This window comes from Stigmatopora argus, unplaced genomic scaffold (genome assembly GCF_051989625.1).
Source record: "Stigmatopora argus isolate UIUO_Sarg unplaced genomic scaffold, RoL_Sarg_1.0 HiC_scaffold_27, whole genome shotgun sequence".
Taxonomy (NCBI): domain Eukaryota; kingdom Metazoa; phylum Chordata; class Actinopteri; order Syngnathiformes; family Syngnathidae; genus Stigmatopora; species Stigmatopora argus.
Genome location: NW_027520041.1, coordinates 1,116,452 through 1,180,000, shown reverse-complemented (window position 1 = coordinate 1,180,000; position 63,549 = coordinate 1,116,452). Strand labels below are relative to the sequence as shown.

The 63,549-nt window shown below is 42.5% G+C and overlaps 33 non-coding genes across 33 annotated transcripts; all 33 read right to left on the bottom strand.

Annotated features, from left to right (window-relative positions):
• Window positions 1-16,102: 16,102 nt before the first annotated feature.
• Window positions 16,103-16,175, bottom strand: trnaf-gaa (transfer RNA phenylalanine (anticodon GAA)). Its single transcript has one exon. It is a non-coding gene; the product is annotated as a tRNA-Phe (tRNA).
• Window positions 16,176-16,466: 291 nt separating this feature from the next.
• trnaf-gaa (transfer RNA phenylalanine (anticodon GAA)) lies at window positions 16,467-16,539 on the bottom strand. The gene has a single exon. It is a non-coding gene; the product is annotated as a tRNA-Phe (tRNA).
• Window positions 16,540-17,194: 655 nt separating this feature from the next.
• Window positions 17,195-17,267, bottom strand: trnaf-gaa (transfer RNA phenylalanine (anticodon GAA)). Its single transcript has one exon. It is a non-coding gene; the product is annotated as a tRNA-Phe (tRNA).
• A 655-nt stretch (window positions 17,268-17,922) lies between these two features.
• On the bottom strand, window positions 17,923-17,995 carry trnaf-gaa (transfer RNA phenylalanine (anticodon GAA)). Its single transcript has one exon. It is a non-coding gene; the product is annotated as a tRNA-Phe (tRNA).
• A 1,021-nt stretch (window positions 17,996-19,016) lies between these two features.
• Window positions 19,017-19,089, bottom strand: trnaf-gaa (transfer RNA phenylalanine (anticodon GAA)). The gene has a single exon. It is a non-coding gene; the product is annotated as a tRNA-Phe (tRNA).
• Window positions 19,090-19,380: 291 nt separating this feature from the next.
• On the bottom strand, window positions 19,381-19,453 carry trnaf-gaa (transfer RNA phenylalanine (anticodon GAA)). Its single transcript has one exon. It is a non-coding gene; the product is annotated as a tRNA-Phe (tRNA).
• Window positions 19,454-20,108: 655 nt separating this feature from the next.
• On the bottom strand, window positions 20,109-20,181 carry trnaf-gaa (transfer RNA phenylalanine (anticodon GAA)). Its single transcript has one exon. It is a non-coding gene; the product is annotated as a tRNA-Phe (tRNA).
• Window positions 20,182-20,472: 291 nt separating this feature from the next.
• Window positions 20,473-20,545, bottom strand: trnaf-gaa (transfer RNA phenylalanine (anticodon GAA)). The gene has a single exon. It is a non-coding gene; the product is annotated as a tRNA-Phe (tRNA).
• Window positions 20,546-20,837: 292 nt separating this feature from the next.
• Window positions 20,838-20,910, bottom strand: trnaf-gaa (transfer RNA phenylalanine (anticodon GAA)). Its single transcript has one exon. It is a non-coding gene; the product is annotated as a tRNA-Phe (tRNA).
• Window positions 20,911-21,201: 291 nt separating this feature from the next.
• Window positions 21,202-21,274, bottom strand: trnaf-gaa (transfer RNA phenylalanine (anticodon GAA)). Its single transcript has one exon. It is a non-coding gene; the product is annotated as a tRNA-Phe (tRNA).
• Window positions 21,275-21,565: 291 nt separating this feature from the next.
• Window positions 21,566-21,638, bottom strand: trnaf-gaa (transfer RNA phenylalanine (anticodon GAA)). Its single transcript has one exon. It is a non-coding gene; the product is annotated as a tRNA-Phe (tRNA).
• Window positions 21,639-21,929: 291 nt separating this feature from the next.
• On the bottom strand, window positions 21,930-22,002 carry trnaf-gaa (transfer RNA phenylalanine (anticodon GAA)). Its single transcript has one exon. It is a non-coding gene; the product is annotated as a tRNA-Phe (tRNA).
• Window positions 22,003-22,293: 291 nt separating this feature from the next.
• On the bottom strand, window positions 22,294-22,366 carry trnaf-gaa (transfer RNA phenylalanine (anticodon GAA)). The gene has a single exon. It is a non-coding gene; the product is annotated as a tRNA-Phe (tRNA).
• A 1,020-nt stretch (window positions 22,367-23,386) lies between these two features.
• On the bottom strand, window positions 23,387-23,459 carry trnaf-gaa (transfer RNA phenylalanine (anticodon GAA)). The gene has a single exon. It is a non-coding gene; the product is annotated as a tRNA-Phe (tRNA).
• A 291-nt stretch (window positions 23,460-23,750) lies between these two features.
• Window positions 23,751-23,823, bottom strand: trnaf-gaa (transfer RNA phenylalanine (anticodon GAA)). The gene has a single exon. It is a non-coding gene; the product is annotated as a tRNA-Phe (tRNA).
• Window positions 23,824-24,114: 291 nt separating this feature from the next.
• On the bottom strand, window positions 24,115-24,187 carry trnaf-gaa (transfer RNA phenylalanine (anticodon GAA)). The gene has a single exon. It is a non-coding gene; the product is annotated as a tRNA-Phe (tRNA).
• A 656-nt stretch (window positions 24,188-24,843) lies between these two features.
• trnaf-gaa (transfer RNA phenylalanine (anticodon GAA)) lies at window positions 24,844-24,916 on the bottom strand. The gene has a single exon. It is a non-coding gene; the product is annotated as a tRNA-Phe (tRNA).
• A 291-nt stretch (window positions 24,917-25,207) lies between these two features.
• Window positions 25,208-25,280, bottom strand: trnaf-gaa (transfer RNA phenylalanine (anticodon GAA)). The gene has a single exon. It is a non-coding gene; the product is annotated as a tRNA-Phe (tRNA).
• A 656-nt stretch (window positions 25,281-25,936) lies between these two features.
• Window positions 25,937-26,009, bottom strand: trnaf-gaa (transfer RNA phenylalanine (anticodon GAA)). Its single transcript has one exon. It is a non-coding gene; the product is annotated as a tRNA-Phe (tRNA).
• A 291-nt stretch (window positions 26,010-26,300) lies between these two features.
• Window positions 26,301-26,373, bottom strand: trnaf-gaa (transfer RNA phenylalanine (anticodon GAA)). Its single transcript has one exon. It is a non-coding gene; the product is annotated as a tRNA-Phe (tRNA).
• A 292-nt stretch (window positions 26,374-26,665) lies between these two features.
• trnaf-gaa (transfer RNA phenylalanine (anticodon GAA)) lies at window positions 26,666-26,738 on the bottom strand. Its single transcript has one exon. It is a non-coding gene; the product is annotated as a tRNA-Phe (tRNA).
• Window positions 26,739-27,029: 291 nt separating this feature from the next.
• trnaf-gaa (transfer RNA phenylalanine (anticodon GAA)) lies at window positions 27,030-27,102 on the bottom strand. Its single transcript has one exon. It is a non-coding gene; the product is annotated as a tRNA-Phe (tRNA).
• A 656-nt stretch (window positions 27,103-27,758) lies between these two features.
• trnaf-gaa (transfer RNA phenylalanine (anticodon GAA)) lies at window positions 27,759-27,831 on the bottom strand. The gene has a single exon. It is a non-coding gene; the product is annotated as a tRNA-Phe (tRNA).
• A 291-nt stretch (window positions 27,832-28,122) lies between these two features.
• trnaf-gaa (transfer RNA phenylalanine (anticodon GAA)) lies at window positions 28,123-28,195 on the bottom strand. Its single transcript has one exon. It is a non-coding gene; the product is annotated as a tRNA-Phe (tRNA).
• Window positions 28,196-28,486: 291 nt separating this feature from the next.
• Window positions 28,487-28,559, bottom strand: trnaf-gaa (transfer RNA phenylalanine (anticodon GAA)). Its single transcript has one exon. It is a non-coding gene; the product is annotated as a tRNA-Phe (tRNA).
• A 656-nt stretch (window positions 28,560-29,215) lies between these two features.
• trnaf-gaa (transfer RNA phenylalanine (anticodon GAA)) lies at window positions 29,216-29,288 on the bottom strand. The gene has a single exon. It is a non-coding gene; the product is annotated as a tRNA-Phe (tRNA).
• Window positions 29,289-29,579: 291 nt separating this feature from the next.
• On the bottom strand, window positions 29,580-29,652 carry trnaf-gaa (transfer RNA phenylalanine (anticodon GAA)). The gene has a single exon. It is a non-coding gene; the product is annotated as a tRNA-Phe (tRNA).
• A 655-nt stretch (window positions 29,653-30,307) lies between these two features.
• trnaf-gaa (transfer RNA phenylalanine (anticodon GAA)) lies at window positions 30,308-30,380 on the bottom strand. Its single transcript has one exon. It is a non-coding gene; the product is annotated as a tRNA-Phe (tRNA).
• A 1,385-nt stretch (window positions 30,381-31,765) lies between these two features.
• Window positions 31,766-31,838, bottom strand: trnaf-gaa (transfer RNA phenylalanine (anticodon GAA)). Its single transcript has one exon. It is a non-coding gene; the product is annotated as a tRNA-Phe (tRNA).
• Window positions 31,839-32,494: 656 nt separating this feature from the next.
• Window positions 32,495-32,567, bottom strand: trnaf-gaa (transfer RNA phenylalanine (anticodon GAA)). Its single transcript has one exon. It is a non-coding gene; the product is annotated as a tRNA-Phe (tRNA).
• A 291-nt stretch (window positions 32,568-32,858) lies between these two features.
• Window positions 32,859-32,931, bottom strand: trnaf-gaa (transfer RNA phenylalanine (anticodon GAA)). The gene has a single exon. It is a non-coding gene; the product is annotated as a tRNA-Phe (tRNA).
• Window positions 32,932-33,584: 653 nt separating this feature from the next.
• Window positions 33,585-33,657, bottom strand: trnaf-gaa (transfer RNA phenylalanine (anticodon GAA)). Its single transcript has one exon. It is a non-coding gene; the product is annotated as a tRNA-Phe (tRNA).
• Window positions 33,658-35,042: 1,385 nt separating this feature from the next.
• Window positions 35,043-35,115, bottom strand: trnaf-gaa (transfer RNA phenylalanine (anticodon GAA)). The gene has a single exon. It is a non-coding gene; the product is annotated as a tRNA-Phe (tRNA).
• Window positions 35,116-63,549: the final 28,434 nt, after the last annotated feature.

Here is a 63,549-nt window from a genome sequence, read left to right as displayed (position 1 = left end):
GTGTGTGGGGGTGTGTGGGGGTGTGTGGGGGTGTGTGGGGGTGTGTGGGGGGGTTGTGTGGGGGTGTGTGGGGGTGTGTGGGGGTGTGTGGGGGTGTGTGGGGGTGTGTGGGGGTGTGTGGGGGTGTGTGGGGGTGTGTGGGGGTGTGTGGGGGTGTGTGGGGGTGTGTGGGGGGGTGTGGGGGTGTGTGTGTGGGGGGGGTGTGGGGGTGTGTGTGTGGGGGGGGTGTGGGGGTGTGTGTGGGGGGGGTGTGGGGGTGTGTGTGTGGGGGGGGTGTGGGGGTGTGTGTGGGGGGGGGTGTGGGGGTGTGTGTGGGGGGGGGTGTGGGGGTGTGTGTGTGGGGGGGGTGTGGGGGTGTGTGTGTGGGGGGGGTGTGGGGGTGTGTGTGGGGGGGGGTGTGGGGGTGTGTGTGTGGGGGGGGTGTGGGGGTGTGTGTGTGGGGGGGGGTGTGGGGGTGTGTGTGTGGGGGGGGTGTGGGGGTGTGTGTGTGGGGGGGGTGTGGGGGTGTGTGTGTGGGGGGGGTGTGGGGGTGTGTGTGTGGGGGGGGTGTGGGGGTGTGTGTGTGGGGGGGTGTGGGGGTGTGTGTGTGGGGGGGGGGTGTGGGGGTGTGTGTGTGGGGGGGGTGTGGGGGTGTGTGTGTGGGGGGGGTGTGGGGGTGTGTGTGTGGGGGGGGTGGGGGTGTGTGTGTGGGGGGGGGGGGGTGGGGGTGTGTGTGTGGGGGGGGGGGGGGTGGGGGTGTGTGTGTGGGGGGGGGGTGTGGGGGTGTGTGTGTGGGGGGGGGGGTGGGGGTGTGTGTGTGGGGGGGGTGTGGGGGTGTGTGTGTGGGGGGGGTGTGGGGGGGGGGTGTGGGGGGGGGTGTGGGTGGGGGTGTGGGGGGGGTGTGTGTGTGGGGGTGTGGGGGGGGTGTGGTGTGGGGGTGTGGGGGGGTGTGTGTGTGTGTGTGGGGGTGTGGGGGTGTGGTGTGTGTGTGGGGGTGTGGGGGGTGTGTGTGTGTGTGGGGGGTGTGGGGGTGTGTGTGTGTGTGTGGGGGTGTGGGGGTGTGTGTGTGTGTGGGGGGGGGGTGGGGGGGGGGGGGGTGTGGGGGTGTGGGGGGGGTGTGTGTGTGGGGGGGGGGTGTGTGTGTGGGGGGGGTGTGTGTGGGGGGGGGGTGTGTGTGTGGGGGTGTGTGTGTGTGTGGGGGGTGTGTGTGTGGGGGGGGGGGTGTGTGTGTGGGGGGGGTGTGTGTGTGTGGGGGGGTGTGTGTGTGGGGGGGGGGTGTGGTGTGGGGGGGGTGTGTGTGTGTGGGGGGGTGTGTGTGTGTGGGGGTGTGTGTGTGTGGGGGGGGTGTGTGTGTGTGGGGGGGTGTGTGTGTGTGGGGGGGGTGTGTGTGTGGGGGGGTGTGGTGTGGGGGGGGGGGTGTGTGTGGGGGGGTGTGTGTGTGTGGGGGGGGTGTGTGTGTGTGGAGGGGTGTGTGTGTGTGGGGGTGTGTGTGTGTGTGGGGGTGTGTGTGTGTGGGGGGGGTGTGTGTGTGTGGGGGGGTGTGTGTGTGTGGGGGGGGGTGTGTGTGTGTGGGGGGGTGTGTGTGTGTGAGGGGGTGTGTGTGTGGGGGGGGGTGTGTGTGTGTGGGGGGTGTGTGTGTGTGTGGGGGGTGTGTGTGTGGGGGGGTGTGTGTGTGTGGGGGTGTGTGTGTGTGTGGGGGGGTGTGTGTGTGTGGGGGGGTGTGTGTGTGGGGGTGTGGGTTGGGTGGGTGTGTTTTATCAGTGGCGGGCCGTCAGGGCCTTCAAGGCCTTCTCTGCTGGCATAATAAATATCTGAATTATATTATATTTTGTCCATCAATACTTATTATTCCAAATGGTCTGTTGGCTTCCTTTCATTGCTTTTCCCCCTGGTTGCAGTTCTTCCAGATGTGTTTTCATATTGAAGCATTTAACCAATCACATTTCAGCCATTATTTGTTGCCAGATCAGATCTGCCTCAAAGCCTTCACAATCAGTTCTTGCGGGCTCTGGTGCATTAAACTAGACTGTTGCTTTTAACCAATCAGATTTCGAGTTGGCAACCCCACAATGATTTTTCGTAGGCGTTAGCATTTTGCTGGCTGAGACATGTCATTGCTTTCACAAACTATGATTGGCTAGTGGCGGGCCAAAGCAGTACCCGAGGCAGCCGAGATCGCAAACTCCACCCACAATGGCCGACAGAAGCAAAAACAAATGGATTCTGTTTGCTCACAAAGCTATTTTCCAGACGGACTTTTCCAGAAAAAAATGGACATCATTAAGTAAGGGCGGTCAACTCCGAAGCTAGCAAACCTGTTACAGCCGGGAAAATCGTGTGAGCGGCACTTTCAGCGCGCTAACTTAGCTGCCCCACCAAATAGAATATTGTTGTTTAGATTTAAACCCATTTTCAAAACGGACTATGCCGGAAATATGACAGGACAGGCTCAACTTTCATCATTAGCTTCGATGGCGATAGGAAAGAAGGAAGAAAGAAAGGAGGATGGATATTGTGGAAAAAGGATTTTTGGTGAGTAAAATATGGCTATATTCCTAAATAATATTTCAATTGTGGGCCAAGTTCTGATATCTGAAAAGCTCCAGTGTTTGTATTTAATCACAAAATGCTGCTAGGAAGTGGATTTTACCCCAGTTTAATTTTTGACGTTTCACCATTGACGTCCATCGCTGTCTTTTCCCGGGAAAAATCACCCCCCTGGCCTGGTTTTAATGTCTGAAAAGCTCCAGTATTTGTATAGAGAGAGAGAGAGAGAGAGATGCGCAACATATTGCACTTATTAAAAGCTTTACTGGGTATTTAGTAAGGCAATCTGCCGAACCACACGCGTAACACAAATGTATACCCTAGCCTGATATACTGTCTTCGTCGCTCGTATAGATATCAACAAATTTGTACACCCAATTGGCATGCAACTGATAGATTTTAACATTGTGGGGGTACACGGTCGATTGGTCTCCGATCTTTTTGTCGCCGGTCTTTTGGTTGCAGTATTTACTCGCGCGTGCGGCCGTTTCGATAGTCGTCGTCGCTCGTATGGATATGAACAAATATATGCCAATTGGCATGCAATTGATATATTTTAACATTGGGTGACAAAATGTCCAGGTCATTTTCATTAAAGAGTGCTACTTACGGTCAATTCGCGGTCATTTTCGTCCGTCTCTGATTGCTTGCACGCCAAATGGAGAAAGGTCGTGTCGCGTACCTGGCCATCTGGAGAAGAATGGAGATCCCTCGTGGTAACCCGGATGTAGATCTTGCGTGCCTCCCAGATGTCGGAACATTTAATCCAAATCCCCACTTTTATTTGGTTGATAAAATAATAATGTGTTAAATGGACGCCTATGACAGTCAATGGCAGCAGCTGATGTATTAAATGAGTGCTGTTATTTCTCCCAGAGAGAATGAAGGTTGCTAGAATTTTTAAGTTTTACTGCTTCAATAAAAACACCATCTGTGAATTTGCTTTGTCTTCTTTTTAATACATTAATTTTACATATTGCCTTTTATTTTAATGTCAAAGTTCCGGGCTAAAAGTATACTAAGACTTTTATTTGTTTGATAAAAATGACCATCTAAAGTATTTCAACATTGCAAGTTCTCCCAGAGAGAATGAAGGTTCATTGGACGCCTATGACAGTCAACGGCAGCAGCTGATGTGTTAAATGAGTGCTCTTATTGATATTTTGATATTAGATATTTAGATCATTTCAACAGTATTTAGAGTCTAAATATTGTTGACACGATCTAAATACTGTCTAAATTATACACAGTATTTAGATTGTTTCAACAGCTAAAACTATACTAATACTTTTATTTGTTTGATAAAAATGACCATTTAATCTAAAGTATTTCAACATTGCAAGTTCTCCCAGAGAGAATGAAGGTTCATTGGACTGCTTCGATAAAAACACCATCTGTGAATTAGCTTTTTAACAAATTGACAGTAGATGGCAGCAGCCGATCATTTGGGCGACCAAACCGCGACAAAAAAGACCAGCGACAAAAAAGACCGGCGACCAAACTTCCGGGCGACCTAAAGACTGCGACCAAAAGACCGGCGACCAATCGACCGCACACGGATAACTTTGGGGTGTACAATAAAATGTGCAATATCTTTAGATTGTGCAATATTTTAGAATTAACTTGCGTGAGAATTACTGGACGTGACTTTTTAAATTACTTCTGTATTTACTGGGAAAGACGCACTTGGTGGAGGAGCACCACCAATTTCGTTATATGCAGCTGCTTTATAATGACAATAAAGGCTTTTGATTTGATCATGTTTTTTTTTTTTTTGCACTGACTAACGGGGGAAAAAGCACTGAAAAACGCTGCGCCCAGTGCTCGTAGAGACATTACACGGAGTTGCGGGAGAAAGACAGTGCCCATAATGTTCTTATGAGCAGCCGCTCGCGTCCGCTGTATGCCCGTATATCATAATTTGTCTCGTATCTCAAGATAAATATTTGCTCAATTTTACTCCTTTCAAATTGCTTGTATGTCGGGGCACTCGTATGTCGAGGTATTGCTGTTTACAGTGATAAGGCGCACGTGTGAAAAGGGAATGCGCACATCATGCTTAACCTTCTACCAATTATCCATTTCAACATCAAAATGATAAAAACTATTACAGAAACAATTTACAGTTAACTGTTTTATGTTCACAAAAATTGATTGCTCTTAGGTGATTTATAAATTACATTTTTCTATAGCTCATCTCCATGGTATTTATAAAACGGGATAGATTACATCAGATCAACTTTTATTCATTCCGTATTGGAAAATTCAGCTTGTAGCAGTAGCAAGCAGACAGAGGAAAAGACAATGTAGACCTAGATAAAGCTGGAATCAGACACAGGAAGCCCACACAAGCTTAGGCTTCTGCACACAGAGGCTGAGGTTGAAAATATACAGAATCACTCTTCCAAGTTGGCCGCACAGTCCCTCAGTAGTCTGGAGCTGATCATCGGGACCGGTAGTCTTCCTGGCCTGAATGGTTCCAAAAATGTCCAGGACTACCATAAATAAACTAAGCTAATAGAACAATAAAGTACAAAATAAACTATAAAGGAAAGCATTAAGAAATATTAAAATGTAATTAAAAATAAAAGATAGAAAAGCTGTAAAAACAAAGAAACGAGTAAGAGCGGACGGAGCTACTGCCACCGGCTGCCACTTGAGCGGCGCCATCTTGGTTGCAATAGCAAGAACAGATACAGACAAAGGAAAAGACATTGTAGAGGTAGATAAAACTAATCCATATTTCCTTGGCACGACATCCGACAAGGACTTAACACACCTTAAGTTTCAAATTTGGGCCTTGCAGCTGCATTTCATTAAACTTTAATATGATCCAATGTTTCTGCCATATGTCGCTGGCATCTCTGGAAATGGCTTATTGACAATTTCAGAGATCGATTCCAAATTCACAAATCTTTTCCACCTTGATATATGATCGAATGATTATTTTGGTGGCCAGCCAATCAAAAACACAAGGCGGACAACCATTCACGCTCACACTCACAGCCAGGGGTAATTTAGTGTTTAACCAGCCAAGCATGCATATATTTAGTTTTTGGGAGGAAATGTACCCGGTAAAAACCCACAAATTATCAGGGACATCTTACATATTCCGCACACTGGAAGGTTGGAATCCACACAGCTTTCATTAGTTTATCTCAGAACCGTGTAGTTGATGAGCCAACCACAAGTCCATTGGGCCTGCCATCCCCATAAAGGGCTTCTTGGCAAGTAATTCAGTGGCGGGCCATGCATTTCACACCTAGGCCTTCATTAGTATGTGTGAATCAATCCAACCCTCAAGTATGTTATGGCTATAAAACCTTTACTGCAGCTACAGCTGCGACACATGTAAAAAAGAATAATAATCTCCAAAATTGAAATATTATTTAGGAAAATAGACAGTTTACTTCCCAAAAATTATTTTTATTTATACACAGAATCCATCCTCCTTTCTTTCCTCAAGAAGATTTCAATTACTCTGTCGTACAGATTACCCGTGCGTTTCAGGTCCATCAAGAAGTTCTTTTTTATCGTCATCAAAGCTAATGCTGAAAGTCAAGTCTGTCCTGTTGTATTTCTGGCATAAGTTTTGATTCTACTTAGGGCTGAAAATGTCCGTTCGACAGAAGCAGTGGACACGGGAATGGTCACTGCCAAACACACTGTGTACAGCTACCCCATGCTCTCACTCAGATTTTTCTGCTGAAGGAAGTTGAGGAGATCAGTGGGAGATTTTCCTGCAAAATCATCCATTGCATACATCACAATCAGTTCTGTTCTTAGCCGACTGAGGCAGATCAAAAAGTATTCCGTGGCTCTGCGTTAAGCTGGAGAAGGCTGCATGGGGGAAAGTTTTCTGGTATTCCCGAAACTTCTGCGGGTTGAGGAGGGAGAGAAACATCAGTCTTTCGTCGTTTTGAAATCTGGTCCGTGTCGGGCAAACAATATTGTCCAGAATCCTGTCATGGAGTTGGCAGTAGTGCGCACAAGAATCTTGCGCTTGACCTCTTCGTGCGCTTGGAGCACCCACACTGCATTCAGTGGCCTCGTAGATTTCCTCATATCGGCTCCTCGAGTTCAATTGTGTCACACAATTCCTCTACTCTCTCAAGACAAAACTGTACATCCAGTTTGTTGTTCTGAGTGATTGAGTGACTGAGTGAGTAGGTGAGTTACACAATCAGTGAGTAGGTGAGTTACACAGAGTAGGTGAGTTACACAATCAGTGAGTGAGTAGGTGAGTTACACAATCAGTGAGTGAGTAGGTGAGTTACACAATCAGTGAGTGAGTAGGTGAGTTACACAATCAGTGAGTGAGTAGGTGAGTTACACAATCAGTGAGTGAGTAGGTGAGTTACACAATCAGTGAGTGAGTAGGTGAGTTACACAATCAGTGAGTGAGTAGGTGAGTTACACAATCAGTGAGTGAGTGAGTGTGTGAAGGGGTGTGTGTGCTAGTGCGGGAGTGTGTGTGCGTGCATGTGTCTGTGAGTGTGTGTATGAGAGGGTGTGAGAGTGTGAGGGTGTGAGCGTGAGTGCGTGCGAGTGTGAGTATGTGTGTGAGTGTTTGTGTGTGTGTGGTGAGCAAGTGATAGCATGAGTGAGTGAATGAGTGACTGATTGACTAACTTATTAAGTGAGTAAGTGAATGACTGAGTGTGTGTAGGTGAGTGACAGTTAGTGAGTGACTGAGTGATTTAGTGAGTAAATGAGTGAGTGAATGTGAGTGAGTAGGTGAGTGATTGAGTGAGTGAGGTGAGTGAGTGACAGTGATTTAGTGAGTAAATAAGTGAGAGAGTGAGTGACTGAGGAAGTGAGTGAATGAGTGAGTAGGTGAGTGACAGTGAGTGATTGAGTGAGGTGAGTGTGTGAATGAGTGATTTAGTGAGTAGGTGAGTTACACAATCAGTGAGTGAGTAGGTGAGTTACACAATCAGTGAGTGAGTAGGTGAGTTACACAATCAGTGAGTGAGTAGGTGAGTTACACAATCAGTGAGTGAGTAGGTGAGTCACACAATCAGTGAGTGAGTAGGTGAGTCACACAATCAGTGAGTGAGTAGGTGAGTCACACAATCAGTGAGTGAGTAGGTGAGTCACACAATCAGTGAGTGAGTAGATGAGTTACACAATCAGTGAGTGAGTGTGTGAAGTTGCGTGAGTACGTGTGCGTGCATGAGTGTGTGTGAGAGTGTGAGAGGGTGTGAGGTGAGCGAGGTGAATGAGTGGGTGGTTGTTTTGATTGGAGAGTGAGTGTGAGTGAGCGAGGTAGGTGGGTGAGCGAGGTAGGTGGGTGAGCGAGGGGGTGAGCGAGGGGGTGAGCGAGGTAGGTGGATGACCGAGGGGGTGAGCGAGGGGATGAGCGAGGTAGGTGGGTGAGCGAGGGGGTGAGCGAGGGAGCGAGTGGATTAGTGAGTAAATGAGTGAGTGAGGGAGTGACTGATTGACTAACTTATTAAGTGAGTGACTGAGTGAGTGAGTAGGTGAGTGACAGTCAGTGAGTGACTGACTTCGTGATTTAGTGAGTAAATGTGTGATTGATTGAAAGAGTGAGTGACACTGTGAGTGACACTGAGTGAGTGAGTGACACTGAGTGAGTGAGTGACACTGAGTGAGTGAGTGACACTGAGTGAGTGAGTGACACTGAGTGAGTGAGTGACACTGTGAGTGAGTGACACTGTGAGTGAGTGACACTGTGAGTGAGTGACACTGTGAGTGAGTGACACTGTGAGTGAGTGAGTGACACTGTGAGTGAGTGACACTGTGAGTGAGTGACACTGTGAGTGAGTGACACTGTGTGAGTGAGTGACACTGTGTGAGTGAGTGACACTGAGTGAGTGAGTGACACTGTGTGAGTGAGTGACACTGTGAGTGAGTGAGTGATTTAGTGAGTAAATGAGTGAGAGAGTGAGTGACTGAGGAAGTGAGTGAGAGTGAGTGACACTGAGTGAGTGACACTGTGAGTGAGTGACACTGTGAGTGAGTGACACTGTGAGTGAGTGACACTGTGAGTGAGTGACACTGTGAGTGAGTGACACTGTGAGTGAGTGACACTGTGAGTGAGTGACACTGTGAGTGAGTGACAATGTGAGTGTGTGATTGAGTGAGTAGGTGAGTTACACAGTCAGTGAGTGACGGACGGACGGAAGGAGGGAGGGAGTGAGTGACTGAGGAAGTGAGTGAGAGAGTGAGTGAAGGACGGACGGAAGGAGGGAGGGAGTGAGTGACTGAGGAAGTGAGTGAGTGAGTGACACTGTGAGTGAGTGACACTGTGAGTGAGTGAGTGTGTGATTGAGTGATTAGGTGAGTTACACAGTCAGTGAGTGACGGACGGACGGAAGGAGGGAGTGAGTGACACTGAGTGAGTGACACTGAGTGAGTGAGTGACACTGAGTGAGTGAGTGACACTGAGTGAGTGAGTGACACTGAGTGAGTGAGTGACACTCTGAGTGAGTGAGTGACACTGAGTGAGTGAGTGACACTGAGTGAGTGAGTGACACTGAGTGAGTGAGTGACACTGTGAGTGACTGAGTGACACTGTGAGTGACTGAGTGACACTGTGAGTGACTGAGTGACACTGAGTGACTGAGTGACACTGAGTGAGTGAGTGACACTGAGTGAGTGAGTGACACTGAGTGAGTGAGTGACACTGAGTGAGTGACACTGAGTGAGTGAGTGACACTGAGTGAGTGAGTGACACTGAGTGAGTGAGTGACACTGAGTGAGTGAGTGACACTGAGTGAGTGAGTGACACTGTGAGTGAGTGACACTGTGAGTGAGTGACACTGTGAGTGAGTGACACTGTGAGTGAGTGACACTGTGAGTGAGTGACACTCAGTGAGTGAGTGAGTGACACTCAGTGAGTGAGTGAGTGACACTCAGTGAGTGAGTGAGTGACACTCAGTGAGTGAGTGAGTGACACTCAGTGAGTGAGTGAGTGACACTCAGTGAGTGAGTGAGTGAGTGACACTCAGTGAGTGAGTGAGTGACACTGAGTGAGTGAGTGACACTGTGAGTGAGTGACACTGTGAGTGAGTGACACTGTGAGTGAGTGACACTGTGAGTGAGTGACACTCAGTGAGTGAGTGAGTGACACTCAGTGAGTGAGTGAGTGACACTCAGTGAGTGAGTGAGTGACACTCAGTGAGTGAGTGAGTGACACTCAGTGAGTGAGTGAGTGACACTCAGTGAGTGAGTGAGTGACACTGAGTGAGTGAGTGAGTGACACTGAGTGAGTGAGTGAGTGACACTGAGTGAGTGAGCGAGGTAGGTGGGTGAGCGAGGTAGGTGGGTGGGTGAGCGAGCGAGGTAGGTGGGTGGGTGGGTGAGCGAGCGAGGTAGGTGGGTGAGCGAGCGAGGTAGGTGGGTGAGCGAGCGAGGTAGGTGGGTGAGCGAGCGAGGTAGGTGGGTGAGCGAGCGAGGTAGGTGGGTGAGCGAGCGAGGTAGGTGGGTGAGCGAGCGAGGTAGGTGGGTGAGCGAGCGAGCGAGGTAGGTGGGTGAGCGGGCGAGCGAGGTAGGTGGGTGAGCGGGCGAGCGAGGTAGGTGGGTGAGCGGGCGAGCGAGGTAGGTGGGTGAGCGGGCGAGGTCGGTGGGCGAGCGAGGGGGTGGGCGAGCGAGGTTGGGCGAGCGAGGGGGGTGGGTGGGCGGGTGAGCGAGGGGGGTGGGTGGGCGGGCGAGCGAGGGGGGTGGGTGGGCGGTTGAGCGGGGTGGGTGGGCGGTTGAGCGGGGTGGGTGGGCGGTTGAGCGGGGTGGGTGGGCGGGCGAGCGGGGTGGGTGGGCGGGCGAGCGGGGTGGGTGGGCGGGCGAGCGGGGTGGGTGGGCGGGCGAGCGGGGTGGGTGGGCGGGCGAGCGGGGTGGGTGGGCGGGCTAGCGGGGCGGGTGGGCGAGCGAGGTGGGCGGGCGAGCGAGCGGGTGGATGAGCGGGCGAGCGAGCGGGCGAGCAAGGTGGGTGGGCGAGCGGGCGAGCGAGGTGGGTGGGCGAGCGGGCGAGCGAGGTGGGTGGGTGAGCGAGGTGGGTGGGTGAGCGAGCGGGGTGGGTGGGTGGGTGGCTGGGTGCGCGAGCGATCGAGGTGGGTGGGTGAGCGAGCGAGGTGGGTGGGTGAGCGAGCGAGGTGGGTGGGTGGGTGAGCGAGCGAGGTGGGTGGGTGGGTGAGCGAGCGAGGTGCGTGGGTGAGCGAGCGAGGTGGGTGGGTGAGCGAGCGAGGTAGGTGGGTGGGCGTGCGAGGAAGGTGGGTGAGCGAGGTAGGTGGGTGAGCGAGCGAGGTAGGTGGGTGAGCGAGCGAGGTAGGTGGGTGAGCGAGCGAGGTAGGTGGGTGAGCGAGCGAGGTAGGTGGGTGAGCGAGCGAGGTAGGTGGGTGAGCGAGCGAGGTAGGTGGGTGAGCGAGGTAGGTGGGTGAGCGAGCGAGGTAGGTGGGTGAGCGAGCGAGGTAGGTGGGTGAGCGAGCGAGGTAGGTGGGTGAGCGAGCGAGGTAGGTGGGTGAGCGAGCGAGGTAGGTGGGTGAGCGAGCGAGGTAGGTGGGTGAGCGAGCGAGGTAGGTGGGTGAGCGAGCGAGGTAGGTGGGTGAGCGAGCGAGGTAGGTGGGTGAGCGAGCGAGGTAGGTGGGTGAGCGAGCGAGGTAGGTGGGTGAGCGAGCGAGGTAGGTGGGTGAGCGAGCGAGGTAGGTGGGTGAGCGAGCGAGGTAGGTGGGTGAGCGAGCGAGGTAGGTGGGTGAGCGAGCGAGGTAGGTGGGTGAGCGAGCGAGGTAGGTGGGTGAGCGAGCGAGGTAGGTGGGTGAGCGAGCGAGGTAGGTGGGTGAGCGAGGTAGGTCGGTGAGCGAGGAAAGTGGGTGTGTGAGGTAGGTGGGTGAGCGAGGTAGGTGGGTGAGCGAGGGGGTGAGCGAGGTAGGTGGGTGAGCTAGGGGGCAAGGGGGTGAGTGAGGATGCGAGGGAGCGAGTGAGTTAGTGAGTTAGTGAGTAAATGTGTGAGTGAGGGAGTGACTGAGTGAGTGAGTAGGAGAGTGACAGTCAGTGAGTGACTGACTGAGTGATTTATTGAGTAAATGTGAGTGAGTTTCTAACTGAGTGATTGAGTAAGTAAGGGAATGTTAGAGTGAGTGAGTGATTGAGGGAGTGAGTTAGTGAATGAGTGAGTATGTGATTGATTGAGTAGGTGAGTTACACAGTCAGTGAGTGACGGACGGAGGGAGGGAGGGAGTGAGTGACACTGTGAGTGAGTGAGTGACACTGAGTGAGTGAGTGACACTGTGAGTGAGTGAGTGACACTGAGTGAGTGAGTGACACTGTGTGAGTGAGTGACACTGTGTGAGTGAGTGACACTGTGAGTGAGTGAGTGACACTGAGTGAGTGAGTGACACTGTGAGTGAGTGAGTGACACTGTGAGTGAGTGAGTGACACTGTGTGAGTGAGTGAGTGACACTGAGTGAGTGAGTGACACTGAGTGAGTGAGTGACACTGAGTGAGTGAGTGACACTGAGTGAGTGAGTGACACTGAGTGAGTGAGTGACACTGTGAGTGAGTGAGTGACACTGTGAGTGAGTGAGTGACAATGTGAGTGAGTGACACTGTGATTGAGTGACACTGAGTGAGTGAGTGACACTGTGAGTGAGTGAGTCAGTGACACTGTGAGTGAGTGAGTGACACTGAGTGAGTGACACTGAGTGAGTGACACTGATTGAGTGACACTGATTGAGTGACACTGAGTGAGTGACACTGATTGAGTGACACTGAGTGAGTGACAGTGAGTGAGTGAGTGAGTGACACTGAGTGAGTGAAACTGTGAGTGAGTGAGTGATTGACACTGTAAGTGAGTGAGTGACACTGAGTGTGTGAGTGACACTGTGAGTGAAAGACACTGAGTGAGTGAGTGACACTGTGAGTGAGTGAGTGACACTGAGTGAGTGAGTGACACTGTGAGTGAGTGACACTGAGTGAGTGACACTGAGTGAGTGACAATGAGAGAGTGAGTGAGTGATACTGTGAGTGAGTGAATGATTGAGTGACACTGAGTGAGTGAGTGACACTGTGAGTGAGTGAGTGACACTGAGTGAGTGACACTGTGAGTTAGTGACACTGAGTGAGTGACACTGAGTGAGTGAGTGACACTGAGTGAGTGAGTGACACTGAGTGAGTGACACTGTGAGTTAGTGACACTGAGTGAGTGACACTGAGTGAGTGAGTGACACTGAGTGAGTGAGTGACACTGTGAGATACACTGTGAGTGAGTGAATGACACTGAGTGAGTGAGTGACACTGTGAGTGAGTGAGTGACACTGTGTGTGAGTGAGTGAGTGACACTGTAAGTGAGTGAGTGACACTGTGAGTGAGTGACACTGTAAGTGAGTGAGATACACTGTGAGTGAGTGGCACTGTAAGTGAGTGAGTGACACTGTGAGTGAGTGAGTGACACTGTGAGTGAAAGACACTGAGTGAGTGACACTGTGAGTGACACTGTGAGTGAAAGACACTGAGTGAGTGACACTGTGAGTGACACTGGGAGTGAGTGAGTGACACTGTGTGAGTGACACTGTGTGAGTGAGTGACACTGTGTGAGTGAGTGACACTGTGAGTGAGTGACACTGAGTGAGTGAGTGACACTGTGAGTGAGTGAGTGACACTGTGAGTGAGTGAGTGACACTGTGAGTGAGTGACACTGTGAGTGAGTTAGTGACACTGTGAGTGAGTGAGTGACACTGTGAGTGAGTGAGTGACACTGTGAGTGAGTGACACTATGAGTGACACTGAGTGGGTGAGTGACACTGAGTGAGTGACACTGTGAGTGAGTGAGTAAGTGACTGAGTGATTTAGTGAGTAAATGAGTGAGAGAGAGTGACTGAGGAAGTGAGTGAATGAGTGAGTAGGCGAGTGACAGTCAGTGAGTGATTGAGTGAGGTGTGTGTGAATGAGTGAGTAGGTGAGTGACAGTGAGTGATTGAGTGAGGTGAGTGTGTGAATGAGTGATTTAGTGAGTGAATGAGTGAGTGAGTAGGTGAGTTACACAATCAGTCTGTAGGTGAGTTACACAATCAGTGAGTAGGTGAGTTCCACAATCAGTGAGTAGGTGAGTTACAATCAGTGAGTGAGTGTGTGTGAAGGGGTGTGTGTGCTAGTGCGTGTGTGCATGTGAGTGTGTGTCTGTATGAGAGTGTGAGTGAGGTAGGTGAGTGAGGTAGGTGAGTGAGGTAGGTGAGTGAGGTAGGTGAGTGAGGTAGGTGAGTGAGGTAGGTGAGTGAGGTACGTGAGTGAGGTAGGTGAGTGAGGTAGGTGAGTGAGGTAGGTGAGTGAGGTAGGTGAGTGAGGTAGGTGAGTGAGGTAGGTGAGTGAGGTAGGTGAGTGAGGTAGGTGAGTGAGGTACGTGAGTGAGGTAGGTGAGTGAGGTAGGTGAGTGAGGTAGGTGAGTGAGGTAGGTGAGTGAGGTAGGTGAGTGAGGTAGGTGAGTGAGGTAGGTGAGTGAGGTAGGTGAGTGAGGTAGGTGAGTGAGGTAGGTGAGTGAGGTAGGTGAGTGAGGTAGGTGAGTGAGGTAGGTGAGTGAGGTAGGTAAGTGAGGTAGGTGAGTGAGGTAGGTGAGTGAGGTAGGTGAGTGAGGTAGGTGAGTGAGGTAGGTGAGTGAGGTAGGTGAGTGAGGTAGGTGAGTGAGGTAGGTGAGTGAGGTAGGTGAGTGAGGTAGGTGAGTGAGGTAGGTGAGTGAGGTAGGTGAGTGAGGTAGGTGAGTGAGGTAGGTGAGTGAGGTAGGTGAGTGAGGTAAGTGAGTGAGGTAGGTGAGTGAGGTGAGTGAGGTGAGCAGGTGGGTGGTTGGTTGGTTTGATTGGTGAGTGAGTGAGTGAGCAAGGTAGGTGGGTGAGCGAGGTAGGTGGATGAGTGAGGTAGGTGGGTGAGCGAGGTAGGTGGGTGAGCGAGCGAGGTAGGTGGGTGAGCGAGCGAGGTAGGTGGGTGAGCGAGCGAGGTAGGTGGGTGAGCGAGCGAGGTAGGTGGGTGAGCGAGCGAGGTAGGTGGGTGAGCGAGCGAGGTAGGTGGGTGAGCGAGCGAGGTAGGTGGGTGAGCGAGCGAGGTAGGTGGGTGAGCGAGCGAGGTAGGTGGGTGAGCGAGCGAGGTAGGTGGGTGAGCGAGCGAGGTAGGTGGGTGAGCGAGCGAGGTAGGTGGGTGAGCGAGCGAGGTAGGTGGGTGAGCGAGCGAGGTAGGTGGGTGAGCGAGCGAGGTAGGTGGGTGAGCGAGCGAGGTAGGTGGGTGAGCGAGCGAGGTAGGTGGGTGAGCGAGCGAGGTAGGTGGGTGAGCGAGCGAGGTAGGTGGGTGGGCGAGCGAGGTAGGTGGGTGGGCGAGCGAGCGAGGTAGGTGGGCGAGCGAGCGAGGTAGGTGGGCGAGCGAGCGAGGTAGGTGGGCGAGCGAGCGAGGTAGGTGGGTGAGCGAGCGAGGTAGGTGGGTGAGCGAGCGAGGTAGGTGGGTGAGCGAGCGAGGTAGGTGGGTGAGCGAGCGAGGTAGGTGGGTGAGCGAGCGAGGTAGGTGGGTGAGCGAGCGAGGTAGGTGGGTGAGCGAGGAAAGTGGGTGTGTGAGGTAGGTGGGTGAGCGAGGTAGGTGGGTGAGCGAGGGGGTGAGCGAGGTAGGTGGGTGAGCTAGGGGGCAAGGGGATGAGCGAGGTAGGTGGGTGATAGAGGGGGTGAGTGAGGATGCGAGGGAGCGAGTGAGTTAGTGAGTAAATGAGTGAGTGAGGGAGTGACTGAGTAGGTGAGTGAGTAGTTGAGTGACAGTCAGTGAGTGACTGACTGAGTGATTTATTGATTAAATGTGAGTGAGTTTGACACTGAGTGAGTGACACTTAGTGAGTGACACTGTGAGTGAGTGAGTGAATGAGTGACACTGTGCGTGACTGAGTGAGTGAGTGACTCTGTAAGTGAGTGAGTGACACTAAGAGTGAGTGACACTGTAAGTGAGTGAGTGACACTGTAAGTGAGTGAGTGACACTGAGTGAGTGAGTGACACTGTGAGTGACAATGTGAGTGAAAGACACTGAGTGAGTGACACTGGGAGTGAGTGAGTGACACTGAGTGAGTGAGTGACACTGTGAGTGTGTGAGTGACACTGTGAGTGAGTGACACTGACTGAGTGAGTGACACTGTGAGTGAGTGAGTGACACTGTGTGAGTGAGTGACACTGTGAGTGAGTGAGTGACACTGAGTGAGTGACACTGTGAGTGAGTGACACTGAGTGAGTATGTGATTGAGTGAGTAGGTGAGTTACACAGTCAGTGAGTGACAGACGGAGGGAGGGAGGGAGTGAGTGAGTGACACTGAGTGAGTGAGTGAGTGACACTGTGAGTGAGTGAGTGACTCTGAGTGAGTGAGTGACACTGTGTGACTGAGTGACACTGAGCATTAACTGGTATTGATCCGGTTTAGAGAGTTCAAGGGACTGCCGAAGCCCGGGTTTGATTCAGGGTACGCTTACCAAAACTCTTTATATGAGCCAATTCGGCTCATGTCGGTGACAGGAATCAAACTTGACTGCAAAAAAACTCATAGCTTACAGGTAAACAGTTTTCATACTGACTGCCATCTGATTTAGGCTGGGCTTCCCAGGTCCAATGCTTTGCCGAAACCTGGGATTGAACCAGGGACCTTTAGATCTTCAGTCTAACGCTCTCCCAACTGAGCTACTTCGGCTGATTGTCTACAGCATTAAACAACTTGGACTCCAAATTGACTCATGGCTTACTAGTATAATATTCCATTTGGAGCATTAACTGGTATTGATCCGGTTTAGAGAGTTCAAGGGACTGCCGAAGCCCGAGTTTGATTCAGGGTACGCTTACCAAAACTCTTTATATGAGCCAATTCGGCTCATGTCGGTGACAGGAATCAAACTTGACTGCAAAAAAACTCATAGCTTACAGGTAAACAGTTTTCATACTGACTGCCATCTGATTTAGGCTGGGCTTCCCAGGTCCAATGCTTTGCCGAAACCCGGGATTGAACCAGGGACCTTTAGATCTTCAGTCTAACGCTCTCCCAACTGAGCTACTTCGGCTGATTGTTTACGGTGTTAAACAACTTGGACTGCAAATTGACTCATGGCTTACTAGTATAATATTCCATTTGGAGCATTAACTGGTATTGATCCGGTTTAGAGAGTTCAAGGGACTGCCGAAGCCCGAGTTTGATTCAGGGTACGCTTACCAAAACTCTTTATATGAGCCAATTCGGCTCATGTCGGTGACAGGAATCAAACTTGACTGCAAAAAAACTTATAGCTTACAGGTAAACAGTTTTCATACTGACTGCCATCTGATTTAGGCTGGGCTTCCCAGGTCCAATGCTTTGCCGAAACCCGGGATTAAACCAGGGACCTTTAGATATTCAGCCTAACGCTCTCCCAACTGAGTTACTTCGGCTGATTGTTTACAACGTTAAACAACTTGGACTGCAAATTGACTCATGGCTTACTAGTATAATATTCCATTTGGAGCATTAACTGGTATTGATCCGGTTTAGAGAGTTCATGGGACTGCCGAAGCCCGGGTTTGATTCAGGGTACGCCTACCAAAACTCTTTATATGAGCCAATTCGGCTCATGTCGGTGACAGGAATCAAACTTGACTGCAAAAAAACTCATAGCTTACAGGTAAACAGTTTTCATACTGACTGCCATCTGATTTAGGCTGGGCTTCTCAGGTCCAATGCTTTGCCAAAACCCGGGCTTGAACCAGGGACCTTTAGATTTTCAGTCTAACGCTCTCCCAACTGAGCTACTTCGGCTGATTGTTTACAACGTTAAACAACTTGGACTGCAAATTGACTCATGGCTTACTAGTATAATATTCCATTTGGAGCATTAACTGGTATTGATCCGGTTTAGAGAGTTCAAGGGACTGCCGAAGCCCGAGTTTGATTCAGGGTACGCCTACCAAAACTCTTTATATGAGCCAATTCGGCTCATGTCGGTGACAGGAATCAAACTTGACTGCAAAAAAACTCATAGCTTACAGGTAAACAGTTTTCATACTGACTGCCATCTGATTTAGGCTGGGCTTCCCAGGTCTAATGCTTTGCCGAAACCAGGGATTGAAACAGGGACCTTTAAATCTTCAGTCTAACGCTCTCCCAACAGAGCTACTTCGGCTGATTGTTTACAGCGTTAAACAACTTGGACTGCAAATTGACTCATGGCTTACTAGTATAATATTCCATTTGGAGCATTAACTGGTATTGATCCGGTTTAGAGAGTTCAAGGGACTGCCGAAGCCCGAGTTTGATTCAGGGTACGCCTACCAAAACTCTTTATATGAGCCAATTCGGCTCATGTCGGTGACAGGAATCAAACTTGACTGCAAAAAAACTCATAGCTTACAGGTAAACAGTTTTCATACTGACTGCCATCTGATTTAGGCTGGGCTTCCCAGGTCCAACGCTTTGCCGAAACCCGGTATTGAACCAGGGACCTTTAGATCTTCAGTCTAACGCTCTCCCAACTGAGCTACTTCGGCTGATTGTTTACAGCGTTAAACAACTTGGACTGCAAATTGACTCATGGCTTACTAGTATAATATTCCATTTGGAGCATTAACTGGTATTGATCCGGTTTAGAGAGTTCAAGGGACTGCCGAAGCCCGAGTTTGATTCAGGGTACGCTTACCAAAACTCTTTATATGAGCCAATTCAGCTCATGTCGGTGACAGGAATCAAACTTGACTGCAAAAAAACTCATAGCTTACAAGTAAACAGTTTTCATACTGACTGCCATCTGATTTAGGCTGGGCTTCCCAGGTCCAATGCTTTGCCGAAACCCGGGATTGAACCAGGGACCTTTAGATCTTCAGTCTAACGATCTCCCAACTGAGCTACTTCGGCTGATTGTTTACAGCGTTAAACAACGTGGACTGCAAATTGACTCATGGCTTACTAGTATAATATTCCATTTGGAGCATTAACTGGTATTGATCCGGTTTAGAGAGTTCAAGGGACTGCCGAAGCCCGAGTTTGATTCAGGGTACGCTTACCAAAACTCTTTATATGAGCCAATTCGGCTCATGTCGGTGACAGGAATCAAACTTGACTGCAAAAAACACTCATAGCTTACAGGTAAACAGTTTTCATACTGACTGCCATCTGATTTAGGCTGGGCATCCCAGGTCCAATGCTTTGCCGAAACCCGGGATTAAAACAGGGACCTTTAGATCTTCAGTCTAACGCTCTCCCAACTGAGCTACTTCGGCTGATTGTTTACAGCGTTAAACAACTTGGTCTGCAAATTGACTCATGGCTTACTAGTATAATATTCCATTTGGAGCATTAACTGGTATTGATCCGGTTTAGAGAGTTCATGGGACTGCCGAAGCCCGAGTTTGATTCAGGGTACGCCTACCAAAACTCTTTATATGAGCCAATTCGGCTCATGTCGGTGACAGGAATCAAACTTGACTGCAAAAAACACTCATAGCTTACAGGTAAACAGTTTTCATACTGACTGCCATCTGATTTAGGCTGGGCTTCCCATGTCCAATGCTTCGCCGAAACCCGGGCTTGAACCAGGGACCTTTAGATCTTCAGTCTAACGCTCTCCCAACTGAGCTACTTCGGCTGAATGTTTACGGCATTAAACAACTTGGACTGCAAATTGACTCATGGCTTACTAGTATAATATTCCATTTGGAGCATTAACTGGTATTGATCCGTTTTAGAGAGTTCAAGGGACTGCCGAAGCCCGAGTTTGATTCAGGGTACGCTTACCAAAACTCTTTATATGAGCCAATTCGGCTCATGTCGGTGACAGGAATCAAACTTGACTGCAAAAAAACTTATAGCTTACAGGTAAACAGTTTTCATACTGACTGCAATCTGATTTAGGCTGGGCTTCCCAGGTCCAATGCTTTGCCGAAACCCGGGATTAAACCAGGGACCTTTAGATCTTCAGTCTAACGCTCTCCCAACTGAGCTACTTCGGCTGATTGTTTACAGCGATAAACAACTTGGACTGCAAATTGACTCATGGCTTACTAGTATAATATTCCATTTGGAGCATTAACTGGTATTGATCCGGTTTAGAGAGTTCAAGGGACTGCCGAAGCCCGAGTTTGATTCAGGGTACGCCTACCAAAACTCTTTATATGAGCCAATTCGGCTCATGTCGGTGACAGGAATCAAACTTGACTGCAAAAAAACTCGTAGCTTACAGGTAAACAGTTTTCATACTGACTGCCATCTGATTTAGGCTGGGCTTCCCAGGTCCAATGCTTTGCCGAAACCAGGGATTGAAAAAGGGACCTTTAGATCTTCAGTCTAACGCTCTCCCAACTGAGCTACTTCGGCTGATTGTTTACAGTGTTAAACAACTTGGACTGCAAATTGACTCATGGCTTACTAGTATAATATTCCATTTGGAGCATTAACTGGTATTGATCCGGTTTAGAGAGTTCAAGGGACTGCCGAAGCCCGAGTTTGATTCAGGGTACGCCTACCAAAACTCTTTATATGAGCCAATTCGGCTCATGTCGGTGACAGGAATCAAACTTGACTGCAAAAAAACTCATAGCTTACAGGTAAACAGTTTTCATACTGACTGCCATCTGATTTAGGCTGGGCTTCCCAGGTCCAATGCTTTGCCGAAACCTGGGATTGAACCAGGGACCTTTAGATCTTCAGTCTAACGCTCTCCCAACTGAGCTACTTCGGCTGATTGTTTACAGCGTTAAACAACTTGGACTGCAAATTGACTCATGGCTTACTAGTATAATATTCCATTTGGAGCATTAACTGGTATTGATCCGGTTTAGAGAGTTCAAGGGACTGCCGAAGCCCGAGTTTGATTCAGGGTACGCTTACCAAAACTCTTTATATGAGCCAATTCGGCTCATGTCGGTGACAGGAATCAAACTTGACTGCAAAAAAACTCATAGCTTACCGGTAAACAGTTTTCATACTGACTGCCATCTGATTTAGGCTGGGCTTCCCAGGTCCAATGCTTTGCCGAAACCTGGGATTGAACCAGGGACCTTTAGATCTTCAGTCTAACGCTCTCCCAACTGAGCTACTTCGGCTGATTGTTTACAGTGTTAAACAACTTGGACTGCAAATTGACTCATGGCTTACTAGTATAATATTCCATTTGGAGCATTAACTGGTATTGATCCGGTTTAGAGAGTTCAAGGGACTGCCGAAGCCCGAGTTTGATTCAGGGTACGCCTACCAAAACTCTTTATATGAGCCAATTCGGCTCATGTCGGTGACAGGAATCAAACTTGACTGCAAAAAAATCTCATAGCTTACAGGTAAACAGTTTTCATACTGACTGCCATCTGATTTAGGCTGGGCTTCCCAGGTCCAATGCTTTGCCGAAACCTGGGATTGAACCAGGGACCTTTAGATCTTCAGTCTAACGCTCTCCCAACTGAGCTACTTCGGCTGATTGTTTACAGTGTTAAACAACTTGGACTGCAAATTGACTCATGGCTTACTAGTATAATATTCCATTTGGAGCATTAACTGGTATTGATCCGGTTTAGAGAGTTCAAGGGACTGCCGAAGCCCGAGTTTGATTCAGGGTACGCTTACCAAAACTCTTTATATGAGCCAATTCGGCTCATGTCGGTGACAGGAATCAAACTTGACTGCAAAAAAACTCATAGCTTACCGGTAAACAGTTTTCATACTGACTGCCATCTGATTTAGGCTGGGCTTCCCAGGTCCAATGCTTTGCCGAAACCTGGGATTGAACCAGGGACCTTTAGATCTTCAGTCTAACGCTCTCCCAACTGAGCTACTTCGGCTGATTGTTTACAGCGTTAAACAACTTGGACTGCAAATTGACTCAAGGCTTAATAGTATAATATTCCATTTGGAGCATTAACTGGTATTGATCCGGTTTAGAGAGTTCAAGGGACTGCCGAAGCCCGAGTTTGATTCAGGGTACGCTTACCAAAACTCTTTATATGAGCCAATTCGGCTCATGTCGGTGACAGGAATCAAACTTGACTGCAAAAAAACTCATAGCTTACAGGTAAACAGTTTTCATACTGACTGCCATCTGATTTAGGCTGGGCTTCCCAGGTCCAATGCTCTGCCGAAACCCGGGATTGAACCAGGGACCTTTAGATCTTCAGTCTAATGCTCTCCCAACTGAGCTACTTCGGCTGATTGTTTACAGCGTTAAACAACTTGGACTGCAAATTGACTCATGGCTTACTAGTATAATATTCCATTTGGAGCATTAACTGGTATTGATCCGGTTTAGAGAGTTCAAGGGACTGCCGAAGCCCGAGTTTGATTCAGGGTACGCTTACCAAAACTCTTTGTATGAGCCAATTCGGCTCATGTCGGTGACAGGAATCAAACTTGACTGCAAAAAAACTTATAGCTTACAGGTAGACAGTTTTCATACTGACTGCCATCTGATTTAGGCTGGGCTTCCCAGGTCCAATGCTTTGCCGAAACCCGGGATTGAACCAGGGACCTTTAGATCTTCAGTCTAACGCTCTCCCAACTGAGCTACTTCGGCTGATTGTTTACAGCGTTAAACAACTTGGACTGCAAATTGACTCATGGCTTACTAGTATAATATTCCATTTGGAGCATTAACTGGTATTGATCCGGTTTAGAGAGTTCAAGGGACTGCCGAAGCCCGAGTTTGATTCAGGGTACGCTTACCAAAACTCTTTATATGAGCCAATTCGGCTCATGTCGGTGACAGGAATCAAACTTGACTGCAAAAAAACTTATAGCTAACAGGTAAACAGTTTTCATACTGACTGCCATCTGATTTAGGCTGGGCAACCCAGGTCCAATGCTTTGCCGAAACCCGGGCTTGAACCAGGGACCTTTAGATCTTCAGTCTAACGCTCTCCCAACTGAGCTACTTCGGCTGATTGTTTACAGCGTCAAACAACTTGGACTGCAAATTGACTCATGGCTTACTAGTATAATATTCCATTTGGAGCATTAACTGGTATTGATCCGTTTTAGAGAGTTCAAGGGACTGCCGAAGCCCGAGTTTGATTCAGGGTACGCTTACCAAAACTCTTTATATGAGCCAATTCGGCTCATGTCGGTGACAGGAATCAAACTTGACTGCAAAAAAACTTATAGCTTACAGGTAAACAGTTTTCATACTGACTGCCATCTGATTTAGGCTGGGCTACCCAGGTCCAATGCTTTGCCGAAACCCGGGATTAAACCAGGGACCTTTAGATCTTCAGTCTAACGCTCGCCCAACTGAGCTACTTCGGCTGATTGTTTACAGCGTTAAACAACTTGGACTGCAAATTGACTCATGGCTTACTAGTATAATATTCCATTTGGAGCATTAACTGGTATTGATCCGGTTTAGAGAGTTCAAGGGACTGCCGAAGCCCGAGTTTGATTCAGGGTACGCCTATCAAAACTCTTTATATGAGCCAATTCGGCTCATGTCGGTGACAGGAATCAAACTTGACTGCAAAAAAACTCATAGCTTACAGGTAAACAGTTTTCATACTGACTGCCATCTGATTTAGGCTGGGCTTCCCAGGTCCAATGCTTTGCCGAAACCAGGGATTGAAACAGGGACCTTTAGATCTTCAGTCTAACGCTGTCCCAACTGAGCTACTTCGGCTGATTATTTACAGTGTTAAACAACTTGGACTGCAAATTGACTCATGGCTTACTAGTATAATATTCCATTTGGAGCATTAACTGGTATTGATCCGGTTTAGAGAATTCAAGGGACTGCCGAAGCCCGAGTTTGATTCAGGGTACGCCTACCTAAACTCTTTATATGAGCCAATTCGGCTCATGTCGGTGACAGGAATAAAACTTGACTGCAAAAAACACTCATAGCTTACAGGTAAACAGTTTTCATACTGACTGCCATCTGATTTAGGCTGGGCTTCCCAGGTCCAATGCTTTGCCGAAACCCGGGATTAAACCAGGGACCTTTAGATCTTCAGTCTAACGCTCTCCCAACTGAGCTACTTCGGCTGATTGTTTACAGTGTTAAACAACTTGGACTGCAAATTGACTCATGGCTTACTAGTATAATATTCCATTTGGAGCATTAACTGGTATTGATCCGGTTTAGAGAGTTCAAGGGACTGCCGAAGCCCGAGTTTGATTCAGGGTACGCCTACCAAAACTCTTTATATGAGCCAATTCGGCTCATGTCGGTGACAGGAATCAAACTTGACTGCAAAAAAACTCATAGCTTACAGGTAAACAGTTTTCATACTGACTGCCATCTGATTTAGGCTGGGCTTCCCAGGTCCAATGCTTTGCCGAAACCTGGGATTGAACCAGGGACCTTTAGATCTTCAGTCTAACGCTCTCCCAACTGAGCTACTTCGGCTGATTGTTTCCAACGTTAAACAACTTGGACTGCAAATTGACTCATGGCTTACTAGTATAATATTCCATTTGGAGCATTAACTGGTATTGATCCGGTTTAGAGAGTTCAAGGGACTGCCGAAGCCCGAGTTTGATTCAGGGTACGCTTACCAAAACTCTTTATATGAGCCAATTCGGCTCATGTCGGTGACAGGAATCAAACTTGACTGCAAAAAAACTCATAGCTTACAGGTAAACAGTTTTCATACTGACTGCCATCTGATTTAGGCTGGGCTTCCCAGGTCCAATGCTTTGCCGGAACCCGGGATTGAACCAGGGACCTTTAGATCTTCAGTCTAACGCTCTCCCAACTGAGCTACTTCGGCTGATTGTTTACAGCGTTAAACAACTTGGACTGCAAATTGACTCATGGCTTACTAGTATAATATTCCATTTGGAGCATTAACTGGTATTGATCCGGTTTAGAGAGTTCAAGGGACTGCCGAAGCCCGAGTTTGATTCAGGGTACGCTTACCAAAACTCTTTATATGAGCCAATTCAGCTCATGTCGGTGACAGGAATCAAACTTGACTGCAAAAAAACTTATAGCTTACAGGTAAACAGTTTTCATACTGACTGCCATCTGATTTAGGCTGGGCATCCCAGGTCCAATGCTTTGCCGAAACCCAGGATTAAACCAGGGACCTTTAGATCTTCAGTCTAACGCTCTCCCAACTGAGCTACTTCGGCTGATTGTTTACAGTGTTAAACAACTTGGACTGCAAATTGACTCATGGCTTACTAGTATAATATTCCATTTGGAGCATTAACTTGTATTGATCCGGTTTAGAGAGTTCATGGGACTGCCGAAGCCCGAGTTTGATTCAGGGTACGCCTACCTAAACTCTTTATATGAGCCAATTCGGCTCATGTCGGTGACAGGAATCAAACTTGACTGCAAAAAACACTCATAGCTTACAGGTAAACAGTTTTCATACTGACTGCCATCTGATTTAGGCTGGGCTTCCCAGGTCCAATGCTTTGCCGAAACCCGGGATTAAACCAGGGACCTTTAGATCTTCAGTCTAACGCTCTCCCAACTGAGCTACTTCGGCTGATTGTTTACAGCGTTAAACAACTTGGACTGCAAATTGACTCATGGCTTACTAGTATAATATTCCATTTGGAGCATTAACTGGTATTGATCCGGTTTAGAGAGTTCAAGGGACTGCCGAAGCCCGAGTTTGATTCAGGGTACGCCTACCAAAACTCTTGATATGAGCCAATTCGGCTCATGTCGGTGACAGGAATCAAACTTGACTGCAAAAAAACTCATAGCTTACAGGTAAACAGTTTTCATACTGACTGCCATCTGATTTAGGCTGGGCTTCCCAGGTCCAATGCTTTGCCGAAACCCGGGCTTGAACCAGGGACCTTTAGATTTTCAGTCTAACGCTCTCCCAACTGAGCTACTTCGGCTGATTGTTTACAGCATGAAACAACTTGGACTGCAAATTGACTCATGGCTTACTAGTATAATATTCCATTTGGAGCATTAACTGGTATTGATCCGGTTTAGAGAGTTCAAGGGACTGCCGAAGCCCGAGTTTGATTCAGGGTACGCTTACCAAAACTCTTTATATGAGCCAATTCAGCTCATGTCGGTGACAGGAATCAAACTTGACTGCAAAAAAACTTATAGCTTACAGGTAAACAGTTTTCATACTGACTGCCATCTGATTTAGGCTGGGCATCCCAGGTCCAATGCTTTGCCGAAACCCAGGATTAAACCAGGGACCTTTAGATCTTCAGTCTAACGCTCTCCCAACTGAACTACTTCGGCTGATTGTTTACAGTGTTAAACAACTTGGACTGCAAATTGACTCATGGCTTACTAGTATAATATTCCATTTGGAGCATTAACTTGTATTGATCCGGTTTAGAGAGTTCATGGGACTGCCGAAGCCCGAGTTTGATTCAGGGTACGCCTACCTAAACTCTTTATATGAGCCAATTCGGCTCATGTCGGTGACAGGAATCAAACTTGACTGCAAAAAACACTCATAGCTTACAGGTAAACAGTTTTCATACTGACTGCCATCTGATTTAGGCTGGGCTTCCCAGGTCCAATGCTTTGCCGAAACCCGGGATTAAACCAGGGACCTTTAGATCTTCAGTCTAACGCTCTCCCAACTGAGCTACTTCGGCTGATTGTTTACAGCGTTAAACAACTTGGACTGCAAATTGACTCATGGCTTACTAGTATAATATTCCATTTGGAGCATTAACTGGTATTGATCCGGTTTAGAGAGTTCAAGGGACTGCCGAAGCCCGAGTTTGATTCAGGGTACGCCTACCAAAACTCTTGATATGAGCCAATTCGGCTCATGTCGGTGACAGGAATCAAACTTGACTGCAAAAAAACTCATAGCTTACAGGTAAACAGTTTTCATACTGACTGCCATCTGATTTAGGCTGGGCTTCCCAGGTCCAATGCTTTGCCGAAACCCGGGCTTGAACCAGGGACCTTTAGATTTTCAGTCTAACGCTCTCCCAACTGAGCTACTTCGGCTGATTGTTTACAGCGTGAAACAACTTGGACTGCAAATTGACTCATGGCTTACTAGTATAATATTCCATTTGGAGCATTAACTTGTATTGATCCGGTTTAGAGAGTTCATGGGACTGCCGAAGCCCGAGTTTGATTCAGGGTACGCCTACCTAAACTCTTTATATGAGCCAATTCGGCTCATGTCGGTGACAGGAATCAAACTTGACTGCAAAAAACACTCATAGCTTACAGGTAAACAGTTTTCATACTGACTGCCATCTGATTTAGGCTGGGCTTCCCAGGTCCAATGCTTTGCCGAAACCAGGGATTGAACCAGGGACCTTTAGATCTTCAGTCTAACGCTCTCCCAACTGAGCTACTTCGGCTGATTGTTTCCAACGTTAAACAACTTGGACTGCAAATTGACTCATGGCTTACTAGTATAATATTCCATTTGGAGCATTAACTGGTATTGATCCGGTTTAGAGAGTTCAAGGGACTGCCGAAGCCCGAGTTTGATTCAGGGTACGCTTACCAAAACTCTTTATATGAGCCAATTCGGCTCATGTCGGTGACAGGAATCAAACTTGGCTGCAAAAAAACTCATAGCTTACAGGTAAACAGTTTTCATACTGACTGCCATCTGATTTAGGCTGGGCTTCCCAGGTCCAATGCTTTGCCGGAACCCGGGATTGAACCAGGGACCTTTAGATCTTCAGTCTAACGCTCTCCCAACTGAGCTACTTCGGCTGATTGTTTACAGCGTTAAACAACTTGGACTGCAAATTGACTCATGGCTTACTAGTATAATATTCCATTTGGAGCATTAACTGGTATTGATCCGGTTTAGAGAGTTCAAGGGACTGCCGAAGCCCGAGTTTGATTCAGGGTACGCTTACCAAAACTCTTTATATGAGCCAATTCAGCTCATGTCGGTGACAGGAATCAAACTTGACTGCAAAAAAACTTATAGCTTACAGGTAAACAGTTTTCATACTGACTGCCATCTGATTTAGGCTGGGCATCCCAGGTCCAATGCTTTGCCGAAACCCAGGATTAAACCAGGGACCTTTAGATCTTCAGTCTAACGCTCTCCCAACTGAGCTACTTCGGCTGATTGTTTACAGTGTTAAACAACTTGGACTGCAAAGTGACTCATGGCTTACTAGTATAATATTCCATTTGGAGCATTAACTTGTATTGATCCGGTTTAGAGAGTTCATGGGACTGCCGAAGCCCGAGTTTGATTCAGGGTACGCCTACCTAAACTCTTTATATGAGCCAATTCGGCTCATGTCGGTGACAGGAATCAAACTTGACTGCAAAAAACACTCATAGCTTACAGGTAAACAGTTTTCATACTGACTGCCATCTGATTTAGGCTGGGCTTCCCAGGTCCAATGCTTTGCCGAAACCCGGGATTAAACCAGGGACCTTTAGATCTTCAGTCTAACGCTCTCCCAACTGAGCTACTTCGGCTGATTGTTTACAGCGTTAAACAACTTGGACTGCAAATTGACTCATGGCTTACTAGTATAATATTCCATTTGGAGCATTAACTGGTATTGATCCGGTTTAGAGAGTTCAAGGGACTGCCGAAGCCCGAGTTTGATTCAGGGTACGCCTACCAAAACTCTTTATATGAGCCAATTCGGCTCATGTCGGTGACAGGAATCAAACTTGACTGCAAAAAAACTCATAGCTTACAGGTAAACAGTTTTCATACTGAATGCCATCTGATTTAGGCTGGGCTTCCCAGGTCCAATGCTTTGCCGAAACCTGGGATTGAACCAGGGACCTTTAGATCTTCAGTCTAACGCTCTCCCAACTGAGCTACTTCGGCTGATTGTTTCCAACGTTAAACAACTTGGACTGCAAATTGACTCATGGCTTACTAGTATAATATTCCATTTGGAGCATTAACTGGTATTGATCCGGTTTAGAGAGTTCAAGGGACTGCCGAAGCCCGAGTTTGATTCAGGGTACGCTTACCAAAACTCTTTATATGAGCCAATTCGGCTCATGTCGGTGACAGGAATCAAACTTGACTGCAAAAAAACTCATAGCTTACAGGTAAACAGTTTTCATACTGACTGCCATCTGATTTAGGCTGGGCTTCCCAGGTCCAATGCTTTGCCGGAACCCGGGATTGAACCAGGGACCTTTAGATCTTCAGTCTAACGCTCTCCCAACTGAGCTACTTCGGCTGATTGTTTACAGCGTTAAACAACTTGGACTGCAAATTGACTCATGGCTTACTAGTATAATATTCCATTTGGAGCATTAACTGGTATTGATCCGGTTTAGAGAGTTCAAGGGACTGCCGAAGCCCGAGTTTGATTCAGGGTACGCTTACCAAAACTCTTTATATGAGCCAATTCAGCTCATGTCGGTGACAGGAATCAAACTTGACTGCAAAAAAACTTATAGCTTACAGGTAAACAGTTTTCATACTGACTGCCATCTGATTTAGGCTGGGCATCCCAGGTCCAATGCTTTGCCGAAACCCAGGATTAAACCAGGGACCTTTAGATCTTCAGTCTAACGCTCTCCCAACTGAGCTACTTCGGCTGATTGTTTACAGTGTTAAACAACTTGGACTGCAAATTGACTCATGGCTTACTAGTATAATATTCCATTTGGAGCATTAACTTGTATTGATCCGGTTTAGAGAGTTCATGGGACTGCCGAAGCCCGAGTTTGATTCAGGGTACGCCTACCTAAACTCTTTATATGAGCCAATTCGGCTCATGTCGGTGACAGGAATCAAACTTGACTGCAAAAAACACTCATAGCTTACAGGTAAACAGTTTTCATACTGACTGCCAACTGATTTAGGCTGGGCTTCCCAGGTCCAATGCTTTGCCGAAACCCGGGATTAAACCAGGGACCTTTAGATCTTCAGTCTAACGCTCTCCCAACTGAGCTACTTCGGCTGATTGTTTACAGCGTTAAACAACTTGGACTGCAAATTGACTCATGGCTTACTAGTATAATATTCCATTTGGAGCATTAACTGGTATTGATCCGGTTTAGAGAGTTCAAGGGACTGCCGAAGCCCGAGTTTGATTCAGGGTACGCCTACCAAAACTCTTGATATGAGCCAATTCGGCTCATGTCGGTGACAGGAATCAAACTTGACTGCAAAAAAACTCATAGCTTACAGGTAAACAGTTTTCATACTGACTGCCATCTGATTTAGGCTGGGCTTCCCAGGTCCAATGCTTTGCCGAAACCCGGGCTTGAACCAGGGACCTTTAGATTTTCAGTCTAACGCTCTCCCAACTGAGCTACTTCGGCTGATTGTTTACAGGGTGAAACAACTTGGACTGCAAATTGACTCATGGCTTACTAGTATAATATTCCATTTGGAGCATTAACTGGTATTGATCCGGTTTAGAGAGTTCAAGGGACTGCCGAAGCCCGAGTTTGATTCAGGGTACGCCTACGAAAACTCTTTATATGAGCCAATTCGGCTCATGTCGGTGACAGGAATCAAACCTGACTGCAAAAAAACTCATAGCTTACAGGTAAACAGTTTTCATACTGACTGCCATCTGATTGAGGCTGGGCTTCCCAGGTCCAATGCTTTGCCGAAACCAGGGATTGAAACAGGGACCTTTAGATCTTCAGTCTAACGCTCTCCCGACTGAGCTACTTCGGCTGATTGTTTACAGCGTTAAACAACTTGGACTGCAAATTGACTCATGGCTTACTAGTATAATATTCCATTTGGAGCATTAACTGGTATTGATCCGGTTTAGAGAGTTCAAGGGACTGCTGAAGCCCGAGTTTGATTCAGGGTAGGCCTACAAAAACTCTTTATATGAGCCAATTCGGCTCATGTCGGTGACAGGAATCAAACTTGACTGCAAAAAAACTCATAGCTTACAAGTAAACAGTTTTCATACTGACTGCCATCTGATTTAGGCTGGGCTTCCCAGGTCCAATGCTTTGCCGAAACCCGGGATTGAACCAGGGACCTTTAGATCTTCAGTCTAACGCTCTCCCAACTGAGCTACTTCGGCTGATTGTTTACAGCGTTAAACAACTTGGACTGCAAATTTACTCATGGCTTACTAGTATAATATTCCATTTGGAGCATTAACTGGTATTGATCCGGTTTAGAGAGTTCAAGGGACTGCCGAAGCCCGAGTTTGATTCAGGGTACGCTTACCAAAACTCTTTATATGAGCCAATTCGGCTCATGTCGGTGACAGGAATCAAACTTGACTGCAAAAAAGACTCATAGCTTACAGGTAAACAGTTTTCATACTGACTGCCATCTGATTTAGGCTGGGCATCCCAGGTCCAATGCTTTGCCGAAACCCGGGATTAAAACAGGGACCTTTAGATCTTCAGTCTAACGCTCTCCCAACTGAGCTACTTCGGCTGATTGTTTACAGCGTTAAACAACTTGGACTGCAAATTGACTCATGGCTTACTAGTATAATATTCCATTTGGAGCATTAACTGGTATTGATCCGGTTTAGAGAGTTCAAGGGACTGCCGAAGCCCGAGTTTGATTCAGGGTACGCCTACCTAAACTCTTTATATGAGCCAATTCGGCTCATGTCGGTGACAGGAATCAAACTTGACTGCAAAAAAACTCATAGCTTACAGGTAAACAGTTTTCATACTGACTGCCATCTGATTTAGGCTGGGCTTCCCAGGTCCAATGCTTTGCTGAAACCCGGTATTGAACCAGGGACCTTTAGATCTTCAGTCTAAACGCTCTCCCAACTGAGCTACTTCGGCTGATTGTTTACAGCGTTAAACAACTTGGACTGCAAATTGACTCATGGCTTACTAGTATAATATTCCATTTGGAGCATTAACTGGTATTGATCCGGTTTAGAGAGTTCAAGGGACTGCCGAAGCCCGAGTTTGATTCAGGGTACGCCTACCAAAACTCTTTATATGAGCCAATTCGGCTCATGTCGGTGACAGGAATCAAACTTGACTGCAAAAAAACTCATAGCTTACAGGTAAACAGTTTTCATACTGACTGCCATCTGATTTAGGCTGGGCTTCCCAGGTCCAATGCTTTGCCGAAACCAGGGATTGAAACAGGGACCTTTAGATCTTCAGTCTAACGCTCACCCAACTGAGCTACTTCGGCTGATTGTTTACAGTGTTAAACAACTTGGACTGCAAATTGACTCATGGCTTACTAGTATAATATTCCATTTGGAGCATTAACTGGTATTGATCCGGTTTAGAGAGTTCAAGGGACTGCCGAAGCCCGAGTTTGATTCAGGGTACGCTTACCAAAACTCTTTATATGAGCCAATACAGCTCATGTCGGTGACAGGAATCAAACTTGACTGCAAAAAAACTCATAGCTTACAGGTAAACAGTTTTCATACTGACTGCCATCTGATTTAGGCTGGGCTTCCCAGGTCCAATGCTTTGCCGGAACCCGGGATTGAACCAGGGACCTTTAGATCTTCAGTCTAACGCTCTCCCAACTGAGCTACTTCGGCTGATTGTTTACAGCGTTAAACAACTTGGACTGCAAATTGACTCATGGCTTACTAGTATAATATTCCATTTGGAGCATTAACTGGTATTGATCCGGTTTAGAGAGTTCAAGGGACTGCCGAAGCCCGAGTTTGATTCAGGGTACGCTTACCAAAACTCTTTATATGAGCCAATTCAGCTCATGTCGGTGACAGGAATCAAACTTGACTGCAAAAAAACTTATAGCTTACAGGTAAACAGTTTTCATACTGACTGCCATCTGATTTAGGCTGGGCATCCCAGGTCCAATGCTTTGCCGAAACCCAGGATTAAACCAGGGACCTTTAGATCTTCAGTCTAACGCTCTCCCAACTGAGCTACTTCGGCTGATTGTTTACAGTGTTAAACAACTTGGACTGCAAATTGACTCATGGCTTACTAGTATAATATTCCATTTGGAGCATTAACTTGTATTGATCCGGTTTAGAGAGTTCATGGGACTGCCGAAGCCCGAGTTTGATTCAGGGTACGCCTACCTAAACTCTTTATATGAGCCAATTCGGCTCATGTCGGTGACAGGAATCAAACTTGACTGCAAAAAACACTCATAGCTTACAGGTAAACAGTTTTCATACTGACTGCCATCTGATTTAGGCTGGGCTTCCCAGGTCCAATGCTTTGCCGAAACCCGGGATTAAACCAGGGACCTTTAGATCTTCAGTCTAACGCTCTCCCAACTGAGCTACTTCGGCTGATTGTTTACAGCGTTAAACAACTTGGACTGCAAATTGACTCATGGCTTACTAGTATAATATTCCATTTGGAGCATTAACTGGTATTGATCCGGTTTAGAGAGTTCAAGGGACTGCCGAAGCCCGAGTTTGATTCAGGGTACGCCTACCAAAACTCTTGATATGAGCCAATTCGGCTCATGTCGGTGACAGGAATCAAACTTGACTGCAAAAAAACTCATAGCTTACAGGTAAACAGTTTTCATACTGACTGCCATCTGATTTAGGCTGGGCTTCCCAGGTCCAATGCTTTGCCGAAACCCGGGCTTGAACCAGGGACCTTTAGATTTTCAGTCTAACGCTCTCCCAACTGAGCTACTTCGGCTGATTGTTTACAGCGTGAAACAACTTGGACTGCAAATTGACTCATGGCTTACTAGTATAATATTCCATTTGGAGCATTAACTGGTATTGATCCGGTTTAGAGAGTTCAAGGGACTGCCGAAGCCCGAGTTTGATTCAGGGTACGCCTACCAAAACTCTTTATATGAGCCAATTCGGCTCATGTCGGTGACAGGAATCAAACCTGACTGCAAAAAAACTCATAGCTTACAGGTAAACAGTTTTCATACTGACTGCCATCTGATTTAGGCTGGGCTTCCCAGGTCCAATGCTTTGCCGAAACCAGGGATTGAAACGGACCTTTAGATCTTCAGTCTAACGCTCTCCCGACTGAGCTACTTCGGCTGATTGTTTACAGCATTAAACAACTTGGACTGCAAATTGACTCATGGCTTACTAGTATAATATTCCATTTGGAGCATTAACTGGTATTGATCCGGTTTAGAGAGTTCAAGGGACTGCTGAAGCCCGAGTTTGATTCAGGGTAGGCCTACAAAAACTCTTTATATGAGCCAATTCGGCTCATGTCGGTGACAGGAATCAAACTTGACTGCAAAAAAACTCATAGCTTACAAGTAAACAGTTTTCATACTGACTGCCATCTGATTTAGGCTGGGCTTCCCAGGTCCAATGCTTTGCCGAAACCCGGGATTGAACCAGGGACCTTTAGATCTTCAGTCTAACGCTCTCCCAACTGAGCTACTTCGGCTGATTGTTTACAGCGTTAAACAACTTGGACTGCAAATTTACTCATGGCTTACTAGTATAATATTCCATTTGGAGCATTAACTGGTATTGATCCGGTTTAGAGAGTTCAAGGGACTGCCGAAGCCCGAGTTTGATTCAGGGTACGCTTACCAAAACTCTTTATATGAGCCAATTCGGCTCATGTCGGTGACAGGAATCAAACTTGACTGCAAAAAAGACTCATAGCTTACAGGTAAACAGTTTTCATACTGACTGCCATCTGATTTAGGCTGGGCATCCCAGGTCCAATGCTTTGCCGAAACCCGGGATTAAAACAGGGACCTTTAGATCTTCAGTCTAACGCTCTCCCAACTGAGCTACTTCGGCTGATTGTTTACAGCGTTAAACAACTTGGACTGCAAATTGACTCATGGCTTACTAGTATAATATTCCATTTGGAGCATTAACTGGTATTGATCCGGTTTAGAGAGTTCAAGGGACTGCCGAAGCCCGAGTTTGATTCAGGGTACGCCTACCAAAACTCTTTATATGAGCCAATTCGGCTCATGTCGGTGACAGGAATCAAACTTGACTGCAAAAAAACTCATAGCTTACAGGTAAACAGTTTTCATACTGACTGCCATCTGATTTAGGCTGGGCTTCCCAGGTCCAATGCTTTGCTGAAACCCGGTATTGAACCAGGGACCTTTAGATCTTCAGTCTAAACGCTCTCCCAACTGAGCTACTTCGGCTGATTGTTTACAGCTTTAAACAACTTGGACTGCAAATTGACTCATGGCTTACTAGTATAATATTCCATTTGGAGCATTAACTGGTATTGATCCGGTTTAGAGAGTTCAAGGGACTGCCGAAGCCCGAGTTTGATTCAGGGTACGCCTACCAAAACTCTTTATATGAGCCAATTCGGCTCATGTCGGTGACAGGAATCAAACTTGACTGCAAAAAAACTCATAGCTTACAGGTAAACAGTTTTCATACTGACTGCCATCTGATTTAGGCTGGGCTTCCCAGGTCCAATGCTTTGCCGAAACCAGGGATTGAAACAGGGACCTTTAGATCTTCAGTCTAACGCTCAGCCAACTGAGCTACTTCGGCTGATTGTTTACAGTGTTAAACAACTTGGACTGCAAATTGACTCATGGCTTACTAGTATAATATTCCATTTGGAGCATTAACTGGTATTGATCCGGTTTAGAGAGTTCAAGGGACTGCCGAAGCCCGAGTTTGATTCAGGGTACGCTTACCAAAACTCTTTATATGAGCCAATACAGCTCATGTCGGTGACAGGAATCAAACTTGACTGCAAAAAAACTCATAGCTTACAAGTAAACAGTTTTCATACTGACTGCCATCTGATTTAGGCTGGGCTTCCCAGGTCCAATGCTTTGCCGAAACCTGGGATTGAACCAGGGACCTTTAGATCTTCAGTCTAACGCTCTCCCAACTGAGCTACTTCGGCTGATTGTTTACAGTGTTAAACAACTTGGACTGCAAATTTACTCATGGCTTACTAGTATAATATTCCATTTGGAGCATTAACTGGTATTGATCCGGTTTAGAGAGTTCAAGGGACTGCCGAAGCCCGGGTTTGATTCAGGGTACGCTTACCAAAACTCTTTATATGAGCCAATTCGGCTCATGTCGGTGACAGGAATCAAACTTGACTGCAAAAAAACTCATAGCTTACAAGTAAACAGTTTTCATACTGACTGCCATCTGATTTAGGCTGGGCTTCCCAGGTCCAATGCTTTGCCTAAACCCGGGATTGAACCAGGGACCTTTAGATCTTCAGTCTAACGCTCTCCCAACTGAGCTACTTCGGCTGATTGTTTACAGTGTTAAACAACTTGGACTGCAAATTTACTCATGGCTTACTAGTATAATATTCCATTTGGAGCATTAACTGGTATTGATCCGGTTTAGAGAGTTCAAGGGACTGCCGAAGCCCGGGTTTGATTCAGGGTACGCTTACCAAAACTCTTTATATGAGCCAATTCGGCTCATGTCGGTGACAGGAATCAAACTTGACTGCAAAAAAACTCATAGCTTACAGGTAAACAGTTTTCATACTGACTGCCATCTGATTTAGGCTGGGCTTCCCAGGTCCAATGCTTTGCCAAAACCTGGGATTGAACCAGGGACCTTTGGATCTTCAGTCTAACGCTCTCCCAACTGAGCTACTTCGGCCGACAGTTCGTTTGGTTGCAGGGGACATATTCAGTTTTTATGGCCGAAATGTGCTTTTCAGGGGCTGAAAAGCACGTTTTGGCCGAGTATGATAATTTTCATTAAAACTTGATTTCTATCACTTCGAATGATGCCAAATGAATAACTTACTTGAATTGGACCATTTTACACTATGTCCATTGTAGATTTGTGTCTCTGACTGTTCGTTTGGTTGCAGGGGACATATTCAGTTTTTAAGGCCAAAATGTGCTTTTCAGGGGCTGAAAAGCATGTTTTGGCCGAGTATGATAATTTTCATTAAAACTTGATTTCTATCCATTCGAATGATGCCAAATGAATAACTTACTTGAATTGGACCATTTTACACTATGTCCATTGTAGATTTGTGTCTCTAACAGTTTGTTTGGTTGCAAGGGACATATTCAGTTTTTATGGCCAAAATGTGCTTTTCAGAGGCTGAAAAGCATGTTTTGGCCGAGTATGATAATTTTCATTAAAACTTGATTTCTATAACTTCGAATGATGACAAATGAATTATTTGCTTGAATTGGACCATTTTACACTATGTCCATTGTAGATTTGTGTCTCTGACAGTTGGTTTGGTTGCAGGGGACATATTCAGTTTTTATGGCCAAAATGTGCTTTTCAGGGGCTGAAAAGCACGTTTTGGCAGAATATGATAATTTTCATTAAAACTTGATTTCTATCCATTCGAATGATGCCAAATGAATAATTTACTTGAATTAGACCATTTTACACTATGTACATTGTAGATTTGTGTCTCTGACAGTTGATTTGGTTGCAGGGGACATATTCATTTTTTAAGGCCAAAATGTGCTTTTCAGGGGCTGAAAAGCATGTTTTGGCCGAGTATGATAATTTTCATTAAAACTTGATTTCTATCCATTCGAATGATGCCAAATGAATAACTTACTTGAATTGGACCATTTTACACTATGTCCATTGTAGATTTGTGTCTCTGACAGTTGGTTTGGTTGCAGGGGACATATTCAGTTTTTATGGCCAAAATGTGCTTTTCAGGGGCTGAAAAGCATGTTTTGGCCGAATATGATAATTTTCATTAAAACTTGATTTCTATCACTTCGAATGATGCCAAATGAATAACTTACTTGAATTGGACCATTTTACACTATGTCCATTGTAGATTTGTGTCTCTGACAGTTCGTTTGGTTGCAGGGGACATATTCAGTTTTTATGGCCAAAATGTGCTTTTCAGGGGCTGAAAAGCATGTTTTGGCCGAGTATGATAATTTTCAATAAAACTTGATTTCTATCACTTCGAATGATGCCAAATGAATAACTTACTTGAATTGGACCATTTTACACTATGTCCATTGTAGATTTGTGTCTCCGACAGTTCGTTTGGTTGCAGGGGACATTTTCAGTTTTTATGGCCAAAATGTGCTTTTCAGAGGCTGAAAAGCATGTTTTGGCCGAGTATGATAATTTTCATTAAAACTTGATTTCTATCACTTCGATTGATGCCAAATGAATAACTTACTTGAATTGGACCATTTTACCTATGTCCATTGTAGATTTGTGTCTCCGACAGTTCGTTTGGTTGCAGGGGACATTTTCAGTTTTTATGGCCAAAATGTGCTTTTCAGAGGCTGAAAAGCATGTTTTGGCCGAGTATGATAATTTTCATTAAAACTTGATTTCTATCACTTCGAATGATGCCAAATGAATAATTTACTTGAATTGGACCATTTTACACTATGTCCATTGTAGATTTGTGTCTCTAACAGTTCCTTTGGTTGCAGGGGACATAGTCAGTTTTTATGGCCAAAATGTGCTTTTCAGGGGCTGAAAAGCATGTTTTGGCCGAGTATGATAATTTTCATTAAAACTTGATTTCTATCCATTCGAATGATGCCAAATGAATAACTTACTTGAATTGGACCATTTTACACTATGTCCATTGTAGATTTGTGTCTCTGACAGTTGGTTTGGTTGCAGGGGACATATTCAGTTTTTATGGCCAAAATGTGCTTTTCAGGGGCTGAAAAGATTGTTTTGGCCGAATATGATAATTTTCATTAAAACTTGATTTCTATCACTTCGAATGATGCCAAATGAATAACTTACTTGAATTGGACCATTTTACACTATGTCCATTGTAGATTTGTGTCTCCGACAGTTCGTTTGGTTGCAGGGGACATTTTCAGTTTTTATGGCCAAAATGTGCTTTTCAGAGGCTGAAAAGCATGTTTTGGCCGAGTATGATAATTTTCATTAAAAAATGATTTCTATCACTTCGAATGATGCCAAATGAATAATTTACTTGAATTGGACCATTTTACACTATGTCCATTGTAGATTTGTGTCTCTAACAGTTCGTTTGGTTGCAGGGGACATATTCAGTTTTTATGGCCAAAATGTGCTTTTCAGGGGCTGAAAAGCATGTTTTGGCCGAGTATGATAATTTTCATTAAAACTTGATTTCTATCACTTCGAATGATGCCAAATGAATAACTTACTTGAATTGGACCATTTTACACTATGTCCATTGTAGATTTGTGTCTCCGACAGTTCGTTTGGTTGCAGGGGACATATTCAGTTTTTAAGGCCAAAAGGTGCTTTTCAGGGGCTGAAAAGCATGTTTTGGCCGAGTATGATAATTTTCATTGAAACTTGATTTCTATCCATTCGAATGATGCCAAATGAATAATTTACTTGAATTGGACAATTTTACACTATGTCCATTGTAGATTTGTGTCTCTGACAGTTCGTTTGGTTGCAGGGGACATTTTCAGTTTTTATGGCCAAAATGTGCTTTTCAGGGGCTGAAAAGCATGTTTTGGCCGAGTATGATAATTTTCATTAAAACTTGATTTCTATCACTTCGAATGATGCCAAATGAATAACTTACTTGAATTGGACCATTTTACACTATGTCCATTGTAGATTTGTGTCTCTGACTGTTCGTTTGGTTGCAGGGGACATATTCAGTTTTTAAGGCCAAAATGTGCTTTTCAGGGGCTGAAAAGCATGTTTTGGGCGAGTATGATAATTTTCATTAAAACTTGATTTCTATCCATTCGAATGATGCCAAATGAATAACTTACTTGAATTGGACCATTTTACACTATGTCCATTGTAGATTTGTGTCTCCGACAGTTCGTTTGGTTGCAGGGGACATTTTCAGTTTTTATGGCCAAAATGTGCTTTTCAGAGGCTGAAAAGCATGTTTTGGCCGAGTATGATCATTTTCATTAAAACTTAATTTCTATCACTTCGAATGATGCCAAATGAATGATTTACTTGAATTGGACCATTTTACACTATGTCCATTGTAGATTTGTGTCTCCGACAGTTCGTTTGATTGCAGTGGACATTTTCAGTTTTTATGGCCAAAATGTGCTTTTCAGGGGCTGAAAAGCATGTTTTGGCCGAGTATGGTAATTTTCATTAAAACTTGATTTCTATCCATTCGAATGATGCCAAATGAATAACTTACTTGAATTGGACCATTTTACACTATGTCCATTGTAGATTTGTGTCTCTGACAGTTCGTTTGGTTGCAGGGGACATATTCAGTTTTTATGGCCAAAATGTGCTTTTCAGGGGCTGAAAAGCATGTTTTGGCCGAGTATGATAATTTTCATTAAAACTTGATTTCTATCACTTCGAATGATGCCAAATGAATAACTTACTTGAATTGGACCATTTTACATTATGTCCATTGTAGATTTGTGTCTCTGACTGTTCGTTTGGTTGCAGGGGACATATTCAGTTTTTAAGGCCAAAATGTGCTTTTCAGGGGCTGAAAAGCATGTTTTGGGCGAGTATGATAATTTTCATTAAAACTTGATTTCTATCCATTCGAATGATGCCAAATGAATAACTTACTTGAATTGGACCATTTTACACTATGTCCATTGTAGATTTGTGTCTCCGACAGTTCGTTGCTGAAAAGCATGTTTTGGCCGAGTATGATAATTTTCATTGAAACTTGATTTCTATCCATTCGAATGATGCCAAATGAATAATTTACTTGAATTGGACCATTTTACACTATGTCCATTGTAGACTTGTGTCTCTGACAGTTCGTTTGGTTGCAGGGGACATTTTCAGTTTTTATGGCCAAAATGTGCTTTTCAGGGGGCTGAAAAGCATGTTTTGTAGATTTGTGTCTCCGACAGTTCGTTTGGTTGCAGTGGACATTTTCAGTTTTTATGGCCAAAATGTGCTTTTCAGAGGCTGAAAAGCATGTTTTGGCCGAGTATGATAATTTTCATTGAAACTTGATTTCTATCCATTCGAATGATGCCAAATGAATAACTTACTTGAATTGGACCATTTTACACTATGTCCATTGTAGATTTGTGTCTCTGACAGTTCGTTTGGTTGCAGGGGACATATTCAGTTTTTATGGCCAAAATGTGCTTTTCAGGGGCTGAAAAGCATGTTTTGGCCGAGTATGATAATTTTCATTAAAACTTGATTTCTATCACTTCGAATGATGCCAAATGAATAACTTACTTGAATTGGACCATTTTACACTATGTCCATTGTAGATTTGTGTCTCTGACTGTTCGTTTGGTTGCAGGGGACATATTCAGTTTTTAAGGCCAAAATGTGCTTTTCAGGGGCTGAAAAGCATGTTTTGGGCGAGTATGATAATTTTCATTAAAACTTGATTTCTATCACTTCGAATGATGCCAAATGAATAACTTACTTGAATTGGACCATTTTACACTATGTCCATTGTAGATTTGTGTCTCCGACAGTTTGTTTGGTTGCAGGGGACATTTTCAGTTTTTATGGCCAAAATGTGCTTTTCAGGGGCTGAAAAGCATGTTTTGGCCGAATATGATAATTTTCATTAAAACTTGATTTCTATCACTTCGAATGATGCCAAATGAATAACTTACTTGAATTGGACCATTTTACACTATGTCCATTGTAGATTTGTGTCTCTGACTGTTCGTTTGGTTGCAGGGGACATATTCAGTTTTTAAGGCCAAAATGTGCTTTTCAGGGGCTGAAAAGCATGTTTTGGCCGAGTATGATAATTTTCATTAAAACTTGATTTCAATCCATTCGAATGATGCCAAATGAATAACTTATTTGAATTGGACCATTTTACACTATGTCCATTGTAGATTTGTGTCTCTGACAGTTCGTTTGGTTGCAGGGGACATATTCAGTTTTTATGGCCAAAATGTGCTTTTCAGGGGCTGAAAAGAATGTTTTGGCCGAGTATGATAATTTTCATTGAAACTTGATTTCTATCACTTCGAATGATGCCAAATGAATAACTTATTTGAATTGGACCATTTAACACTATGTCCATTGTAGATTTGTGTCTCTGACAGTTCGTTTGGTTGCAGGGGACATATTCAGTTTTTATGGCCAAAATGTGCTTTTCAGGGGCTGAAAAGCACGTTTTGGCAGAGTATGATAATTTTCATTAAAACTTGATTTCTATCCATTCGAATGATGCCAAATGAATAATTTACTTCAATTGGACCATTTTACACTATGTCCATTGTAGATTTGTGTCTCCGACAGTTCGTTTGGTTGCAGGGGACATATTCAGTTTTTATGGCCAAAATGTGCTTTTCAGGGGCTGAAAAGCACGTTTTGGCAGAGTATGATAATTTTCATTACAACTTGATTTCTATCCATTCGAATGATGCCAAATGAATAACTTACTTGAATTGGACCATTTTACACTATGTCCATTGTAGATTTGTGTCTCCGACAGTTCGTTGCTGAAAAGCATGTTTTGGCCGAGTATGATAATTTTCATTGAAACTTGATTTCTATCCATTCGAATGATGCCAAATGAATAATTTACTTGAATTGGACCATTTTACACTATGTCCATTGTAGACTTGTGTCTCTGACAGTTCGTTTGGATGCAGGGGACATTTTCAGTTTTTATGGCCAAAATGTGCTTTTCAGGGGGCTGAAAAGCATGTTTTGTAGATTTGTGTCTCCGACAGTTCGTTTGGTTGCAGTGGACATTTTCAGTTTTTATGGCCAAAATGTGCTTTTCAGAGGCTGAAAAGCATGTTTTGGCCGAGTATGATAATTTTCATTGAAACTTGATTTCTATCCATTCGAATGATGCCAAATGAATAACTTACTTGAATTGGACCATTTTACACTATGTCCATTGTAGATTTGTGTCTCTGACAGTTCTTTTGGTTGCAGGGGACATATTCAGTTTTTATGGCCAAAATGTGCTTTTCAGGGGCTGAAAAGCATGTTTTGGCCGAGTATGATAATTTTCATTAAAACTTGATTTCTATCACTTCGAATGATGCCAAATGAATAACTTACTTGAATTGGACCATTTTACACTATGTCCATTGTAGATTTGTGTCTCTGACTGTTCGTTTGGTTGCAGGGGACATATTCAGTTTTTAAGGCCAAAATGTGCTTTTCAGGGGCTGAAAAGCATGTTTTGGGCGAGTATGATAATTTTCATTAAAACTTGATTTCTATCACTTCGAATGATGCCAAATGAATAACTTACTTGAATTGGACCATTTTACACTATGTCCATTGTAGATTTGTGTCTCCGACAGTTTGTTTGGTTGCAGGGGACATTTTCAGTTTTTATGGCCAAAATGTGCTTTTCAGGGGCTGAAAAGCATGTTTTGGCCGAATATGATAATTTTCATTAAAACTTGATTTCTATCACTTCGAATGATGCCAAATGAATAACTTACTTGAATTGGACCATTTTACACTATGTCCATTGTAGATTTGTGTCTCTGACTGTTCGTTTGGTTGCAGGGGACATATTCAGTTTTTAAGGCCAAAATGTGCTTTTCAGGGGCTGAAAAGCATGTTTTGGGCGAGTATGATCATTTTCATTAAAACTTGATTTCTATCCATTCGAATGATGCCAAATGAATAACTTACTTGAATTGGACCATTTTACACTATGTCCATTGTAGATTTGTGTCTCTGACAGTTCGTTTGGTTGCAGGGGACATATTCAGTTTTTATGGCCAAAATGTGCTTTTCAGGGGCTGAAAAGCATGTTTTGGCCGAGTATGATAATTTTCATTGAAACTTGATTTCTATCACTTCGAATGATGCCAAATGAATAACTTATTTGAATTGGACCATTTAACACTATGTCCATTGTAGATTTGTGTCTCTGACAGTTCGTTTGGTTGCAGGGGACATATTCAGTTTTTATGGCCAAAATGTGCTTTTCAGGGGCTGAAAAGCACGTTTTGGCAGAGTATGATAATTTTCATTAAAACTTGATTTCTATCCATTCGAATGATGCCAAATGAATAATTTACTTCAATTGGACCATTTTACACTATGTCCATTGTAGATTTGTGTCTCCGACAGTTCGTTTGGTTGCAGGGGACATATTCAGTTTTTATGGCCAAAATGTGCTTTTCAGGGGCTGAAAAGCACGTTTTGGCAGAGTATGATAATTTTCATTACAACTTGATTTCTATCCATTCGAATGATGCCAAATGAATAACTTACTTGAATTGGACCATTTTACACTATGTCCATTGTAGATTTGTGTCTCCGACAGTTCGTTGCTGAAAAGCATGTTTTGGCCGAGTATGATAATTTTCATTGAAACTTGATTTCTATCCATTCGAATGATGCCAAATGAATAATTTACTTGAATTGGACCATTTTACACTATGTCCATTGTAGACTTGTGTCTCTGACAGTTCGTTTGGTTGCAGGGGACATTTTCAGTTTTTATGGCCAAAATGTGCTTTTCAGGGGGCTGAAAAGCATGTTTTGTAGATTTGTGTCTCCGACAGTTCGTTTGGTTGCAGTGGACATTTTCAGTTTTTATGGCCAAAATGTGCTTTTCAGAGGCTGAAAAGCATGTTTTGGCCGAGTATGATAATTTTCATTGAAACTTGATTTCTATCCATTCGAATGATGCCAAATGAATAACTTACTTGAATTGGACCATTTTACACTATGTCCATTGTAGATTTGTGTCTCTGACAGTTCTTTTGGTTGCAGGGGACATATTCAGTTTTTATGGCCAAAATGTGCTTTTCAGGGGCTGAAAAGCATGTTTTGGCCGAGTATGATAATTTTCATTAAAACTTGATTTCTATCACTTCGAATGATGCCAAATGAATAACTTACTTGAATTGGACCATTTTACACTATGTCCATTGTAGATTTGTGTCTCTGACTGTTCGTTTGGTTGCAGGGGACATATTCAGTTTTTAAGGCCAAAATGTGCTTTTCAGGGGCTGAAAAGCATGTTTTGGGCGAGTATGATAATTTTCATTAAAACTTGATTTCTATCACTTCGAATGATGCCAAATGAATAACTTACTTGAATTGGACCATTTTACACTATGTCCATTGTAGATTTGTGTCTCCGACAGTTTGTTTGGTTGCAGGGGACATTTTCAGTTTTTATGGCCAAAATGTGCTTTTCAGGGGCTGAAAAGCATGTTTTGGCCGAATATGATAATTTTCATTAAAACTTGATTTCTATCACTTCGAATGATGCCAAATGAATAACTTACTTGAATTGGACCATTTTACACTATGTCCATTGTAGATTTGTGTCTCTGACTGTTCGTTTGGTTGCAGGGGACATATTCAGTTTTTAAGGCCAAAATGTGCTTTTCAGGGGCTGAAAAGCATGTTTTGGGCGAGTATGATCATTTTCATTAAAACTTGATTTCTATCCATTCGAATGATGCCAAATGAATAACTTACTTGAATTGGACCATTTTACACTATGTCCATTGTAGATTTGTGTCTCTGACAGTTCGTTTGGTTGCAGGGGACATATTCAGTTTTTATGGCCAAAATGTGCTTTTCAGGGGCTGAAAAGCATGTTTTGGCCGAGTATGATAATTTTCATTGAAACTTGATTTCTATCACTTCGAATGATGCCAAATGAATAACTTATTTGAATTGGACCATTTAACACTATGTCCATTGTAGATTTGTGTCTCTGACAGTTCGTTTGGTTGCAGGGGACATATTCAGTTTTTATGGCCAAAATGTGCTTTTCAGGGGCTGAAAAGCACGTTTTGGCAGAGTATGATAATTTTCATTAAAACTTGATTTCTATCCATTCGAATGATGCCAAATGAATAATTTACTTCAATTGGACCATTTTACACTATGTCCATTGTAGATTTGTGTCTCCGACAGTTCGTTTGGTTGCAGGGGACATATTCAGTTTTTATGGCCAAAATGTGCTTTTCAGGGGCTGAAAAGCACGTTTTGGCAGAGTATGATAATTTTCATTACAACTTGATTTCTATCCATTCGAATGATGCCAAATGAATAACTTACTTGAATTGGACCATTTTACACTATGTCCATTGTAGATTTGTGTCTCCGACAGTTCGTTGCTGAAAAGCATGTTTTGGCCGAGTATGATAATTTTCATTGAAACTTGATTTCTATCCATTCGAATGATGCCAAATGAATAATTTACTTGAATTGGACCATTTTACACTATGTCCATTGTAGACTTGTGTCTCTGACAGTTCGTTTGGTTGCAGGGGACATTTTCAGTTTTTATGGCCAAAATGTGCTTTTCAGGGGGCTGAAAAGCATGTTTTGTAGATTTGTGTCTCCGACAGTTCGTTTGGTTGCAGTGGACATTTTCAGTTTTTATGGCCAAAATGTGCTTTTCAGAGGCTGAAAAGCATGTTTTGGCCGAGTATGATAATTTTCATTGAAACTTGATTTCTATCCATTCGAATGATGCCAAATGAATAACTTACTTGAATTGGACCATTTTACACTATGTCCATTGTAGATTTGTGTCTCTGACAGTTCTTTTGGTTGCAGGGGACATATTCAGTTTTTATGGCCAAAATGTGCTTTTCAGGGGCTGAAAAGCATGTTTTGGCCGAGTATGATAATTTTCATTAAAACTTGATTTCTATCACTTCGAATGATGCCAAATGAATAACTTACTTGAATTGGACCATTTTACACTATGTCCATTGTAGATTTGTGTCTCTGACTGTTCGTTTGGTTGCAGAGGACATATTCAGTTTTTAAGGCCAAAATGTGCTTTTCAGGGGCTGAAAAGCATGTTTTGGGCGAGTATGATAATTTTCATTAAAACTTGATTTCTATCACTTCGAATGATGCCAAATGAATAACTTACTTGAATTGGACCATTTTACACTATGTCCATTGTAGATTTGTGTCTCCGACAGTTTGTTTGGTTGCAGGGGACATTTTCAGTTTTTATGGCCAAAATGTGCTTTTCAGGGGCTGAAAAGCATGTTTTGGCCGAATATGATAATTTTCATTAAAACTTGATTTCTATCACTTCGAATGATGCCAAATGAATAACTTACTTGAATTGGACCATTTTACACTATGTCCATTGTAGATTTGTGTCTCTGACTGTTCGTTTGGTTGCAGGGGACATATTCAGTTTTTAAGGCCAAAATGTGCTTTTCAGGGGCTGAAAAGCATGTTTTGGCCGAGTATGATAATTTTCATTAAAACTTGATTTCAATCCATTCGAATGATGCCAAATGAATAACTTATTTGAATTGGACCATTTTACACTATGTCCATTGTAGATTTGTGTCTCTGACAGTTCGTTTGGTTGCAGGGGACATATTCAGTTTTTATGGCCAAAATGTGCTTTTCAGGGGCTGAAAAGCATGTTTTGGCCGAGTATGATAATTTTCATTGAAACTTGATTTCTATCACTTCGAATGATGCCAAATGAATAACTTATTTGAATTGGACCATTTAACACTATGTCCATTGTAGATTTGTGTCTCTGACAGTTCGTTTGGTTGCAGGGGACATATTCAGTTTTTATGGCCAAAATGTGCTTTTCAGGGGCTGAAAAGCACGTTTTGGCAGAGTATGATAATTTTCATTAAAACTTGATTTCTATCCATTCGAATGATGCCAAATGAATAATTTACTTCAATTGGACCATTTTACACTATGTCCATTGTAGATTTGTGTCTCCGACAGTTCGTTTGGTTGCAGGGGACATATTCAGTTTTTATGGCCAAAATGTGCTTTTCAGGGGCTGAAAAGCACGTTTTGGCAGAGTATGATAATTTTCATTACAACTTGATTTCTATCCATTCGAATGATGCCAAATGAATAACTTACTTGAATTGGACCATTTTACACTATGTCCATTGTAGATTTGTGTCTCCGACAGTTCGTTGCTGAAAAGCATGTTTTGGCCGAGTATGATAATTTTCATTGAAACTTGATTTCTATCCATTCGAATGATGCCAAATGAATAATTTACTTGAATTGGACCATTTTACACTATGTCCATTGTAGACTTGTGTCTCTGACAGTTCGTTTGGTTGCAGGGGACATTTTCAGTTTTTATGGCCAAAATGTGCTTTTCAGGGGGCTGAAAAGCATGTTTTGTAGATTTGTGTCTCCGACAGTTCGTTTGGTTGCAGTGGACATTTTCAGTTTTTATGGCCAAAATGTGCTTTTCAGAGGCTGAAAAGCATGTTTTGGCCGAGTATGATAATTTTCATTGAAACTTGATTTCTATCCATTCGAATGATGCCAAATGAATAACTTACTTGAATTGGACCATTTTACACTATGTCCATTGTAGATTTGTGTCTCTGACAGTTCTTTTGGTTGCAGGGGACATATTCAGTTTTTATGGCCAAAATGTGCTTTTCAGGGGCTGAAAAGCATGTTTTGGCCGAGTATGATAATTTTCATTAAAACTTGATTTCTATCACTTCGAATGATGCCAAATGAATAACTTACTTGAATTGGACCATTTTACACTATGTCCATTGTAGATTTGTGTCTCTGACTGTTCGTTTGGTTGCAGAGGACATATTCAGTTTTTAAGGCCAAAATGTGCTTTTCAGGGGCTGAAAAGCATGTTTTGGGCGAGTATGATAATTTTCATTAAAACTTGATTTCTATCACTTCGAATGATGCCAAATGAATAACTTACTTGAATTGGACCATTTTACACTATGTCCATTGTAGATTTGTGTCTCCGACAGTTTGTTTGGTTGCAGGGGACATTTTCAGTTTTTATGGCCAAAATGTGCTTTTCAGGGGCTGAAAAGCATGTTTTGGCCGAATATGATAATTTTCATTAAAACTTGATTTCTATCACTTCGAATGATGCCAAATGAATAACTTACTTGAATTGGACCATTTTACACTATGTCCATTGTAGATTTGTGTCTCTGACTGTTCGTTTGGTTGCAGGGGACATATTCAGTTTTTAAGGCCAAAATGTGCTTTTCAGGGGCTGAAAAGCATGTTTTGGCCGAGTATGATAATTTTCATTAAAACTTGATTTCAATCCATTCGAATGATGCCAAATGAATAACTTATTTGAATTGGACCATTTTACACTATGTCCATTGTAGATTTGTGTCTCTGACAGTTCGTTTGGTTGCAGGGGACATATTCAGTTTTTATGGCCAAAATGTGCTTTTCAGGGGCTGAAAAGCATGTTTTGGCCGAGTATGATAATTTTCATTGAAACTTGATTTCTATCACTTCGAATGATGCCAAATGAATAACTTATTTGAATTGGACCATTTAACACTATGTCCATTGTAGATTTGTGTCTCTGACAGTTCGTTTGGTTGCAGGGGACATATTCAGTTTTTATGGCCAAAATGTGCTTTTCAGGGGCTGAAAAGCACGTTTTGGCAGAGTATGATAATTTTCATTAAAACTTGATTTCTATCCATTCGAATGATGCCAAATGAATAATTTACTTCAATTGGACCATTTTACACTATGTCCATTGTAGATTTGTGTCTCCGACAGTTCGTTTGGTTGCAGGGGACATATTCAGTTTTTATGGCCAAAATGTGCTTTTCAGGGGCTGAAAAGCACGTTTTGGCAGAGTATGATAATTTTCATTAAAACTTGATTTCTATCCATTCGAATGATGCCAAATGAATAACTTACTTGAATTGGACCATTTTACACTATGTCCATTGTAGATTTGTGTCTCTAACAGTTTGTTTGGTTGCAGGGGACATATTCAGTTTTTATGGCCAAAATGTGCTTTTCAGAGGCTGAAAAGCATGTTTTGGCCGAGTATGATAATTTTCATTAAAACTTGATTTCTATAACTTCGAATGATGACAAATGAATTATTTGTTTGAATTGGACCATTTTACACTATGTCCATTGTAGATTTGTGTCTCCGACAGTTCGTTGCTGAAAAGCATGTTTTGGCCGAGTATGATAATTTTCATTGAAACTTGATTTCTATCCATTCGAATGATGCCAAATGAATAATTTACTTGAATTGGACCATTTTACACTATGTCCATTGTAGATTTGTGTCTCTGACAGTTCGTTTGGTTGCAGGGGACATTTTCAGTTTTTATGGCCAAAATGTGCTTTTCAGGGGGCTGAAAAGCATGTTTTGTAGATTTGTGTCTCCGACAGTTCGTTTGGTTGCAGTGGACATTTTCAGTTTTTATGGCCAAAATGTGCTTTTCAGAGGCTGAAAAGCATGTTTTGGCCGAGTATGATAATTTTCATTGAAACTTGATTTCTATCCATTCGAATGATGCCAAATGAATAACTTACTTGAATTGGACCATTTTACACTATGTCCATTGTAGATTTGTGTCTCTGACAGTTCGTTTGGTTGCAGGGGACATATTCAGTTTTTATGGCCAAAATGTGCTTTTCAGGGGCTGAAAAGCATGTTTTGGCCGAGTATGATAATTTTCATTAAAACTTGATTTCTATCACTTCGAATGATGCCAAATGAATAACTTACTTGAATTGGACCATTTTACACTATGTCCATTGTAGATTTGTGTCTCTGACTGTTCGTTTGGTTGCAGGGGACATATTCAGTTTTTAAGGCCAAAATGTGCTTTTCAGGGGCTGAAAAGCATGTTTTGGGCGAGTATGATAATTTTCATTAAAACTTGATTTCTATCACTTCGAATGATGCCAAATGAATAACTTACTTGAATTGGACCATTTTACACTATGTCCATTGTAGATTTGTGTCTCCGACAGTTTGTTTGGTTGCAGGGGACATTTTCAGTTTTTATGGCCAAAATGTGCTTTTCAGGGGCTGAAAAGCATGTTTTGGCCGAATATGATAATTTTCATTAAAACTTGATTTCTATCACTTCGAATGATGCCAAATGAATAACTTACTTGAATTGGACCATTTTACACTATGTCCATTGTAGATTTGTGTCTCTGACTGTTCGTTTGGTTGCAGGGGACATATTCAGTTTTTAAGGCCAAAATGTGCTTTTCAGGGGCTGAAAAGCATGTTTTGGCCGAGTATGATAATTTTCATTAAAACTTGATTTCTATCCATTCGAATGATGCCAAATGAATAACTTATTTGAATTGGACCATTTTACACTATGTCCAATGTAGATTTGTGTCTCTGACAGTTCGTTTGGTTGCAGGGGACATATTCAGTTTTTATGGCCAAAATGTGCTTTTCAGGGGCTGAAAAGCATGTTTTGGCCGAGTATGATAATTTTCATTGAAACTTGATTTCTATCACTTCGAATGATGCCAAATGAATAACTTACTTGAATTGGACCATTTTACACTATGTCCATTGTAGATTTGTGTCTCTGACTGTTCGTTTGGTTGCAGGGGACATATTCAGTTTTTAAGGCCAAAATGTGCTTTTCAGGGGCTGAAAAGCATGTTTTGGGCGAGTATGATCATTTTCATTAAAACTTGATTTCTATCCATTCGAATGATGCCAAATGAATAACTTACTTGAATTGGACCATTTTACACTATGTCCATTGTAGATTTGTGTCTCCGACAGTTCGTTTGGTTGCAGTGGACATTTTCAGTTTTTATGGCCAAAATGTGCTTTTCAGAGGCTGAAAAGCATGTTTTGGCCGAGTATGATAATTTTCATTAAAACTTGATTTCTATCACTTGGAATGATGCCAAATGAATAACTTACTTGAATTGGACCATTTTACACTAAGTCCATTGTAGATTTGTGTCTCTGACTGTTCGTTTGGTTGCAGGGGACATATTCAGTTTTTAAGGCCAAAATGTGCTTTTCAGGGGCTGAAAAGCATGTTTTGGGCGAGTATGATAATTTTCATTAAAACTTGATTTCTATCCATTCGAAAGATGCCAAATGAATAACTTACTTGAATTGAACCATTTTACACTATGTCCATTGTAGATTTGTGTCTCTGACAGTTGGTTTGGTTGCAGGGGACATATTCAGTTTTTATGGCCAAAATGTGCTTTTCAGGGGCTGAAAAGCATGTTTTGGCCGAATATGATAATTTTCATTAAAACTTGATTTCTATCACTTCGAATGATGCCAAATGAATAACTTACTTGAATTGGACCATTTTACACTATGTCCATTGTAGATTTGTGTCTCTGACAGTTCTTTTGGTTGCAGGGGACATATTCAGTTTTTATGGCCAAAATGTGCTTTTCAGGGGCTGAAAAGCATGTTTTGGCCGAGTATGATAATTTTCATTAAAACTTGATTTCTATCACTTCGAATGATGCCAAATGAATAACTTACTTGAATTGGACCATTTTACACTATGTCCATTGTAGATTTGTGTCTCTGACTGTTCGTTTGGTTGCAGAGGACATATTCAGTTTTTAAGGCCAAAATGTGCTTTTCAGGGGCTGAAAAGCATGTTTTGGGCGAGTATGATAATTTTCATTAAAACTTGATTTCTATCACTTCGAATGATGCCAAATGAATAACTTACTTGAATTGGACCATTTTACACTATGTCCATTGTAGATTTGTGTCTCCGACAGTTTGTTTGGTTGCAGGGGACATTTTCAGTTTTTATGGCCAAAATGTGCTTTTCAGGGGCTGAAAAGCATGTTTTGGCCGAATATGATAATTTTCATTAAAACTTGATTTCTATCACTTCGAATGATGCCAAATGAATAACTTACTTGAATTGGACCATTTTACACTATGTCCATTGTAGATTTGTGTCTCTGACTGTTCGTTTGGTTGCAGGGGACATATTCAGTTTTTAAGGCCAAAATGTGCTTTTCAGGGGCTGAAAAGCATGTTTTGGCCGAGTATGATAATTTTCATTAAAACTTGATTTCAATCCATTCGAATGATGCCAAATGAATAACTTATTTGAATTGGACCATTTTACACTATGTCCATTGTAGATTTGTGTCTCTGACAGTTCGTTTGGTTGCAGGGGACATATTCAGTTTTTATGGCCAAAATGTGCTTTTCAGGGGCTGAAAAGCATGTTTTGGCCGAGTATGATAATTTTCATTGAAACTTGATTTCTATCACTTCGAATGATGCCAAATGAATAACTTATTTGAATTGGACCATTTAACACTATGTCCATTGTAGATTTGTGTCTCTGACAGTTCGTTTGGTTGCAGGGGACATATTCAGTTTTTATGGCCAAAATGTGCTTTTCAGGGGCTGAAAAGCACGTTTTGGCAGAGTATGATAATTTTCATTAAAACTTGATTTCTATCCATTCGAATGATGCCAAATGAATAATTTACTTCAATTGGACCATTTTACACTATGTCCATTGTAGATTTGTGTCTCCGACAGTTCGTTTGGTTGCAGGGGACATATTCAGTTTTTATGGCCAAAATGTGCTTTTCAGGGGCTGAAAAGCACGTTTTGGCAGAGTATGATAATTTTCATTAAAACTTGATTTCTATCCATTCGAATGATGCCAAATGAATAACTTACTTGAATTGGACCATTTTACACTATGTCCATTGTAGATTTGTGTCTCTAACAGTTTGTTTGGTTGCAGGGGACATATTCAGTTTTTATGGCCAAAATGTGCTTTTCAGAGGCTGAAAAGCATGTTTTGGCCGAGTATGATAATTTTCATTAAAACTTGATTTCTATAACTTCGAATGATGACAAATGAATTATTTGCTTGAATTGGACCATTTTACACTATGTCCATTGTAGATTTGTGTCTCCGACAGTTCGTTGCTGAAAAGCATGTTTTGGCCGAGTATGATAATTTTCATTGAAACTTGATTTCTATCCATTCGAATGATGCCAAATGAATAATTTACTTGAATTGGACCATTTTACACTATGTCCATTGTAGATTTGTGTCTCTGACAGTTCGTTTGGTTGCAGGGGACATTTTCAGTTTTTATGGCCAAAATGTGCTTTTCAGGGGGCTGAAAAGCATGTTTTGTAGATTTGTGTCTCCGACAGTTCGTTTGGTTGCAGTGGACATTTTCAGTTTTTATGGCCAAAATGTGCTTTTCAGAGGCTGAAAAGCATGTTTTGGCCGAGTATGATAATTTTCATTGAAACTTGATTTCTATCCATTCGAATGATGCCAAATGAATAACTTACTTGAATTGGACCATTTTACACTATGTCCATTGTAGATTTGTGTCTCTGACAGTTCGTTTGGTTGCAGGGGACATATTCAGTTTTTATGGCCAAAATGTGCTTTTCAGGGGCTGAAAAGCATGTTTTGGCCGAGTATGATAATTTTCATTAAAACTTGATTTCTATCACTTCGAATGATGCCAAATGAATAACTTACTTGAATTGGACCATTTTACACTATGTCCATTGTAGATTTGTGTCTCTGACTGTTCGTTTGGTTGCAGGGGACATATTCAGTTTTTAAGGCCAAAATGTGCTTTTCAGGGGCTGAAAAGCATGTTTTGGGCGAGTATGATAATTTTCATTAAAACTTGATTTCTATCACTTCGAATGATGCCAAATGAATAACTTACTTGAATTGGACCATTTTACACTATGTCCATTGTAGATTTGTGTCTCCGACAGTTTGTTTGGTTGCAGGGGACATTTTCAGTTTTTATGGCCAAAATGTGCTTTTCAGGGGCTGAAAAGCATGTTTTGGCCGAATATGATAATTTTCATTAAAACTTGATTTCTATCACTTCGAATGATGCCAAATGAATAACTTACTTGAATTGGACCATTTTACACTATGTCCATTGTAGATTTGTGTCTCTGACTGTTCGTTTGGTTGCAGGGGACATATTCAGTTTTTAAGGCCAAAATGTGCTTTTCAGGGGCTGAAAAGCATGTTTTGGCCGAGTATGATAATTTTCATTAAAACTTGATTTCTATCCATTCGAATGATGCCAAATGAATAACTTATTTGAATTGGACCATTTTACACTATGTCCAATGTAGATTTGTGTCTCTGACAGTTCGTTTGGTTGCAGGGGACATATTCAGTTTTTATGGCCAAAATGTGCTTTTCAGGGGCTGAAAAGCATGTTTTGGCCGAGTATGATAATTTTCATTGAAACTTGATTTCTATCACTTCGAATGATGCCAAATGAATAACTTACTTGAATTGGACCATTTTACACTATGTCCATTGTAGATTTGTGTCTCTGACTGTTCGTTTGGTTGCAGGGGACATATTCAGTTTTTAAGGCCAAAATGTGCTTTTCAGGGGCTGAAAAGCATGTTTTGGGCGAGTATGATCATTTTCATTAAAACTTGATTTCTATCCATTCGAATGATGCCAAATGAATAACTTACTTGAATTGGACCATTTTACACTATGTCCATTGTAGATTTGTGTCTCCGACAGTTCGTTTGGTTGCAGTGGACATTTTCAGTTTTTATGGCCAAAATGTGCTTTTCAGAGGCTGAAAAGCATGTTTTGGCCGAGTATGATAATTTTCATTAAAACTTGATTTCTATCACTTGGAATGATGCCAAATGAATAACTTACTTGAATTGGACCATTTTACACTAAGTCCATTGTAGATTTGTGTCTCTGACTGTTCGTTTGGTTGCAGGGGACATATTCAGTTTTTAAGGCCAAAATGTGCTTTTCAGGGGCTGAAAAGCATGTTTTGGGCGAGTATGATAATTTTCATTAAAACTTGATTTCTATCCATTCGAAAGATGCCAAATGAATAACTTACTTGAATTGAACCATTTTACACTATGTCCATTGTAGATTTGTGTCTCTGACAGTTGGTTTGGTTGCAGGGGACATATTCAGTTTTTATGGCCAAAATGTGCTTTTCAGGGGCTGAAAAGCATGTTTTGGCCGAATATGATAATTTTCATTAAAACTTGATTTCTATCACTTCGAATGATGCCAAATGAATAACTTACTTGAATTGGACCATTTTACACTATGTCCATTGTAGATTTGTGTCTCTGACAGTTCGTTTGGTTGCAGGGGACATATTCAGTTTTTATGGCCAAAATGTGCTTTTCAGGGGCTGAAAAGCATGTTTTGGCCGAGTATGATAATTTTCAATAAAACTTGATTTCTATCACTTCGAATGATGCCAAATGAATAACTTACCTGAATTGGACCATTTTACACTATGTCCATTGTAGATTTGTGTCTCCGACAGTTCGTTTGGTTGCAGGGGACATATTCAGTTTTTATGGCCAAAATGTGCTTTTCAGGGGCTGAAAAGCATGTTTTGGCCGAGTATGATAATTTTCATTAAAACTTGATTTCTATCACTTCGAATGATGCCAAATGAATAACTTACTTGAATTGGACCATTTTACACCATGTCCATTGTAGATTTGTGTCTCCGACAGTTCGTTTGGTTGCAGGGGACATTTTCAGTTTTTATGGCCAAAATGTGCTTTTCAGAGGCTGAAAAGCATGTTTTGGCCGAGTATGATAATTTTCATTAAAACTTGATTTCTATCACTTCGATTGATGCCAAATGAATAACATACTTGAATTGGACCATTTTACCTATGTCCATTGTAGATTTGTGTCTCCGACAGTTCGTTTGGTTGCAGGGGACATTTTCAGTTTTTATGGCCAAAATGTGCTTTTCAGGGCCTGAAAAGCATGTTTTGGCCGAGTATGATAATTTTCATTAAAACATGATTTCTATCACTTCGAATGATGCCAAATGAATAATTTACTTGAATTGGACCATTTTACACTATGTCCATTGTAGATTTGTGTCTCTAACAGTTCGTTTGGTTGTAGGGGACATATTCAGTTTTTATGGCCAAAATGTGCTTTTCAGGGGCTGAAAAGCATGTTTTGGCCGAGTATGATAATTTTCATTAAAACTTGATTTCTATCACTTCGAATGATGCCAAATGAATAACTTACTTGAATTGGACCATTTTACACTATGTCCATTGTAGATTTGTGTCTCTAACAGTTCGTTTGGTTGTAGGGGACATATTCAGTTTTTATGGCCAAAATGTGCTTTTCAGGGGCTGAAAAGCATGTTTTGGCCGAGTATGATAATTTTCATTAAAACTTGATTTCTATCACTTCGAATGATGCCAAATGAATAACTTACTTGAATTGGACCATTTTACACTATGTCCATTGTAGATTTGTGTGTCTGACAGTTCGTTTGGTTGCAGGGGACATATTCAGTTTTTAAGGCCAAAATGTGCTTTTCAGGGGCTGAAAAGCATGTTTTGGCCGAGTATGATAATTTTCATTAAAACTTGATTTCTATCACTTCGAATGATGCCAAATGAATAACTTACTTGAATTGGACCATTTTACACCATGTCCATTGTAGATTTGTGTCTCCGACAGTTCGTTTGGTTGCAGGGGACATATTCAGTTTTTAAGGCCAAAATGTGCTTTTCAGGGGCTGAAAAGCATGTTTTGGGCGAGTATGATAATTTTCATTAAAACTTGATTTCTATCCATTCGAATGATGCCAAATGAATAATTTGCTTGAATTGGACCATTTTACACTATGTCCATTGTAGATTTGTGTCTCCGACAGTTCGTTTGGTTGCAGGGGACATATTCAGTTTTTATGGCCAAAATGTGCTTTTCAGGGGCTGAAAAGCATGTTTTGGCCGAGTATGATAATTTTCATTAAAACTTGATTTCTATCACTTCGAATGATGCCAAATGAATAACTTACTTGAATTGGACCATTTTACACCATGTCCATTGTAGATTTGTGTCTCCGACAGTTCGTTTGGTTGCAGGGGACATTTTCAGTTTTTATGGCCAAAATGTGCTTTTCAGAGGCTGAAAAGCATGTTTTGGCCGAGTATGATAATTTTCATTAAAACTTGATTTCTATCACTTCGATTGATGCCAAATGAATAACTTACTTGAATTGGACCATTTTACCTATGTCCATTGTAGATTTGTGTCTCCGACAGTTCGTTTGGTTGCAGGGGACATTTTCAGTTTTTATGGCCAAAATGTGCTTTTCAGGGCCTGAAAAGCATGTTTTGGCCGAGTATGATAATTTTCATTAAAACATGATTTCTATCACTTCGAATGATGCCAAATGAATAATTTACTTGAATTTGACCATTTTACACTATGTCCATTGTAGATTTGTGTCTCTAACAGTTCGTTTGGTTGTAGGGGACATATTCAGTTTTTATGGCCAAAATGTGCTTTTCAGGGGCTGAAAAGCATGTTTTGGCCGAGTATGATAATTTTCATTAAAACTTGATTTCTATCACTTCGAATGATGCCAAATGAATAACTTACTTGAATTGGACCATTTTACACTATGTCCATTGTAGATTTGTGTCTCTAACAGTTCGTTTGGTTGTAGGGGACATATTCAGTTTTTATGGCCAAAATGTGCTTTTCAGGGGCTGAAAAGCATGTTTTGGCCGAGTATGATAATTTTCATTAAAACTTGATTTCTATCACTTCGAATGATGCCAAATGAATAACTTACTTGAATTGGACCATTTTACACTATGTCCATTGTAGATTTGTGTGTCTGACAGTTCGTTTGGTTGCAGGGGACATATTCAGTTTTTAAGGCCAAAATGTGCTTTTCAGGGGCTGAAAAGCATGTTTTGGCCGAGTATGATAATTTTCATTAAAACTTGATTTCTATCACTTCGAATGATGCCAAATGAATAACTTACTTGAATTGGACCATTTTACACCATGTCCATTGTAGATTTGTGTCTCCGACAGTTCGTTTGGTTGCAGGGGACATATTCAGTTTTTAAGGCCAAAATGTGCTTTTCAGGGGCTGAAAAGCATGTTTTGGGCGAGTATGATAATTTTCATTAAAACTTGATTTCTATCCATTCGAATGATGCCAAATGAATAATTTGCTTGAATTGGACCATTTTACACTATGTCCATTGTAGATTTGTGTCTCTGACTGTTCGTTTGGTTGCAGGGGACATATTCAGTTTTTAAGGCCAAAATGTGCTTTTCAGGGGCTGAAAAGCATGTTTTGGCCGAGTATGATAATTTTCATTAAAACATGATTTCTATCACTTCGAATGATGCCAAATGAATAATTTACTTGAATTGGACCATTTTACACTATGTCCATTGTAGATTTGTGTCTCTAACAGTTCGTTTGGTTCTAGGGGACATATTCAGTTTTTATGGCCAAAATGTGCTTTTCAGGGGCTGAAAAGCATGTTTTGGCCGAGTATGATAATTTTCATTAAAACTTGATTTCTATCACTTCGAATGATGCCAAATGAATAACTTACTTGAATTGGACCATTTTACACTATGTCCATTGTAGATTTGTGTCTCTAACAGTTCGTTTGGTTGTAGGGGACATATTCAGTTTTTATGGCCAAAATGTGCTTTTCAGGGGCTGAAAAGCATGTTTTGGCCGAGTATGATAATTTTCATTAAAACTTGATTTCTATCACTTCGAATGATGCCAAATGAATAACTTACTTGAATTGGACCATTTTACACTATGTCCATTGTAGATTTGTGTGTCTGACAGTTCGTTTGGTTGCAGGGGACATATTCAGTTTTTAAGGCCAAAATGTGCTTTTCAGGGGCTGAAAAGCATGTTTTGGCCGAGTATGATAATTTTCATTAAAACTTGATTTCTATCCATTCGAATGATGCCAAATGAATAACTTACTTGAATTGGACCATTTTACACTATGTCCATTGTAGATTTGTGTCTCTAACAGTTTGTTTGGTTGCAGGGGACATATTCAGTTTTTATGGCCAAAATGTGCTTTTCAGAGGCTGAAAAGCATGTTTTGGCCGAGTATGATAATTTTCATTAAAACTTGATTTCTATAACTTCGAATGATGACAAATGAATTATTTGCTTGAATTGGACCATTTTACACTATGTCCATTGTAGATTTGTGTCTCTAACAGTTTGTTTGGTTGCAGGGGACATATTCAGTTTTTATGGCCAAAATGTGCTTTTCAGAGGCTGAAAAGCATGTTTTGGCCGAGTATGATAATTTTGATTAAAACTTAATTTCTATCACTTCGAATGATGCCAAATGAATAACTTACTTGAATTGGACCATTTTACACTATGTCCATTGTAGATTTGTGTCTCTGACTGTTCGTTTGGTTGCAGGGGACATATTCAGTTTTTAAGGCCAAAATGTGCTTTTCAGGGGCTGAAAAGCATGTTTTGGGCGAGTATGATCATTTTCATTAAAACTTGATTTCTATCCATTCGAATGATGCCAAATCAATAACTTACTTGAATTGGACCATTTTACACTATGTCCATTGTAGATTTGTGTCTCCGACAGTTCGTTTGGTTGCAGTGGACATTTTCAGTTTTTATGGCCAAAATGTGCTTTTCAGAGGCTGAAAAGCATGTTTTGGCCGAGAATGATAATTTTCATTAAAACTTGATTTCTATCACTTCGAATGATGCCAAATGAATAACTTACTTGAATTGGACCATTTTACACTATGTCCATTGTAGATTTGTGTCTCTGACTGTTCGTTTGGTTGCAGGGGACATATTCAGTTTTTAAGGCCAAAATGTGCTTTTCAGGGGCTGAAAAGCATGTTTTGGCCGAGTATGATAATTTTCATTAAAACTTGATTTCTATCCATTCGAATGATGCCAAATGAATAACTTATTTGAATTGGACGATTTTACACTATGTCCATTGTAGATTTGTGTCTCTGACAGTTCGTTTGGTTGCAGGGGACATATTCAGTTTTTATGGCCAAAATGTGCTTTTCAGGGGCTGAAAAGCACGTTTTGGCAGAGTATGATAATTTTCATTAAAACTTGATTTCTATCCATTCGAATGATGCCAAATGAATAATTTACTTGAATTGGACCATTTTACACTATGTCCATTGTAGATTTGTGTCTCCGACAGTTCGTTTGGTTGCAGGGGACATATTCAGTTTTTATGGCCAAAATGTGCTTTTCAGGGGCTGAAAAGCACGTTTTGGCAGAGTATGATAATTTTCATTAAAACTTGATTTCTATCCATTCGAATGATGCCAAATGAATAACTTACTTGAATTGGACCATTTTACACTATGTCCATTGTAGATTTGTGTCTCTAACAGTTTGTTTGGTTGCAGGGGACATATTCAGTTTTTATGGCCAAAATGTGCTTTTCAGAGGCTGAAAAGCATGTTTTGGCCGAGTATGATAATTTTCATTAAAACTTGATTTCTATAACTTCGAATGATGACAAATGAATTATTTGCTTGAATTGGACCATTTTACACTATGTCCATTGTAGATTTGTGTCTCTAACAGTTTGTTTGGTTGCAGGGGACATATTCAGTTTTTATGGCCAAAATGTGCTTTTCAGGGGCTGAAAAGCATGTTTTGGCCGAATATGATAATTTTCATTAAAACTTGATTTCTATCACTTCGAATGATGCCAAATCAATAACTTACTTGAATTGGACCATTTTACACTATGTCCATTGTAGATTTGTGTCTCTGACAGTTCGTTTGGTTGCAGGGGACATATTCAGTTTTTATGGCCAAAATGTGCTTTTCAGGGGCTGAAAAGCATGTTTTGGCCGAGTATGATAATTTTCAATAAAACTTGATTTCTATCACTTCGAATGATGCCAAATGAATAACTTACTTGAATTGGACCATTTTACACTATGTCCATTGTAGATTTGTGTCTCCGACAGTTCGTTTGGTTGCAGGGGACATTTTCAGTTTTTATGGCCAAAATGTGCTTTTCAGAGGCTGAAAAGCATGTTTTGGCCGAGTATGATAATTTTCATTAAAACTTAATTTCTATCACTTCGAATGATGCCAAATAAATAACTTACTTGAATTGGACCATTTTACACTATGTCCATTGTAGATTTGTGTCTCTGACAGTTCGTTTGGTTGCAGGGGACATATTCAGTTTTTATGGCCAAAATGTGCTTTTCAGGGGCTGAAAAGCATGTTTTGGCCGAGTATGATAATTTTCATTAAAACTTGATTTCTATCACTTCGATTGATGCCAAATGAATAACTTACTTGAATTGGACCATTTTACACTATGTCCATTGTAGATTTGTGTCTCCGACAGTTCGTTTGGTTGCAGGGGACATTTTCAGTTTTTATGGCCAAAATGTGCTTTTCAGAGGCTGAAAAGCATGTTTTGGCCGAGTATGATAATTTTCATTAAAACTTGATTTCTATCACTTCGAATGATGCCAAATGAATAACTTACTTGAATTGGACCATTTTACACTATGTCCATTGTAGATTTGTGTCTCTGACTGTTCGTTTGGTTGCAGGGGACATATTCAGTTTTTAAGGCCAAAATGTGCTTTTCAGGGGCTGAAAAGCATGTTTTGGGCGAGTATGATAATTTTCATTAAAACTTGATTTCTATCACTTCGAATGATGCCAAATGAATAACTTACTTGAATTGGACCATTTTACACTATGTCCATTGTAGATTTGTGTCTCTGACTGTTCGTTTGGTTGCAGGGGACATATTCAGTTTTTAAGGCCAAAATGTGCTTTTCAGGGGCTGAAAAGCATGTTTTGGCCGAGTATGATAATTTTCATTAAAACTTGATTTCTATCCATTCGAATGATGCCAAATGAATAACTTATTTGAATTGGACCATTTTACACTATGTCCATTGTAGATTTGTGTCTCTGACAGTTCGTTTGGTTGCAGGGGACATATTCAGTTTTTATGGCCAAAATGTGCTTTTCAGGGGCTGAAAAGCATGTTTTGGCCGAGTATGATAATTTTCATTGAAACTTGATTTCTATCACTTCGAATGATGCCAAATGAATAACTTACTTGAATTGGACCATTTTACACTATGTCCATTGTAGATTTGTGTCTCTGACTGTTCGTTTGGTTGCAGGGGACATATTCAGTTTTTAAGGCCAAAATGTGCTTTTCAGGGGCTGAAAAGCATGTTTTGGGCGAGTATGATCATTTTCATTAAAACTTGATTTCTATCCATTCGAATGATGCCAAATGAATAACTTACTTGAATTGGACCATTTTACACTATGTCCATTGTAGATTTGTGTCTCCGACAGTTCGTTTGGTTGCAGTGGACATTTTCAGTTTTTATGGCCAAAATGTGCTTTTCAGAGGCTGAAAAGCATGTTTTGGCCGAGTATGATAATTTTCATTAAAACTTGATTTCTATCACTTGGAATGATGCCAAATGAATAACTTACTTGAATTGGACCATTTTACACTAAGTCCATTGTAGATTTGTGTCTCTGACTGTTCGTTTGGTTGCAGGGGACATATTCAGTTTTTAAGGCCAAAATGTGCTTTTCAGGGGCTGAAAAGCATGTTTTGGGCGAGTATGATAATTTTCATTAAAACTTGATTTCTATCCATTCGAAAGATGCCAAATGAATAACTTACTTGAATTGAACCATTTTACACTATGTCCATTGTAGATTTGTGTCTCTGACAGTTGGTTTGGTTGCAGGGGACATATTCAGTTTTTATGGCCAAAATGTGCTTTTCAGGGGCTGAAAAGCATGTTTTGGCCGAATATGATAATTTTCATTAAAACTTGATTTCTATCACTTCGAATGATGCCAAATGAATAACTTACTTGAATTGGACCATTTTACACTATGTCCATTGTAGATTTGTGTCTCTGACAGTTCGTTTGGTTGCAGGGGACATATTCAGTTTTTATGGCCAAAATGTGCTTTTCAGGGGCTGAAAAGCATGTTTTGGCCGAGTATGATAATTTTCAATAAAACTTGATTTCTATCACTTCGAATGATGCCAAATGAATAACTTACCTGAATTGGACCATTTTACACTATGTCCATTGTAGATTTGTGTCTCCGACAGTTCGTTTGGTTGCAGGGGACATATTCAGTTTTTATGGCCAAAATGTGCTTTTCAGGGGCTGAAAAGCATGTTTTGGCCGAGTATGATAATTTTCATTAAAACTTGATTTCTATCACTTCGAATGATGCCAAATGAATAACTTACTTGAATTGGACCATTTTACACCATGTCCATTGTAGATTTGTGTCTCCGACAGTTCGTTTGGTTGCAGGGGACATTTTCAGTTTTTATGGCCAAAATGTGCTTTTCAGAGGCTGAAAAGCATGTTTTGGCCGAGTATGATAATTTTCATTAAAACTTGATTTCTATCACTTCGATTGATGCCAAATGAATAACTTACTTGAATTGGACCATTTTACCTATGTCCATTGTAGATTTGTGTCTCCGACAGTTCGTTTGGTTGCAGGGGACATTTTCAGTTTTTATGGCCAAAATGTGCTTTTCAGGGCCTGAAAAGCATGTTTTGGCCGAGTATGATAATTTTCATTAAAACATGATTTCTATCACTTCGAATGATGCCAAATGAATAACTTACTTGAATTGGACCATTTTACACTATGTCCATTGTAGATTTGTGTCTCTAACAGTTCGTTTGGTTGTAGGGGACATATTCAGTTTTTATGGCCAAAATGTGCTTTTCAGGGGCTGAAAAGCATGTTTTGGCCGAGTATGATAATTTTCATTAAAACTTGATTTCTATCACTTCGAATGATGCCAAATGAATAACTTACT